At 32.6% G+C, this 72,089-nt stretch overlaps 2 protein-coding genes and 1 long non-coding RNA gene across 7 annotated transcripts; all 3 read left to right on the top strand.

The window, feature by feature from the left end:
- Positions 1-8,274: 8,274 nt before the first annotated feature.
- LOC127725470 (uncharacterized) lies at positions 8,275-15,511 on the top strand. The gene is made up of 2 exons (XM_052232461.1): positions 8,275-8,422; positions 14,661-15,511. The coding sequence occupies exons 1-2, from the start codon at positions 8,373-8,375 to the stop codon at positions 15,394-15,396; spliced, it is 786 nt and encodes a 261-aa protein (XP_052088421.1). The 5' UTR covers positions 8,275-8,372; the 3' UTR covers positions 15,397-15,511.
- Positions 10,589-12,625, top strand: LOC127725471 (uncharacterized). 2 transcript variants are annotated; one of them, XR_007993013.1, is made up of 2 exons: positions 10,589-10,855; positions 11,254-12,625. It is a non-coding gene; the product is annotated as an uncharacterized LOC127725471 (long non-coding RNA). The 2 variants fall into 2 exon arrangements; XR_007993012.1 differs by having other exon boundaries at positions 11,118-12,625.
- A 23,720-nt stretch (positions 15,512-39,231) lies between the features above and the next one.
- LOC127725463 (outer dense fiber protein 3-like) lies at positions 39,232-66,051 on the top strand. 4 transcript variants are annotated; one of them, XM_052232434.1, is made up of 5 exons: positions 39,232-39,681; positions 60,359-60,463; positions 61,200-61,220; positions 63,795-63,905; positions 65,022-66,051. In XM_052232434.1, exons 1-5 carry the CDS (start codon positions 39,618-39,620, stop codon positions 65,498-65,500), a joined length of 780 nt encoding a protein of 259 aa, XP_052088394.1. In that variant the 5' UTR covers positions 39,232-39,617; the 3' UTR covers positions 65,501-66,051. The 4 variants fall into 4 exon arrangements, with proteins under 4 accessions (XP_052088394.1, XP_052088396.1, XP_052088395.1 ...); XM_052232435.1 differs by lacking the exon at positions 39,232-39,681 and adding an exon at positions 48,344-48,515; XM_052232436.1 differs by lacking the exon at positions 61,200-61,220 and having other exon boundaries at positions 39,233-39,681.
- The last annotated feature ends 6,038 nt before the right edge of the window (positions 66,052-72,089 follow it).

Below are 72,089 nucleotides of genomic sequence, written 5' to 3'. Positions count from 1 at the left end.
AACCATATATATTCTTGTATGGGTCAATAAAACAAATCAAATGAAATATTGGGGAAGTCCATGGGGGTAACCCCCAGCCCCTTCTTTTTGATAACTTGTAAACGGTCGAGATCCCCACCCCTGAACCATATATATTCTTGAATGGGACATTAAAACAAATCAAATGAAATATAAGGCGAGTCCCCTGGGGTCACCCCCACCCCCTCTTCTTTTTGAAAACTTGTAAACGGTCGAGATCCCCACCCTTAAACCATATATATTCTTGTATGGGACAATAACACAAATCACATAAAAATATAGGGGAAGTCCATGGGGGTCACCCCCACCCCCTTCTTTTTGAGAACTTGTAAACGGTCAAGATCCCCACCCCGAATCCATATATATTCTTGTATGGGACAATATATCAAATCAAATGAAATATAGAAGAAGTCCATGGGGGTAACCTCCACCCCCTTTTTTTTGAAAACTGGTTAACGGTCAAGATCCCCACCCCGAAACCATATATTTTCTTGTATGGGACAATAAAACAAATCAAGTGAAATATAAGGCGAGTCCCCTTGGGTCACCCCCATCCCCCTCCTGTTTGAGAACTTGTAAACGGTCGAGATCCTTACCCCTAAACCATATATATTCTTGTATGGGACAATAAAACAAATCAAATGAAATATAGGGGAAGTCCAGGGTGGTCACCCCCACCCCCCTTTTTTTTGAAAACTTGTAAACAGTCAAGATACCCACCCCGAAACCATATATATTCTTGTATGGGACAATAAAACAAATCAAGTGAAATAAAAGGCGAGTCCCCTGGGGTCACCCCACCCCCTCCTGTTTGACAACTTGTAAACGGTCGAGATCCCCACCCCTAATCCATATATATTCTTGTATGGGACAATAAAACAAATCAAATGAAATATAGGGAAAGTCCATGGGGGTAACCCCCACCCCCCTTCTTTTTGATAACTTGTAAACGGTCGAGATCCCCAACCCTAAACCATATATATTTTTGAATGGGACAATAAAACAAATCAAATGAAATTGAGGGAAAGTCCCCTGGGGTAACCCCCACCCCCCTTCTTTTTGAAAACTTGTAAATGGTCAAGATCCCCACCCCCCTTCTTTTTGAAAACTTGTAAATGGTCAAGATCCCCACCCCGAAACGATATATATTCTTGTATGGGACAATAAAACAAATCAAATGAAATATAAGGTGAGTCCCCTTGAGTCACCCCACCCCCTCCTGTTTAAGAACTTGTAAACGGTCGAGCTTTTCATTATTAATAAGATAATACCACATTGAGGTCCAAAGGGTCCTAAATTAAACTTTTGTTTAATTTCATCAAAAATTGAATTCTTTGGTTCTTTGATATTCTGATTCTAACAATGTTTGAGTGTTAAATCATATCTAATTTTAGAGAACTTAGTCATCACTGGTTGTTGTTATTATAGGCCCAGGTTTCAAGTTGATCCAAATCAGGGTCCAAAATTAAACTTTGTTTGATTCAACAAAAATTTAATTCATGGGGTTCTTTGAAATGCTGAATCTAACCATGTATTGAGAGATTTTGGATTGTGGGCTCCTTTATCAAATTGGTCCACATTGAGGTCCAAAGGGTCCTAGATTAAACTTTTGTCTGATTTCATCAAAAATTAAATTCTTGGGGTTCTTTGATATGCTGATTCTAATATGTACTTAGATTTTGGATATTGGACCATAATAGGTATTTAAATGTCCAATTTCAAATATATCAGTTCTTTGGCTACATTCATTTGATGTCACAAACCTATGATGTGTCAAATATTCAATCACAATCCAAATTCAGAGCTGTTTTAAGTTTAAATGTAGTGTCCATACTTGCTCAACTGTTCAGGGTTCGACCTCTGCAGGAAAATCCGGTTTGCGGTCTCTCTGACAGCCTCTTGTTTTTAAGTCATGTGTGTTTTGAAGGTATATGTCACAGTTGTTATGTGGTATTTTATTTTTGTTGTGTGCATTGACCTTTAGATAAATGAAGAGTCTAATTAAAAGTTGGTAACGTATCTGGTCAAAGAAATAGTGACATAGCCTATATAATCTCAAAACTGTGATTTTTTTTTATATGACAAACAACTTAAAATTATATAAGTATGTACTGGCAGAATGGTGATACATCTGAAAATGCAACACAAGTACATGTTTTGCAAGCTTCCTAAGTCGAATACTCAATAGAAAAATACCTATACCATCAGGGACCTTCTTTTTTTTTATCAAAATAATACATTTTTTTGTGTGAGGCTGGAGAAGTTTTGATATTCTTCTACTTGGCAATTAGGTTAGTTTTAGCTAGTCTAGATATCTCCTTGCATTTTCAAAAACATTTTGTTTTTACATTTTAAAGCAGACAAGGCTTAAATTTCTACAGGGACAACAAATGAAGTATTGGACCCGATTTCCTGAGAATGAGTGTATTATTTGTGTTTCTACCGAGGAGGGGTGGATAAACGAATACCGGACCTGCATAGTAAGAAATACGTAATGCATGTAATTCTTTTCAAGCTTTGATTAAAATCAGTATTCTACCTCACAAAATACAGGAAATGATCACTTGTAATTGCACAACTCATTCTAATAAAACAGAAATGCACCGTAACGAAAGTGAAACTAAATATCCGTTGGAAATCCCCTTTTCTATTCAAAACATAGGTGCGTTTTAAAAACTACCTTTAGCTGTCTGTTACTTTTTATGAAAATTCACAATGACTCAGTGGTAAGGGGATTCATTTGGATAATTTATTTTTTACTTATGCATCGGACTTATGCATTATTATAAGGCGATTGCACAGACATTATTAATGATGGGCTGTGGCACAGATTTTAAGCAGAATATTGAAAGATCTATATGTTTAGACGTCAGGAAATCATTTTTTCCCCCCATTATATAGTTAAAGAGTTGTTGCTTTTATTAAACAGCGAATAAAAAGTAATTAATGGCACTCTGTATTTCCTATAAAAATGTAATTAAACTTCCTGTACACATATGTAGCACTCTTTAATTATTAGTATTCAGTATAAATTAAGTGCATAATTGTTTTGTGTATAAATGTCATGCTGCTCATGAAAGGCCCTTAATTTGAAAACCAAATGTTCTTATTTATACAGTCTTAGCATTCGATCAGTATACACATGTAATTTGATTCCAATTTTCATTTTTAGTATCGTACCTCACAAAATGAAGGGGCTTTTAGACACATGCTGCCTTACAACTTTATTTCAGATCAGACGAAACTTTGCTTAGGTAAGATTTATTTTCACAATGTTTTCGCTCAAATGAGAGAAAGGAAAACACTATTTTTTTTGAAAATCAAATTTCTTTATTCTATTTAATAGTGTTTTTTTTTTGGCTCAATTAACACGGGGAAGTATAGACAGACTTGAAGCATTTTCTATCGGTTTTCCATTTTCCTTTATCTTGCCATATCTCCAGTGATGTCTCGTCATCCTTTTTTTTCTGCGTTATCAAGTAAAAATACACCAACATTGAACATGCGTAATGTACATGTATATATGGAAAACAAATTGACTTGCTTAAAACTAAAAGAAGATACAGTAGCAGGACCGAACGAAAAAGAATATTAATGGTATAACAGTGTCAATCAGAGTCACGTGGGGGAAGACCAGATACCAACAGACTGGAAAAGAACGCAAAAACTCAAAAGGTATTAAAAAGTTGGAACAATTATATCTCGACTCAACATTGAATTGAAGATTTTTTTTTTTTGCTGTAAAAACAAGAAATTATGTTTTTTTAATTTTAGTTCATTCATATGTTTTGGAGTTTAGTATGACGTTCATTTTCAATGAACTAGTACACATATTTATTTAGGAGCCAGCTGAGGACCACCCCCGGATGTGGAATTTTCTCGCTGCGTTGAAGACCCATTGGGGACCTTCGGCTTTTATCTGCTCTTTGATCGGGTTGTTGTCTCTTTGACATATTCCACATTTTCTGGTGATATGTCCTCATGGAATCAGGATATACCCTTAACTCTTTGGTTGACATGCATCTAGCGACTCTAATGAAAGCATTTCAGGAATGGAGCTGTGATGTGTTCCTTACAGTCAGGTTTTGGGACATGTTTCTGAATTCTGTGAGTAGCATGCTACAAGACATTCGAGCAGAGAGAAGTGGTATATGGCCACTACATTTGCGTTCAGTCCACGCTATGCTCCCATTATGTTTTGAGACCAACAGGAATATTTATTCTAGATGGACTCCTGTATACCTTCTTGATATGCTCAATCTCCCAGCAGAAGTTGAAGCACGTTTTAATGATGGGTTCTTAGCTATACGTTAAAAAGCTGTTTATTCAATGGAGTGTGTCGGTCTCAAGCAGCTGGTGTACACGAGGTATATCATGTAAATGAAGGAAGCAGTATCCCAGGCTGGAAAAAAATCCTGGCGAACTATAGGAATAAACAGGTTTTGATCTGCTTCATCGGGGAATTTATATCGAAATTTTATTGTGCCAGTAATCCACTGCCTGTCGGACAAACATTATATCTAGCAGGGACTTTCCAAAATCCGGAAATCGTAAAAAAAAAAAATTACGATCAAATAACTGACTGTGCAAGCTTGTTCAACACACAGGAGGAACCGACACAATATTCGTTTTACATGTTCTCCATGAAGACGAACAATTTAAGAAGTGTGATGTTAATAGGAAGAACGATTGTCAAACGTTCTGACACTGATGTTTTAGTTCTCTCTGTTCATTACTTTCCTCGAATGCTTAACACAGATCAGCTATGGCTATTCATGGGTTCTGTCACTAGTGGTAAGGATGGTAGGCGATACATCCCCGTGCATGAGTTGTGTAGTTCCCTAACAAACATTCTACCAGCAGCTCATGCTCTTACTGGTTGTGACACCACATCAAGTCTTTGGCATTGGGAAAAAGTCTGTTTTTAAGCTTTTGAAGTCTTCATCCGCAGAACTGGCGGGTCTATCACAACTGAGTAACTCAGATATTGACTACTCTATCTGTGTTGCAAGAAAACTTGTATCTAAGTTGTATGACCCAAAAGGCAAATATAAGTCAAGTCACCACGATTTGTACAAGTTACGTGTTAGACTTGCAACTAGCATAGGCTGCTATTGTTCGTCTTCCACTGAATGAATCGTCATTCAAACAACACGTTCTAAGAGCCAACATACAAACAAACATATACATGACATCACATCAAGAAAAGCCGCCAATAGGTTCACCCTATGAATACGGTTGGAAAAAATCTACAATGGTCCAATCCCAGTTCTGTTCACTGCACTTATGTCATCAGACTTTCTTCAGGATTTGATTTGTTCTCGCAAAGGAAAACAAATTTTTAGTAGAAGATGTGTTTGTTGCACAGAACTTTTGCCTTGTCAAGGAACCGATCTCTGTTCTGATATATTGACAAGTCAACAGAACCCTGACGATTACAGCGAAAAGGAAGCTCTTCATACTACATTTCAATGTTAAAATATGAATTTAATTTGGTTTCAGTGTTAATAAATCACAAGATGAAATTTCGCATTGTGTGATTATTTTTTTAACATTGCGTTCCATTGGATGAAAAATGGACATGAAAACTCCTAATTCAAATAATCAAAACCCCTTTGGTGTACCCTAAAAAATATCTACCGAAAGAAAAATAATAAAAAAATAACCCGCCAGACGGTTTACGACCTTGACATGATTGGTAGGCTTTACACAAACAGGAGGCCCTATTTATTGTTGATGCGCCAAAATTGTCTAGTTTTGACACCCTTTTATTTCGATATTTATCTCACTATTATAATTGTATCTTTAAAAAAAATCATTATTTCCTTTAAAGATGCATGATGGAACCAAAGTTACAATATAAAATAGTACGTTTAAGGTCAAATGTATTCGTATTCAGTCATATCTTTCCAAAAGTAAAGTTCTTCTCATATCAGAGTAGAAACGTCAAAATGACGTCAATTATCGCTCTTGCATGTAGCGTATGCAATTTCCAATCGAAGAAACAATATCATTATATTGTATAAATTAAACATACCCCGATTTCATAACCCCCGCAGCTTCAAATAAGTTCAAAATGCTAAAAAATTGGGAACTCTTAAAATTTTCTCGTCTGATCTTTGACCCGGATTTTTAAATAAGTGCACCATATTTCACTTTTACGACCGGGCAAAATGAAATCTACACATTTGTCCCTTTCCAAAGATATATAATTTAGCTATGTGTTAGATAGGTGCATTAAAAATATTTTTAGGTCTGAATGTCACTCGCCTACTGGTATTTGTAACTAAATATCACTTTTCATTAGGAAATATAAATAAAGCTTTGCGTAAACATTATAAAAAACTTCTTCGCAATGAGAAATGTAGAGAGCTATTTCCAAAACCACCAATGGTGGCGTATAGTAGACGTCGGAACTTAAAAGAAATACTGACTAGCTCGGTAGCCAAAGCTTAGTATAACATGAAGGATTGGGTCAAGACCCCTGAAGAAGCACCCACCCTTCATATGATCCACGGAATATTGTAGAGTTTGTCCTATTCTGTACTGCAGAAACACGATGTGTTGGGTCCTGGAGAATAGGCAAACGTGGCTGTTAGGTACTTTCAGACATTCAACATCATAAAGAAAAACCTCATCATAATAAAGAAAACCCTCATCATAATAAAGAAAACCCTCATCATAATAAAGAAAAATCTCATCATAATACAGTAAAACCTTATCATAATATAGAGAAAAAACTCATCATAATAGAGAAAAAGCTCATCATAAGAATGAAAAACCTCATCATAATACAGAAAAACCTCATCATAATAAAGAAAAACCTCATCATGATAAAGAAAAACCTAATCATGATAAAGAAGGAAGTACCATAAGGCAGTTACGGCGTTCCATACATTAGGATCCTTATTAAAATCAAATAAAGGCTTCGCAGACCTGCTGGATGGAAAACTGGTTTAATAATGTTTTGGGCTAAATTCAGTCACTTTAGATTCAAATGTCAGATTACAAAAACCAGTAGAACTTTTTTTTATTAAATTATTATACACAGTTCTGTCTAAACTGGTAACTTTCCTCTAAAAACATCATTCTTTTCAATGTGTTTGTATCAACCGGTTGTTATTTCTTGCCAAAAGTTTCGTGACAAGTTTCTGTCAACCGTCATATTGTAATCCTGCTTTTAGATTAATAAAGACTGAGTAGAGGTTGGTTCCAATAAGTTGAAAAAAACTTCAAGCGTAGTTGCCATCTAGTTACAACAATTGTCTATAGCACTTTCCTCAAAAATAATATTTTGAAGCAGGTGATTTCCCTTGTCATGAAGTAAAACTGCTTCGCGGGAATGACGCTGAATTAAGGGCATCCGATACAGTTTCACGTTATATTGTCATTATTATAATTTTGAAATATGTTGTAGGCCTGGGCGAGTTATAAAAAGAAATCACCAAAATAAAACATAGGTCACCGTGCTTATTTTCGAGAAAATTGAGGCTAAAAATTTGGGTATTTTTCACTTTTCAAAAAAGGTAAGCAAAGTTTTAAAAATTTTGGAGTAGATATTCTTTGTCATAAATTGATAAGATTGGATTCAATCTGATGCTGTGATTAGTGAAAATATGGAGAAAATAAATCCCCACAAGAATAACTTAGTCTAGTTAGTTATTCAGGCTATGCTTAAAACTAGGGATAATATGCTCACAGTAGGATATTTTTTTTTACCTTAAAATGTGGAAATCGAGAGGTTAATCTTATATTGTAATTTTTCTCATTTTTCTACATTAACTGCCTTTTGTCATGCTTACTCAAAATAGCAAATAAAAAAATACATGTCACCGTGTTGAATTCAAAGATAAATCGCGATTTATCCTAAAAATTGCGTCCCCCCTTGGTAACTTCAAAACATTTATAATCTTGAAAGTAAACGTTCAGAAATAACACATAATGTTGATGAAACCTCAAAGTATACATGTAGCTCTGATAATTTTTGAAGATATAAAAACCTTAAAAAAAGTGCATCAGTGTATGATAAATATACAAATTATTAATGGTCGTTTGCCATCAACATTTTTGTAATGAAACTCGACTTTTGGACTTAAAGTAGGACATTGTTTTTTTATTTACTTCTTATCGTTGCTCTTCCCTGCAGTGAACCAGTATTTATACCATTATACTTCCAAACAAGGGAAATAATTCATATACAATTGTAATTTCTAAATCAGATTTGGGCATTCGGAAGTTCGTTTCTATAAAGATTTATAATTGTCGTTTTTCTGGTAACTTAAGTCACATGTGCGAACGCAACTAAGATACTATCTAATTACCACTTCTGCTTAATTTTAAATCAGAAAAAGACGATGTTGTTGAAAATAATATTCAGCCAGGCATTTATCATCATCGCCATCAGGTAAGTGAACCGATTTTTCTCACTTTCAATAGCCAAAATCGAAAATATATATTGGGGTTGCATTTAAAGGCTATATATACATAAATTAAGTTACTTCATTGTTTACTAAGTTCTAGAAATGTGTCGCAATTTGTACGTACAAAGTAACTTTTTAAGTTTGGAGATTTTTAAATATATATACTAATCGTTTATTCTACATTTTTGATTTATCTCATGAATATACTTTATAAAGAAATCTTAGGAAGCGACAACAATTTATTTGTATTTATACATGTTTACATTTTAATCGATTTAATGTGTCATACGTTACGTATTATGTGTATTTGTAATGAGACACCCCGATTCATCTTATCAATACTGTGCTAGACGGCTACACTGATATTTAGTGTCACTTGTAAACTTTAAGTGCAACTTGTAAACTTTCTTTTATGTTATGGATTTAAACGAAATGTAAGCGGCTCATTTTATAATTTTCTGGGGGAAGAAGGATTTTTAAACTGAATAACGTGTCCTGGTAAGAACTTAAAATAAATAACTTTGCACAAGACATGATGAAAACTAATATTCTGCAAAAGTGGAAACAGAAAAATCCTTCGATCCCCCGCCCTTGCGGATACCAGAATATCAGATGATCGTCTCTTAATGGAGGTAAATTAAGAAATGTTAATTTTTACTTTCATTTTTGTAAAACTAGGAATTCAAATTGGTTGACACATTAAAAGTGTTCTAATGCTTTGCTTCTACCCAACTACCCAAAAAAGAAAAATGTGTATTCATATAATATACATGTACTATCATTTAATGCCGATTATTTATACAAACACAGCTTATAATTGTCGACCATCTCATTCACTGATTGTGTTGGTATGAGTTCGGGCTGATAGTCATAAAACTACTGAAGTTAAGTTATACAATCGTAATACTAATTTATCGTAGGAAATGAAAAAAATCCTTCCGTTTGGAACAAATCTAATTTTAAGTATGCATACGGGCCCAGATCAAGTGAAAAAAGTGAGGAAAATAAGCGGAAATATATGTTTGTACTGAAATTAATCGGTCAATCTGTACAGAAAATGATAAAACGCGATTCATTTCCCTAGCACCTATATCAGGTTAGTACAGTTTTTAAAATACTAAATCCCTGGGATGTGTTTTAGTTGATTGTAGTCTCATTATTAATTGTTTTGGCTTTTAACTATAGCTGTCAGTAACTGCGAGTACTCAAATCGTACTTTCTTGTTAATTTGACCTGTTGATACTATTTGTAATGCTTTTTATACGACCGCAAAAAAATTTTGTGGTCGTATATTGGTATGACGTTGGCGTCGTCGTCGTCGTCGTCGTCGTCCGTCGTCGTCGTCCGGCGTCGTCGTCCGAATACACATTGGTTTTCGCACTCTAACTTTAGTTTAAGTGAATGGATCTTTTTGAAATTTGACCATAAGGTTAAATACCACAAAAGGAAGGTTGGGATTGATTTTGGGGGTTATGGTACCAACAGTTAAGGAATTAGGGGCCAAAAAGGGGCCAAAAATGAGCATTTTCTAGTTTCCAGACAATAACTGTGGAACGGTGTATGGATCTCTCTGAAATTATACTACAAGTTTCCATACCACAAAGGGATGGTTAGGATTTGCTTTGGGGGGTTATGGCTCAAACCGTTTAGGAACTAGGGGCAAAAAAGGGGGAAAAACAAGGTTGTCCTGGTTAATGGACAAATACTTTAGTACAAAACATAATTTAAAGCAGTGTAAGGGAGATAAATCAAATACATCATTGAAATTATCTCCCTTACACTGCTTTTAAATTATGTATAAAGTAATGGTTAATGAACAATAAAGATAATCTAAAACAGTGTAAGGGAGGTAATCCAAATACAACGTTTTGGTTACTTCCCTTACACTGCTTTTAAATTATGTTTAAAGAAATGCATATTTATAAAGGAAGACCAGTAAAAATATCTGCAAATGTTGCATCTTTTTTTTTTACAAAAAAATCCATATGAAAGATTTGACACTATATTTTTATTAATTCTATTATAAAATAGATTAAGTTAGCACTATGGTAAATTTAAATGGGTAATTATGGTTGCCAACTCCATTGGAAATTTGAATTGAGATTATGACCATATCTTGAGGGAAAGAATTTTTTTTGGGGGAAAAGGGGGGGGGGGGGGGGGGGTAAAAAGAAATTGTGGGGGGCCAATTTTTTCTCATTTCAGATTTCAGAAATTAAAAAGAATTATTCTTCAAATATTTTTTTTTTTTCAAATTTCAAATATTGAAAAATTTCAAGAAGTAATCTTTAATTGCACAGTATGGCGTATTAGATTTGTAAAATCTTTGATCACATTTATTTATTTGTCATGCCGAATCTAACAGTGTATTTAGATTTTTAATTTTTGGTCCAGTTTTCAAATTGGTCTACATTAAGGTCCAAAGGGTCCAAAATTAAACTTTGTTTGATTTTAACAAAAATTGAATATATGGGGTTCTTTGATATGCTGAATCCAAACATGTATTTAGATTTTTGATTTTTGGCCCAGTTTTCAAGTTGGTCCAAATTGGGGTCCAAAATTAAACTTTGTTTGATTTCAACAAAAATTGAAGATATGGGGTTCTTTGATATGCTGAATCTAACCATGTATTTAGATTTTTTATTTGTGGACCCCGTTATCAAATTGGTTCATATTGAGGTCAAAAGGGTCCAAAATTAAACTTTGTTTGATTTCATCAAAAATTGAATTATTGGGGTTCTTTGATATTCCAAATCTAACGGTGTATTTAGATTTTTAATTTTGGGTCCTGTTTTTTAAATTGGTCTACATTAAGGTCCAAAGGGTCCAAAATTAAACTTAGTTTGATTTTAACAAAAATTGAATTCTTGGGGTTCTTTGATATGCTGAATCTAAACATGTGTTTAGATTTTTGATTATGGGCCCAGTTTTCAAGTTGGTCCAAGATAGGGTCCAGGATTTAAACTTTGTTTGATTTCAACAAAAATTGAATATATGGGGTTCTTTGATATGCTGAATCTAAACATGTATTTAGATTTTTGATTATGGGCCCAGTTTTCAAGTTGGTCCAAATTGGGGTCCAAAATGAAACTTTGTTTGATTTCAACAAAAATTGAATATATGAGGTTCTTTGATATGCTGAATCTAACCATGTATTTAGATTTTTTATTTGTAGGCCCCGCTATCAAATTGGTTCATATTGAGGTCAAAAGGGTCCAAAATTAAACTTTGTTTGATTTCATCAAAAATTGAATTATTGGGGTTCTTTGATATGCCAAATCTAACCGTGTTTTTAGATTTTTAATTTGGGTCCCGTTTTTTAAATTGGTCTTCATTGAGGTCCAAAGGGTCCAAAATTAAACTTAGTTTGATTTTAACAAAAATTGAATTCTTGGGGTTCTTTGATATGCTGAATCTAAACATGTGTTTAGATTTTTGATTATGGGCCCAGTTTTCAAGTTGGTCCAAGTTGGGGTCCAAAATTAAACTTTGTTTTATTTCAACAAAAATTGAATATATGGGGTTCTTTGATATGCTGAATCTAACCATGAATTTAGATTTTTTATTTGTGGGCCCCGCTATCAAATTGGTTCATATTGAGGTCAAAAGGGTCCAAAATTAAACTTTGTTTGATTTCATCAAAAATTGAATTATTGGGGTTCTTTGATATTCCAAATCTAACCGTGTATTTAGATTTTTAATTTTAAGTCCCGTTTTTTAAATTGGTCTACATTAAGGTCCAAAGGGTCCAAAATTAAACTTAGTTTGATTTTAGCAAAAATTGAATTCTTGGGGTTCTTTGATATGCTGAATCTAAACATGTGTTTAGATTTTTGATTATGGGCCCAGTTTTCAAGTTTGTCCAAGTTGGGGTCCAAAATTAAACTTTGTTTGATTTTAACAAAAATTGAATATATGGGGTTCTTTGATATGCTGAATCTAACCATGTATTTTGATTTTGGACATTGGACCATAATAGGTAAATTAAAAAAATTCAAGTTCTTAGACCACATTCTTTCTGTGTCAGAAACCTATGCTGTGTCAAATATTTAATAACAATCCAAATTCAGAGCTGTATCAAGCTTGAATGTTGTGTCCATACTTGCCCCAACTGTTCAGGGTTCGACCTCTGCGGTCGTATCAAGCTGCGCCCTAGCGAAGCATTTTATTTGTTATTTAATGTTTACTTATTCAGGGTTATATTTGGTATATATACCAGCTTTGATAAGTGTTTGGTATTACTATAATTTTCACTTCTTCGTACTATGAACATCAAAATTGTTTATTTTGTAAAAACATTTCCTTTCTCCATTTAAACTGTATACTTTTAACAACAAAATTATTTTCACTTACCTGTGTAAATTATTGTTAATGGCGGATTTTTGCTCAAGATTATTGCTGCTTTTTATACTCCCGTTTACGGGACGTATTATGGTATACCGTTGTCCGTCCGTCTGTCCGTCGTTAACATGTCGGACATTAACTCTAGAACGCTTTAACCAATTTGCATAAATCTTTGGTGAATTGTTCATATCTTTTGACGTGAGCTCCCTTTCGTTTTTTTATAAAATTTAGAATTTACGTTTCCGAGTTATGGGGTTTTATTCATTAAAAAAGGGAGATTTTCCAGTTTTCGTACAATTAATCAAGAATGCTTTCACCAACTTGCAAGAAATTTTGATGCATTGTTTATATCTATTGACATGAGCTCCCTTTTGATTTTTATAAATTTTCGATTTTTCGTTTCCGAGTTGCAGGGTTTTATTCATAAAAAAGGGGGATTTTCCAGTTTTCCGACAATAACCCAAAAATTCTTTCAGCAGTTCTCATGCAACTTTGGTGGATTGTTAGTATCTATTAATGTAAGCTCCCTTTAGAATTTTATAAATTTTAGATTTTACATTTCCGAGTTATGGGGTTTTATTCATTAAAAAAGGGGGGATTTTCCAGTTTTCGGACAATAACTCACAAATGCTTTCAGCAATTCTCATGAAACTTTGGTGAATTGTTTATATCTTTTGATGTAAGCTGCCTTTTGATTTTCATAAATTTCTAATATGAAATTGAAAAGTAATTGAACTTTATCCTCTGAAAATGTGACGGGCTTATCATTCGCTCATGGCGCAGCTGTTTATTCTGAAATTGTTTAACATTTCACAGCGGTATAATACTGTAACATTAATTATTCATCCCTTATTTTATTGATTTTGTACTTTAATTTACATTGTATCGTAGATCAAATTTATTCGTTCACGGTGTATGTTCACTTGTGTAATTATGTCTTTTGATGGAGTTAAGCCATTTCAATTGATATTTTATAGTGTGTCTTTCTTTGTTGTGATGATACACTTTTGTTTCAGATAAGGGTGAAGGTTTGTACCTATTAAAACGTTTAAACCCACTACAATTGTTTGCACTTGTTCTAAGTGAGAAATCTGATGTTCAGTAGTTGTCGTTTGTTGATGTGCATGGTTCATAAGTGTTTCTCGTTTCTCGATTTTTATATAGATTAGACCGTTGGTTTTCCTGTTTGAATGGTTTTACACTAGTCTTTTTGGGGTCCTTTATAGCTTGCTGTTCGGTGTGAGCCAAGGCTCCGTGTTTAAGACCGTACTTTGACCAATAATAATTGTTTACTTTTATAAATTGTGACTTGGATGGAGAGTTGTCTCATTGACACTCATACCACATGTTCTTATATCTATTGTATATCAATTGATCAAAAGCATGAAAAGGGACATATTGATTTATCTCAATGGGATGCTTAATAATTCTTTACTTGATCGACAGGAACATGAGGAATGTTTTCCCTTCTGTCCTCAGTGGAAGATCCAGAATTTTTATAAGGGGGGGGGGGGGGGGGGGCACTGACTGCCATGAGAGGAGGCCAGCTACAGTCATGCATCAGTGATTCCCTATATAATCAACCATTTTTTTCCAACGAAAAAGGGGGAGGTGGCAGGCCCCCTTGATCCGCCTTTGTTTCTGGTCGATTGCTCTGTTTACTGCGGGAACTTCCAAACTGAAAGATACCCATATGATCAAATGCCAGACTTGAGGTGCATTTTGGCTTTTTGTATCAGTGGTTGCTGTCAAATTGACTTGTATTCTACATATGTTTTGTTCATTTGTACATTATAATGTAAAACAAGTTGCATAAGTAAATGAATATTATGCTTTTATTGATATATTTGTTTTAAGAAATATTTTTATGTTTTTCAGGGGTGTCAAATATGTTGATGTGTGTCCTGATAAACAGACATGGAAGACTAAAGCAAACGATGTGTGTCCAAATCTTGATGAAGAATATCATTGTATGTTTGATACAGAATGTAACTTAGTGGAAGACTGTAGACGGAAACAAACAAATAATCATATTACACTTTATTTTTTTGAACAGAATATCTCAAATTTTAAAATAAAGACAGTACCTGTTATGAGCTCAAATGATCCAGACTATCATAAATTACAGCAGGCAACATTCTGTAAGAGTGCTAGCAATATTAGCAAATCTACTCCTTGTGATTATAACAATAATACGTCTGTATCAAACAATACTATCGATCAAAACAGTGATACTACTGATGAAGGTTGGGAAGCCTGCTGTATATCATTTGTTACATTGTTTATTATTTCTGTTGCATTAGCTATAATCATTCCTTTCATAATATTTAAAATAATACGATTTAAAAAAAGCGATGAAAGAAACGAAGAAGGCAATTCGTCGATAGAAATAAATAATGAGTCAGACAGAGTGAAAAAAGAAAACTGTGATGTCAAGGAACAATTATTACAGCTCAAAGAAGAGAAACACAATATCGAGGAACAACTGAATGTATTACAGCTCAAATATATGAATGGAGAGCAAAATTACAGCCAGGGCCGCTTTGCACAAGAAAGTTCGTCAGTTGGACAGACAGTCCCAGTTTCTTTTCAGGAAACTGACATCTTAATATGAACAGAGGATTTTTTTATAGTTTTTTTTTTAAAACATAATTTTGAGAGTAAATATATATTTTAGTAATTATTGATTGGGACTTTTAAGTGATTTTCCATTAAAAATTTCAACTTTATACTGTGTTTTTGTAACTATAAGGTTTCAATAAACACATTTGTTTAACAGATATATAAATGGGTACTCATATTTCGGAAGTGTGCAGAAATCCTCAAACTGTCATGTCTCGATGTTTTTGGCATTTGTCTATAGAATGTTTCTCGTAGAAATTGTATGTAAACCCCTCCCTCCACACAAAAATAAAATAAAGTGAAAAAAAAATGAAAAAGTAATAAAATGAAAATAATAATAAAAAAAGACAAAAAAAGCAGAAAATTGTTTACAAAAATACATCAGAACATTGCAAGTTAAGCAGTTGATATAGTATATCATAAGTTTATCTGAATGCGCATATGGTTCAGTAAAAATGAATACCGTTAATTAACATATTTTATTCCAGTATTTTGTGTATTATACTGTGTGTAATGCTGATGTCGTTTCAGAATCAATAAGTATTTTACTGAAACCGCCTTGTTGGTTTTGTGATTCAATGTAGTGTGCTTGTCTCGAGTGCGAGAGGTCGAGGTTCATATCCTCTACACAGGCAAAATTTGCGCACGTGAATTTCACATGAATCTTGCATGAAATTCACGTGAAAATTTTCACGTGAGATTCACCTCAAACGAGCTTATACATGAAACTCACGTGAAAATTTTCATGTGAATTTCACATGAATCTCGCGTGAAATTTTTTACATTAATTTCACGTGAACTTAAAAAAAATGGCATTTTTCATCATTTTGACTAAATTTGAACATTTAGATGTTATTTGAATAACATTATTCTAAATATTCACATGAATTTCACGTGAAAAAAATTCATGTGATTTTCACATGAAATTCACATGACTTTAACATAAGATTCACGTGAAACTAACATGAACTGATTTCACGCGAGTGTCATATATAAGCTCGTTTGAGGTGAAATTTACGTGAAATTCGAGTGAGATTCACATGAATTTATATTCACGTGAAATTGATGCGAGTGAAATTTCCCTGTGTACCAGGTCAAACATTTGAAATTGCTACTCATCAACCAATTGGCGTTTAGGATTAAGAGCAAAACTGGTAGACAAATAGAGAGAGCAATAATGCATCCTAGAATGTGACATGTATACAAAAGGTGAAAATGGTCAAACATTTTGTAGGTTCGTAAATATACAAAATGTTTGACATTGTTTGAGATTATTTGGTCTGTCCTTTCAGTAATTAATTGTCTGTTGACTTTGACACTTTTGTCTTTTGTATATTCGGAATGTCCATCCTTTCATTTTGCCAACTATACCGATAGTAGTACAATGTTGCCATTTAAATTTTAGCTTTAGTTGCATTATACAACTTGAATTACACACAAGCGTGACATACATTGTAACTCGGTGTCAACAAACCATTGTTATCGAATATATACAGTATTCAAAAGTTAAGTGGTTTTCCTTCACTGATTTTATTGAATGTTCCTTAGGTCTTTTCCTGGTCCACGGATCGAGATAAAAAAAGACAGGGTTAATTGGCATCTCCCTTATATTCATCTACCTGTCCCAAATCAAATGTCTTAATGGTTTTTATATTGGTATCACGTTGTCGTCGTCGTCGTCGTCGTCGTCGTCCGAAAACATTTGGTTTCCGGACAATAACTTTAGTATAAGTAAATAGAAATCTATGAAATTTAAACATAAGGTTTATAAACACACAAGGAAGGTTGGGATTGATTTTGGGGGTTATGGTCCCAACAGTTTAGGAGTTAGGGGCCAAAAAGGGGCCCAAATAAGCATTTTTCTAGTTTCATGACAATAACTTGTGGAACAGTGTATGGATCTCTCTGAAATTATACCACAAGTTTCCATACCACAAAGGGATGGTTAGGATTGGCTTTTGGGGTTTATGGCTCAAACCGTTTAAGAATTGGGGGTAAAAAAGTGAGAAAAACAGGGTGTCCTGGTTAATGGACAATTACTTAAGTACAAATTACAGTGTAAGGGAGGTAATTCAACCACAACTTTGAATTACCTCCCTTACACTGCTTTTAAATTATGAATAAAGAATTTTTGTATTGTCTTGAGGTGATTAGCTGTCAATTCATTTTTAGAAGTTACTATTTTAATAATTTTAAAAATGCTGATTAAGGTAAATTAATTTTAGCTATGATTATGTATGTCATTTTCTATTTTAAGACTTTTATGATGTATTTAAATGGGTTATTACGGTTGCAAACTCCATTGGAAATTTGAATTGAAATTATGACCATGACTGAGGGAAAGAATTTTTTTTGGAAAAAAGGGGGGGGGGGAGATTTAAAAAAAATGGGGGGGGGACAATTCTTTCTCCTCAAGATTTCAGAAATCAAAGAGAAAATCCTTCAATTTTGTTTTGGAAAAAAAGGGGGGAGGTCAATTCGCAACAGCATAGTGTATTACACAAAAGCAAAAAATTGAATATAAATTCAAATCACATAACCAATTATAAGTTCTTTGACTACAGTTATTCTGTGTCAGAAACTTATTATGTGTCAAATATTGAATTACAATCCAAATTCAGACCTGTATCAAGCGCGAATATTGTGTCCATTTTTGCCCCAACTGTTCAGGGTTGGACCTCTGCGGTCGTATCCAGCTGCGCTCGGCGAAGCAATTTATTGATTTTTTTAATTGTTTTTCCAGCATTAGTTGTTGGTGGCAGGTATTTGATGTATTTAGTTTTTATTCGAATCATTCAAATCATTTTAGACTAAGGACGATATAAAGCTTGGCGTATTGTAAAGGCATATGTCTATTGTTGAAGACTATATGTTGCTCTCTAGATTTTGTTTGTGTGTAGGTGTCGTTTGGTTGCTCTCCCATTATCGTATAACGCAATCGCCTCTAATCAACATAGTCGCCTCTAATCAACATAGTCGCCTTTAATCAACATAGACAGAAAATTGTCTTCAGTTTATAATGATATTTCAGAATCTCATATATGTGAATGGCATGCATCGTTAATTTTTTTCAGCACCCAGAAGGATCGCGTAAAATGTTTACACAGAGTCCATGTTGCTGATATCTAGTGTCTTAACGAATAGGTATTTTTGTTTAGACTTCAATAAGACGAAAACACCATAAACTATTCTTAAAATAGAAAAGACACGTGTTTTGTTACCATTGTTTAAATGTAAAGCTTAGGAATAAACGTGATACTAGCATTTCGGGTGAGCGATACAAGACCAAAGCAAGTTCATTGAAACAAATTAGTGATCTTTATTTTATGTATCCTGCATGTGTCTGCAATGAACAGTAAAATTATAATAAACAGAAGCATGTATTATGATAATGGTTAATAAGTACCTTGGAAATTCCAATTTCAAAACTCTAGGAATTTAAAAAAAAATCTTAAATTTTGTTAAGAAAAAATTATATAATATTCCAAATTAGAGTTATCTTTCGTGAACCAACGATTACGAAAGTTCTTAGTAATCTTTGTTAATTTCCATATCAAATTGCTTAGAAGCAGGGAGTTTTACACTTGTTTAGGTGTAGCTTACTTTTAACAAGCAGCACCGAATAACGTGCAAGTTCCAACTATGTACTGGCTTCCGAAACTGCACAAAACACCTTACAAATAAAGATTTATATCGTCTTCCAGCCATTAACTGTTCCTCTACTTAACTGTCTATTCTACCTACAAGTACTTGGTACAATAAAAAACCTGGCAGTGAATCGTTTTAGATACTGTATGTTGATGATATATTGGCTCTCAATAATGACGAACTCAGTATGTACACTAAAGAGATTTATCCTGCTGAACTGAACACTGCCCTTTCCTGGAACTTGATATCTATATTTTTAACGGGAAGCTTATACTATATCTAATACCAAAGTTTACGACAAAATTTCTAAATGGTGACGTTCCGTTTCCGCTTTCATCTTATCGTGGTTATTTATCTCAACTTGTTCGATTCGATTTGTTATGAAACAACGTTCTTGATTTTAACGAAAGAAACCGCTGTATTACTGAAAAATTATTATACCAGGGTTTTCGATATCACAAACTTTTACTAAATTTTACATCGGTACAAGGACATCATTCGTAAATATAAATCAACATGCAGTCATCTTATACTTTCAGGTATTTCACACCCAATCTGTTATGGTAATATTCTATATAAACCAACAAGGGTGACTGGACATAGTACTAGCACATTACTAGACCCGATTATAATCAGCGACACAATTAAATATTCTATTGCCGACGTACTCAAATTACCGTCTGAAATAAGTTATCACGATGCTTCTATAATATTTTTAGAATGTCCGAGATGTGCACCCAAATCATACAAAAAAGAAATTTGGTTGTACGATAAAGCAGATTTAAATAAAATTTCTTTAGACCTTGATTCTGTCCGTTGGGATGAACTTTTTTCTGATGTTGAGGATGTTAACAAGATGTGCAATACATTTACTCAAAAACTCCTCGACATCGCGAGGCAGAGCATCCCAACTCCGTTACTCGACATATTTATATACGAAACAATGACCGACCATGGTTTGACAATGATTTAAGGAGAGAAATCGTAGAAGAGACCGATTTCGTAAAAAAGCCTTAAAAACTAAAAAAGATTGTGATATCAATAAATACAAAAAGCAGAGGAATAAAGTAAATAATATGAAAAAAGTTGCAAAAAACAAAGAAAAATTTGAAAGAAGTTTGGATAATATCATCTTAAATAACGTGGCTAACCCCAAAACTTATTGGAAAATAATGAAAATGCTTATAAAATCAAATAAAGGTTCTGGTGATTTACCCCCACTTGATAATATTATTCACGATGAAAGCATGGAAGATATAGTGTACGGAGACGACGAGAAATGTAATCTGCTGAATAAATATTTTAGTCTGATTTCTTCCGTAGAGGAGGAAGGTTTTCCCATCCCCGAAATTGAGCCAAGAACAAATATTTTTTTAAAAGATTTAGATTTTGAAAAAGATGAAATAGTCGATATAATTAAAATTTAAGATCCTAATAAGGCATCTAGTCCAGATGTCAAAAGCCATAAAATGCTGAAAAAGGTGTCCTGAAAAAATAGCAATTCCTTTAAAAATAATATTTAATAAATCCCCACAACAATGGAAATTTCCCACCAGCTGGAAGACTGCACATGTAATAGCTTTTTTTTTAAAAAAGGAGATAGTTCGTTACCATCTAACTATAGCCCAATATCGCTTATAAGTTGTGTAGGGAAAATAATGGAGCGAGTTGTTTATAAACATGTCTTCAATCACCTTGAATACCAGTCTGGTTGTCTGCCAAAATATTCGACAGTTCGCCAGCTTTTAGAAATTTACAACTGTATATTAAATTCATTAGAAAATAAGGAAATTAGCTGTTTTGTTTTTTGTGACTTTTCTAAAGCAATCGATAAAGTTTGGCATAAAGGATCATTGCTACATAAAATGAAGTCATACGGTGTGGACGGGAATTTGTTGATTTGGTTTAAAAGTTACCTGAACAACAGACAACAGCGAATTGTTATTAAACAATCTTCCTCTGAACTTTGCAGTATTTCAGCTGGTGTTAAATGGAACACCCATGTGGAAAATATCATAAAAAATGTATCTAAACATTTGAATATACTTAGAAAATTAAAGTACAGGAGGATAAGTAGGAGTAACTTAGAAAAGCTTTACTTGACTTTTATAAGACCACTACTCGCATATGCCTGTGAAGTTTGGGATAATATGGGTGTGGGTTATTGTAAAACATTAGAGCAGCTGCAGCTTCAGGCAGCCAGAATTGTAACAGGTCTTCCTATTTTTACAAGTAATAGAATTATTTATGATGAGATTGGTTGGGAAACTCTAGCTGAACGAAGAGAAAGGAGGAAGTTACAATTATTCTTTAATATTCAACATAATAATGCACCAGCCTATCTTTGCAATTTAATTCCACCAACAATCCAAAGTACAGCTGTTTATCCCTTACGTAACGGGAATGATATAATATACCCTTTTTGTAGACTTTCATTGACCCAAGAATCCTTCATACCTTCAACTATACGACTGTGGAATAACCTTAATGTGGTGACCCGCAACATTGACTCTAGGTAAATTTATAACCGAACTAAAAAATCTTAAATTGAATTCAAAAGCCCAAGTACCCAAACAGTATGAATTTGGCAATCGTAAACTCAACATTATTTTGACACAACTTAGGTGCTCAGCCTCTTTTTTGAATTATGATCTTAACAGAGTCAATGTTATTTCAGATCCGTCTTGTAGTTGTGGTGCTAAGTGTGAAGATTCGTATCACTTCTTTTTTTATTGTCCTAATTATGCGAATATAAGAACCAAATTATTTAATAATCTGAACTGATTACCAGAGAACTCTCACTAAATTTGAACATCTTAACCTCCTCTGATACGTCTTTAACTAATGTTGAAAATGAAAGAATTGTAAAGAACGTATATGAATTTATTAAAAAGTCTAAGAGATTTCTAATTGTGTAATATAGCACACTAAAGTGCAAATACATGCATATTGTGTACAACCATTCACATCATCACATATCATCTTTTCACAGTTCCAATATATATATATGTATACAACAACCTTCAAACCTATGCTTGCGTTGGATAAAAACCGCAATTTTTATACATGTGCATGCAAAACAAATTTCTTGTTAAAGGGGTCTAAATACAGCACAAACAACATTTTCCAAAAGACCAAAAAAAGTGAAAAAGTATATTTTAACAAAACGCATTTGACTAACTGGTCGAACAACAAATGTTCTTAAACCCTGCTGACTGCCATTAGCGATTGTCAAATAAACGGATCACCGATGTAATAAATGGATCTTAATTATATGCCATTGGCGATTGTCAAATAAACGGATCACCGATGTAATAAATGGATCTTAATTATAAATTTAATACTAAACAGAAAACAATAAACTTGCGGAAAAGATGATATACCGCAAACAAAAGGTGCAAAGGTTTTTGTACACCATATCCGGATTTCGACAATTAATGACTCTTCAGTGATGTTAGGAATCGAAACGGTATTTGGAAAGCCATACAATTTAACTCAATTTAGGATAGACTCTTCAATTTTGAGGAGTCAAAATAGAATGAACGGATCATATAAACCCGAAGGCAAATATAATGCAAGCCCAAACGAAAAAATATAAACAAGTCTAAATTGAAAACAACGTTCAAACCTATGATTGCGTTGGATAAAAACCGCAATTTTTATACGTGTGCATGCAAAACAAATCTCTTGTTAGAGGGGTCTAAATACAGCACAAACAACATTTTCCAAAAGACTAAAAAAAGTGAAAAAGTATATTTTAACAAAACGCATTTGACTAACAGGTCGAACAACAAATGTTCTTAAACCCTGCTGACTGCCATTGGCGATTGTCAAATAAACGGATCACCGATGTAATAAATGGATCTTAATTATAAATTTTCTACTAAACAGAAAACAATAAACTTGCGGAAAATATGATATACCGCAAACAAAAGGTGCAAAGGTTTTTGTACACCGTATCCGGATTTCGACAATTAATGTCTCTTCGGTGATGTTAGGAATCGAAACGGTATTTGGAAAGCCATACAATTTACCTCAATTTAGGATAGACTCTTCAATTTTGAGGAGTCAAAATAGGATGAACGGATCATATAAACTCGAAGGCAAATATAATACAAGGCCAAACGAAAAAATATAAACAAGTCTAAATTGAAAACAACGTTCAAACCTATGTTTGCGTTGGATAAAAACCGCAATTTTTATACGTGTGCATGCAAAACAAATTTCTTGTTAAAGGGGTCTAAATACAGCACAAACAACATTTTCCAAAAGACCAAAAAAAGTGAAAAAGTATATTATATATATATAATGTATTGTTTGCATGCATGCTTTGGAAATATTCTATTGTTATAAACTGTTCATTGGAGAAGACTATATAAATTTAATTAACTTGTGTCTCATCCCTTTTGCATATTTAAGCAAATAAAATATGTTTAAACTAAACTACAAAGCACAAAAATGTCGCCATTCGCCTCAAAAGCTAATCAAACTTTTAAACAGACTTATTCAGAAGGGATATAGTTACGATACTGTTGTCAGCTCATTAAATATGACATTTTTTTTTAATTAATGTTGATTCACTCATAGGGTCTTTGCATTGGAAGTAAACATATTTATTCTAAAACCAGTTGTTGGCATGATACGGGTTCTGTTCTTCTCGTTTATTTTATGATGGTATGATACTAAACCCCTAACAGGAGGGAGTGTACTTGATTATCATATACAGTCCGCCAAAAGTTAATCACCACCTATTTTTATTGCATCGAATTTTTTTTCATTTAAATCAGTTAATCCTCGAAAAAGAGAAAATATTCATGTAGCAATTTTGCTAACATATACCATAAACAAACCGTAGACTTAAGTTTGTTCACGTATGCAGTTTCTATGTATTTGAAATTTGCGTTCAAAGAAATAGTGAAAATTTCACAAATCAGAAACGGAATTTAAGTTTCACTGTGATTTTATTTTTTTACAACAATTAATCACCCAATATCATTAAAAGTCTCTACAAATAATCTTTGGTATGTTCGGCAAATTTAATGTCAATATTTGAGTCAATAGGATGTGTAACACCCTCTCTTCCGGTACAGTTCCATAACACGGAGTCTCATACTCTGTACAAGACTTCTGAACTTTAGTTGAGCAAATTTATTCCATTCAGCAACAATTGCGCTTCTTAAATCGCTAAGATTTTGCAAAGGTGGATCTCTGCGATTGAGATTTCTGCCAATGGCATCCCAGACATGTTCGATAGGGTTCATGTCTGGAGACATGGAAGGCCAAAAGATAGTGTCAATGGCTTCTTGCTCTTTGTACTCTTTGTACTCGGTTACAATCCTTGCCCTGTGTGGTCTAGCATTGTCGTACATGCACAAGGGTCTTGAAGCAAGTGGAGGATTATCAAAATGAGGGACTACAATGTTTCTAAGCACCAAATCCCTGTATGTCTGTACGTTCATGTTACCCTGTAGAATATGCATACCCACCTTACAACAGTATGATAAGAAACCTTATACTGTAACACCACTAGCAACGTATGCAATCGTTGGGCAAATGTTGTTTTGGTCATTAGCAGTTTTATTTCCACGGCAAACTCGTATTCTGCCGTCTATTGGTCGTAACAGAAACTGACTCTCATTTGACCAATGCACATTTTGCCAGCTTCTCATGTTCCAGCGTCGATGGTCATTAGCCCTTTGAAACCTGATTATACGGTGCCTGGCTGTTAGGGCAGGTCTCTTGACAACACGATGTGCTCTTAGGTAGCCTCTATGAAGTCGACGGACCAATGTTCGAACACTAACATGACCACCTTGACGCCAGTGGTGTCTAGGTTGTGGGGCAGGAGTAAATGGGTTGGCTTTAGCGCAACCAATAAGGAGTCTGTCATCACGATCGGTAGTTAAACGGGGTCTTCCGGACCTTGATCTATCATTTACAGTTCCTGTGTCAACATGACGTTGTAAAAATCTGACAATGACGGTGTGTTTAACATTGAAATGGTTACCTATGCAACTAGTGCTCCTACCGGCATTTGACATGTCAATTGCTTGTCAAGGTTCAGTCACATATAACTTACCCCTTGCCATATTTCACAGTGACTTGGTGAAGGTCAAATTTCACCTGTACGCGGGGCAGTAGGAAGATGATTTAAAGGCATCGAAACAGTGTATTCGAAAAAGTGCAGATGACCTTTAATAAAAAATTGCTTGGCGTGTTGATCGAATTTTTTTTTTTGGTCGTAATGAATTTTCTTAGTGTATGTTATAGGCAATTCATAACACCAAACATAAATATTTTTTTCGCAATAGTTAAAAAAATATTGCCAGTTATATTTAGGTGGTGCTTAACTTTTGGCGGACTGTATATTTAAGAACCTACATTGTATACATGATTATTATAACAAGACTGGACACACTTAAATGTCTTCCCTGTTTTAGTGTTTATAATTGAAGTTATTTGAAAGTGAACAATTTTTCTTACAACAAGCAATACATTAAATTATCAATTCAATGATCAATGAACATGATGTCAAGGTGAGATAAATCTTTTCAGACAGACATGGAGGCCCTATAAATTCATCCCATGATATACCAAATTAAGTTAACTATCGCTTAAAGTATCTCGGAAGCAAACATCATCAAGAAATAAGAACTTTGACTAATGAACCATTAAATTAGGTCAAGGAAATATGACACAGACCAGACAGACAGTCATGTACACCTTACAACCATTCAATACACAAGATGTATACATGACTTTAATATCACTTATAATATCTGAGAAACTGTCAAAACTATATATTAAGCATTTCAGTTTAATTCTATCAGTCTTCTCACAAGAAAACAGCTACATGTAGCTTGACGGTTTTTTAGTAAAGTTCCTAAATTTTCTAAAAACTTATCTTCCAACATTATTTGTATTTCAAATAATTTCAATTTCAGTGAGCATTTTAACTCAATTTCATACTTAATACAGGAGATTAACTGACAAAGTTACAATGTAGCGTGACTTTTGTATTTAGTTAAAGTTTTTATTTCATTTTTTAATTCTAGATTTGACAAATTTCTTAAAATTAGGCAGACGGCACGCGTACGGTCCGACCGTATACGAATTTTCAATAAGTTCGTCTACGGTCCAGACCATATACGGTCTAAATGCGCATATGGTCTGGAACATCCGTACATTGGATTTGATGTGATTAAAGTGATTACAATTTGATATAATTAGTAGGTGAACTATTAAAAAAAAGGTAAAAAACAATTACACTATAAAGTTATGTTGATTTTTACAAAAAGGAAGAAGTTATATTTTCATTTATTTAAGTAGAATGCCTGTCTATCAGTTACTTGCTAGTTATTATAAAAGTCAGTGTTCGATTTTTAACACGAATGAAATAGTTAGATAAGTATTCTGAGTATTCGTACATTTAATTTAGTTTTGAATTTACCTTGTTCACCAATAACGAAGTACATGATTGTTTTACTGAGAATGTGTACGGTACAGGGTCCTAAAGATGTAAATTTCGGTATAAGATTATGAGTAAAGGGTTTTATCGAAGCCATTATTGTACGGTTGAAAGTCAAGTCAAGTACATGACCCTGTTGGTCGTGTAAGCTATGTAAAATGTTAGATTTTCCTACGAAGCTTCAGTAGAATGGATGTGAAGATTTTAGTTTAAAGAAATGCATATCCATGGGGACCGAGCACTAGAGGTCCAAAGTCTAGAATACGCTTCAATAGAAAAAGCGTAAACTTTGTGTTCCTTAAAACCAACAATGATCATATTTAGGTCAAGTGAACGATACAAGCTTAAGATCACATGATACTCTAGTTTTGATTATATTTAGATATGTATATGTTGTACAGAATTTCCTGTTGTTTATTAAATTTGAATGTTCATTCTATACTTCATTATTATCAATTCTCATAAAAGCAAAAAATGAAAGTAATGTTGATCGCCTTTCCTATTTTTTTGATACCAAACAAATCAAGGGAAGGAACTTAGACACGAGCAGCCACTTTGATTTGTTTAGTAATTCCTGGCAAACTTGATTTCAGAGTAATATTTTAATTTTGATGTTGTCAATTGGAAATGTTTGCCTACCAGGTCATTCGACCTATTAACTGATTAACCGGAAGTAAAGTGGGTGGTTAAAGGTCTTGTTTAAAGTAATCTGCAAGTTCGTGGTATTAGAGTCTGATGATTTTCTCATCTAAATCTGAAACCTAGTTCAGCCAATTTTATTTAGGATTGTTTTGATCAAATTTGCATCTTCAAATTGTTTTACAGTGACCTACAACATATATGTTCCAGACCATATTAATATTTGGACCGTACGCGTACGGTCTGGAGCGAATGCGTACTTTTTCAAAATACGCATACAGTCGGACTGTACGCGTACGGTCTGCCTAATTTTGTGTATTAGATACAAATGTACATTACAGATCAACATAACTGAAATCTTAAATTAATACAAAAAGTTCAATTGCAATTGAAATAAAAACTTAGAATTTTAATTATTAAAAAAAAGTCATGTTCATTTGATATGGTAATCTTCTGTATTGATCATGTCTGTAATACACGAAATTGAATTATGCTCGCTGAAATTGAAGTTATTGGAAGTAAACATAATGTGGGAAGAAAAGATTTTAGATTATTAGGAATTTTACTAAAAAATGTAAATGGAAAGGAATATGCATGAACAAAACATGTAAATGTAAAAAATCTAATGTTCCTTTTGGGCGAGAGTGCCAAAAAAGAAAATAAATAATTCATTTCAATTGATTGAATGTTCGCTTATTCTCTTTATTCATGTAATTGTAACAATATTAGTTTAAGATTTAAACAAATGCCTGTATTTAAGAATTGAATGCTTCTTTTTACAGCGGATGACCGTGAGGTCATTCCAGTGTATTGCTATCGCCTAAATTTCCATTATGTAAATTAGTTTTGGGTTTTTAACCGATCTATAAACATGATAAATACGCCGACATCATCGATGGCAAACTAACATTCCTTATCGCTTGCTATATATTCATTTCTTCAATGAATACTCATCAAATATTTGTTTTAGAACATAATTTAATAATATTAAAATGTTTTATATGTATGAAAGTACAGCGGATGACCGTGAGGTCATTCCGGTGTATTGCTATCGCCTAAATTTCCATTATGTAAATTAGTTTTGGGTTTTTAACCGATCTATAAACATGATAAATACGCCGACACCATCGACTGCAAAATAACATTCCTTATCGCTTGCTATATATTCATTTCTTCAATGAATACTCATCAAATATTTTTTTAGAACATAATTTAATAATATTAAAATGTTTTATATGTATGTAAGTAAAAATTATTAATATCTATGCAGACGTACAGAAAAATTGTGTTAACGCATGCGGAAGAATATCTCAAAAACGATTGCAATCTCCTATAAAGGAGGTGAAGATTTATACAGATACATGCAGAGTTATTGGTCCTTGCTCTCTCGTTTTGCGGGAAAATATGAATGCCTACTCAAATCCAATCTATAAGAAAAATCGAATTATTATAGAAGAGTGTCCACCATGCACTTGCACTGCACTATTAATAATTAGTAGAATAGAATGATATACAAATGGATGAAAATTGTATATACATGTAACTGTAATATACAAATATTAATATTAATATAAACCAGAGTATATTGATTTGTATCACTACAATACATATATATATATATATATATATATATATATATATATATATATACATATATATATAATAGTTATTACGGTGATGTTGAATTCCCTTTCATTTTTTTATCTTCCACACAAGAACTTGTCTCAGCTGTACATTAACCTCACTTTCAGGTATAAAGATGTGATTTTTTTTCTGAGACAAGTGCTTGTGACATCCACAATAACTTGCGGTCATCCGATGTTCAGTACTTCAGTACTTTGATTGTAAACTATTGGGGTGTAAAAGCGTAGACAGAAGTACATTTTGTATGAAGCGCGGAAAAAAGTGCGCAATTTTTTTATACTTGTACTCATCATGGGTAAGACATAATACAGAACCGCATCTGCGTATAATCTATTCAATTCATCTTCAACGCATTCTGAAACAAATACATTTTCCTTTTTGAAAACCAAACAAACATGCAAACTAATGAGTGATCGAAATCTGCTTAGCACCACAAAATGCATGTGTGGAATTCTTTTATTTATCATTATTTTGATTTCAAACAAAGAACATTATGGTTAAAAGTCTATTTTTGGAATAAGGGAGCGTTTTGGCTGCTGTGGAGCATAAAAGAAACTGAATGGATTTCGTTCTTATGTTTATAGATATTTGCAAACGAAATTTCAATGTCAAATATAGGCTCCAAGATATGTCAGTGTGTATAAATGGTTACCAAAGAAAATACAAAAAGAGCACCATAGCTAGATAACTTTTCAGAAATGTTGCCTGTTTGATTCACAGAAAATCACAATACAAAGATCTTTTATGGGGATCAAAATCAGAATCTTTTCATTTATCAAAAATATAATTCAAGCGGATAAAGAATACTTTTCAAGAACAGAAGTCCATGCTTTTTATTAGATAGATATAAGAAGATGTGGTATGAGTGCCAATGAGACAACTCTCCATCCATAGATCTCTACCATCGGGATTAAAAAAAAAGCGAATTGATTTTTTAATAATAAAAAAAAAGTTGTGTGGACTTTAACGGTGTTTTTTTGTGGACTTTAGCGGACCTTGTTATTGTGGACTTTAACGGTGTTTTTTTGTGGACTTTAGCGGAGGTCATTTTGTGGACTTTAGCGGAAAGTTTGTGGACTTTAACGGCGTTGTGGACTTTAGCGGAAATTTGTTGTGGACTTTAGCGGTGTTGTGGACTTTAGAGGAATTGTGGACTTTAACGGTGCCACAAGTGTAGAATGAAATTATTAAACTACCCTCTGTTATCTCTTGATTTTGTTGATTATAAGTGATTTTACGAAAGTTACAATGATTGTTAATATTTAGCAAATAAACATACGAAATATTACTGAATATAATTATTATTCAATTAAATGGGAGCTAATCTATCCATGTTCTGCGAAACACGCATACATTCGACTGATTTTATATATTTTAGAAAAGTTAAGGTAGCTCTATAGGTACCTTATACTTAAGTACACTCTTAGGAGTTTTCTTAGTATAAGGGGTTTTATGCATACCACTTAAGTTTTGTGGGCGTGACTTAAACCAACTAAGATTTTACTAAGGAAATACTTAGTTTAAGATTTTTTATGCATACCACTTAGGTAAAAAGGGCGGAGTTTCCTTAACTTAAGTGTTTACTAAGGAAAATCTTAACTTAAGTAGCTTTATGCATACGGGTCATGAAGCTGGAATGTCAGTAACTGCTTGTAATATGTATCATTGTCAATGTGCTTATTTTCTTCTGTTGCCTATTCTAACATCGGACTCGGTCTTCTTTTAAACTGTGTTCTACTGTGCGTATTCACGCGGTGTGTTTGTTCATTCTACATTGGCTAGAGGTATAGGGAGAGGGTTGAGATCTCACTTACTGGGAATGTAACTTAAACAACCATTAACCAGGTCTTTTCACTTGAAACGGGCACTTTGGTGGAGTTAAAACTATTTTGTTTTCATAATTATTTCGAAACACAAAAATAAAAAAGTAAAAAGATTAATTGATACATAGATAAATTAATTCATGCAAAACTTGCTGGAAGATTTGTAAATACTGGTGTAGTTATCTCTGACTTCTAATTATGTTGTCCAGTTGATGAGTATTTATTAACTTTAGGTGTAATTTGACACCTGCAAAATTTAAATGGCATACATGTATTTCATATACATGTCTTTCTGTCCATGGAAATGCTCTGTCAGACAATCTTGTATTTGTCTCTTATTGTAAATCGGATGACTCGTAGAATTACACTCCAGGGGCCAGTATCATGAAAACCTATCTTAAGTTGCATTTAAGAGAAAACTTACGAACGCTAAAAAAATACAAGAAAGTTACGATGGTGCTAAGAGCGTATCTCCAATTCCCTCGTGGGTTACTCTTAACAATTTTACTATCTTAGTGTACACTTACGACTGCGAGTTAAGACAGTACTCTTATCGACTTTTCCGAAGTGACCGCCTTTGATTTTTGAAGAAAATATTAGAATTCGAGGCAAAATCGATAGTAAAAGTCATCTGTGCGTTTAATAGAACGGTCGAAAAACATACCTAAATTCAATACTTGTTTTTATTGTTTGTTCTTATATTCTACTGTTACACCACTGTCTCAGGTTAGGGGAAGGTTGACGCCTACAAACATGTTAAACCCGCCACATTCTATATGATCCTATATGTATGTGCCTGTCCAAAGCTCGGTCCAAAGTCATTAGTTGATTATTGAGAATTGAGTGTTATTGAGTTGTGGTCGTTTTTTGCTCATATGGTTGTCGTTGGTATTTGTCTGTCATATATGTTTTTCGTAAATTGTTTTGTTATAAATAATGCCGTTAGTTTTCTCAGTTGGATAGTTTCATATTTTTCATGTCTATTGCTTTTATAGCCGACTATACGGTATGGGTTTTTCTCATTGTTGAAGACCTTAAGATAGCCTGTAATTGCTCACATCCACTTCATTTGAACTTTGGTGGATAGTTATCGTATTGGCAATCATACTATATCTCCTTATTTTATATTAAAGAAATATTTTCAAACATTGAATAAAAAAAAATGGCAGAAGGAGGTACTCCAAACGGTCCGAAGAAATCAAGGGAAGATTTTTCTTTCCCAATTGTTAATTTTCCTTTTTTTGACGGTGATGTTCCTTTGGCACCGTCTTGCGGTGTTTATATTTCCCAACTCGTTCGCTATGTCCTTGTGTGTAGTGACGTTTTAGATTTCAATGAACGTAATCTATATATTACTGGTGTATTATTAGGCCAATGATTTCGTTTCCACAAATTACATAAAACCTTTACTAAATTCTTATATAGATTTATATAGATACACAGATTTGGTTAGCGAGTTTGGCTGTACCTGTAGAAAACTTATTTCAAACAAAATAGCACATCCTAATTTTTACGCTGATGTTGTTTTAGGGTTGTTATGGGGGTACCTTCACGACGAATAACGGTAACAAAATCTTGCCAAATGACGCTTACGGTCATTTTTAAATGCATGACGATAAAATGTACATTATTTTTATGACGATAAAAAAAAAACCGACTGATTTTGAAGAATCACGATAAATTCTTTCCAAAAATAAAACGGTAACGGAGAATTATTTGAGACCTGTGACAAAGCACGATAAGAATTTTTTGACAAATCACGATTATTGACGTGAACGGTAGCCTAAAATGACCGCTTGTCGTCTAGAGGTAAACGGCATTCAAACCCTCTTGTTTACCGAGCTTGCAAATTTAGATACAATCTTGGTAAATTTACCAAGACTTATCACTCCTTTAAATAAACTTGTTCTTAAAGGTTACCAATTCAACGCTGTTATTATAATACCTTTAATATTATTTTTATTGGTATAAATATTGATTTTGTTATCAATAAATTAAAACCATACTAAATATTATTGTTATACATATATGCACCTTCACGATACTAGAATCTGTCGATAACTATATTTTGGCGTTGAAAAAGGTCATGTGTTTCTCTGACTGTCTTTACACTAAATCCATTGGATGTTGAGTGTATACTGACTGATATTTTGTAGTGTGTGTCTGTTTTCTTGTAAGGGATGTATAAATACCCTGTCACGTCCAGTTTGTGTATTTGTTAGTCGTTTTTCTGCTTTATATCGATCTGATGAGTTAAGCCTTTTTCAACTGTTTTTCAGAGTTCTCATGTTGTGCTGTAACTCCACTGTCCCAGGTTAGGATAGGGTTGAGGGCTCTAAAATATGTTTAACCCCGCCACATTCTTCATGTGCCTGTCCCAAGTCAGGAGCCTGTAGTTCAGTGGTTGGCGTTGGTTCATGTCTGTCATATTTGTTTTCCGTAAATTGTTTTGTTATAGATTAGGCTGTTGGTTTTCTCAATTGAATTGTTCATATTTTTTATTTCGGGGCCTTTAATAGCCGACTATATGTTATGTATTTTTGTCATTGCTGAAGGCCGTACAATTGCCTATAATTGCTTGCATCCACTTCATTTGAACCTTATAAGATATTTGTCTCATTGGCAACCATACCACATCTTATTATTATAAGAAAAGCCAATTTTAACAAAGATGAATCGGAAACAATGCTGACAGTTATTCAGGTGAAAAAAATGCTGTAACTGTACTGGGGACATAATCCGATTTTGTAATCACGGACAATCCTACTGTCGTCTAGGAAATCTAATCGATTTATTCGATCTCTGAAGGTCGTTGATTCGTTATGGATATCCTATTTTGCTCTCTTGAACACACAAGCAAGAACATTGCAAGCGCCATTTTATCAACTAAGAGAGAGTTAGGGGTGCCCCTGACCACTCTTAGAAATTTGTGTTAAGTTTTCAGTAAAAAAAGAATGCTGATAAACTTAAAATTTGCTAAGAGTAATCAATGACGATCTTAAGTTGATTATCGACGTTCGAGATACTCAGTTGTTAAGATTAAAACTAAGAGAGCGTTCCCAGAAGGATAAAGAGTACTCTTAGGGTTGCGAGTGAAACATGAATTTTATGGACTGTCAGTCATTCTAAGATTACTTCGAGATACACTCTTAGCAGATAAGATGATCTTAAGATTATCTTAAGCACTAAGATTGCTTCATGATACTGGCCCATACCTAAGTTGAAATAATATTTCATTGTCTTGCTATTATTTGTGTCATAAATTTGGAGTACTGTTCATTTATTTAAGTGAACGATTTATGGAAATCCTAACTGTATAAGCACATGTAATTTACGGTGTCTATCATCATCCTTTATACTTACTTCACATAATGTGGGTGGACATTTAAACGATTTATAAGTGACAGACATTTTAAGAGATGTTGACTAAGTTATTCTACTCAAAACACTTGCCATTATGTCACCATTACTAACCTTAAATTAAGTTTTCTATCTTAAAATAATTAAACAATTGTAATGTCAATAAACTGACTATAGACTGCATAGACACCCCGTAATTTATAGAAGTGTTTTATTGTATGTGTGTAGTATGGGTTTCTTAGTATTGTTTGAACATCATTATAAAGATTCAAACTAATATTGAACTGAGGCTAATATGTTTGAGTACACGAACCAAGTATTATCATGGGTTTCGCGTTTAACTTCAAATTATCAGATGTTATAATGAGCGGATCACCTACAAAAATGACAAACGGAGTACCTCGACGTTCTTTTCGTGTCTAGTGTCTTATTGGCAATCACTTCGGTTAATTTATATTTTAGAATTTGAAATATCTGAATATAGCTTCTATATATTACTTATAATACTCATATATGTTGTAAAACATTTGGTGAAAAGAATTGAATTGAATTGATATCTTCTTCATTTTGATGACTAATGGATCATGATAACTCAGGTGATGATTTCTTGTGCTTCATGTTGATTGGTTTAACGGAATGTATTAGCTGAAATATTCGATGTCATACATTTTAGCACTACGTTTACATGACTTACTAGTAAACCATCACAAATGACCGAATCACTATAGTTCGATTTTGCGGGTGTGCTTTCAGAAAAAAGAAAAAAGGCAAAAAATAATACAGTTAGGGAGCTACCATTTGATTTTTATGGGGGGGGGGGGATGACAATTTATGTAAAAAAAAGTCAGGAAAAACTAAAAAAAAAATGCAGGACCGAATAGAGTGAAAAATAAAAAGGCAGGACAGAGATTACAACTAAAAAAAATGCAGGTCAAAATTTTTCATCCTATCCCCCCATAAAAATCAAATGGCAGCTCCCTTAAACAGATATTTTATATATGAAATGTTCTTTGTCCTACTTAAAAAGGTTATAGTTTGGGTAGTCCAGCCCTGGCCTCAGTGACTTATTTTCAATTTTTGTTTTTTTGTTGTCAGTCAGTGACAACCACAAAAATAATGAAAATAAGTCACTGAGGCCAGGGCTGGACTAATAGTTTGGGTTGTTTTTTTGTTTGTTTTATTTCTGCTTCTTCTAAATACCTACATTGTACAAGTTATCGCTCTTAGCCTGTTGTACGTGTACTATGTGTATCGTAGATTCTGTGGTTTCTTTCTGGCTGGGTCGAAGGTTTTTGTTATTCTATATTTTAAAGAATTATAATCACAGACATTAAATTTCTATTTTTAACAATTAATAAAAAAAAAAGAAAGATATAAGCCTATGTGGACGTTTTGTTTTTACTAAGTAAAGGTTAATGGCAACAGTTTTAGAACTTAAAAGTTTCAATTTGTTAACTGCCTGCTATGACTGTTCATCAATGTAAAGTTAGCTAGTATGGTGCTCAACACTTGATTGTATTTTATAAGCTTACAACGACACGCAAAAAACTGGTTTTATTTCATTCGCTAAAAACGGCATATCCCCAAAAACTGCTTGTTTCTCGTAAAACATATCTCTTGTTTGACTATATAGTTACAAAGCCCAAGCCTATAGAGTGAAGTTTTACAGTTTGGTCCTCTTTTATCCCAAAACAGCTGTTGTCCTTAAACCCGGTCTATAAACTGCATTTAAATGTCTCTTTTCTATATATCATTTTAAATAAATCAATTTCTGATAACTATTTTTAATTATGTGTTAGTTTATCTTCTCTTTTTCATACATCTTTTCTTATCATGCATTTCATATAAAAACTCGAAACAGAATCACTTCTTTCTCTCCAAAAACTAGTTTCTATATGCATGAGTCTCAAAAAACAATTTTAAGGTTTTCATATTTTTTATTGGAATGAATTATGGCATGGTAATGGTTGCACAAATTTGATATTTTACATTTAAATGCAATATTTTTTATTTAATTGGTATATTTCTTCATTTAAATGCAATATTTTTTTTATCTAAATGGTATAATTTGTCATTCAAATGCAATATTTTTATTCAATTGGTAAAACTTGTCATTTTAATACAATATTTTTTATTCAATTGGTATATTTGTCGTTTTAACTTTAATTTGCAATGTTTAGTATTTTTTTTATTTATATACAATAATTGCATTATGGGAAATTGTTTGACGTCACAAGGTCAAATTTGCAACAACGTTTGTGATTGGTCGATTCTGGATTTTATATATTATCTTCATAAGTAACTCTTGTACGTTTTTGTTTTAAGTTCATCGTATTACTACAACATATAAAATTCATGACTCAATATTTGGAGAATGAAAATACAAAGTTTGTTATTCTAATGAAAACAATAGAAGAAAAAAAAGACAAAAAAAGACAGACAAAAAATGACAAGACAAACAAAAGAGACGAGAAGAAAAACAACGGACCACAAAAAACATCAGACCACTACATAACTGAGCAACACGAAACTAAACTAAAACTGGCGAAACATGTGCTCTGGTAGGATAAGCAGTTCAAAACGGACGTTGTACGTACGGTTTTTGGGATTTTCCCAAGTCAATTAGTGACACCAGTGGTGTAACTTGAGGGGCCTGATGGGGGAGGGGTCTCATCACGATTCACGAGTTGATTTTTTTGTCAATCACGATTCACAGAAAATAAATTTCCATGATCACGGATCACGAAAATATAAATAAAAAATCTGTAGAAAAACGGATCACGATAGCGAAAATGCGCCGATCACGAAGAACAAAAATAACCCATCAGGCCCCTCTAACTTCAGTTTAAATCCGTTGAAGAGTCATAACCCGTTATAATGAAGCATAAACATGCAGATTGGTAAATCTTCCTCGCTATATCTATACATAAGACATAACCAAAATAAAACATCGGAACATGTTAAGTCTCCTACTCTATATGTTAACAATTTGAAATAAAACCATTTTCTTATGACAAAGACATTGAATACCACAAAAGATAACACAGAAAACTAAAGCAAAACGAAAACGTCTCCCCTAAAATAAAAACTAGGCGTGAACTAAGGTTCTCTGGAAGTGGAACCCGCAATGTTGCTCATGTTATGCAAAATTCAGTAACCAACAGGAAGAAATATTCATGGGAAGAAGAGCCCTTTTCATCAATCAGAAGCAATCGCCAATAATGAAAGATTTTCTTAAAAGTGACCAGTGGTATATTTGGAGATTCGTGTTACTCAGTCTTTAGTTTTCTGCGTAGTGTTTATTAGACTGCTGCCTGTCTTTCCATCGTTTTATTTTGTTGTGGTAGTGTCTGGCTTTTTTTTCCTTCTTATGACTTTTGATTAGTTTAGGTTCGTGTTGCTCGGTTATGTAGTGGTCTGTGATGTGTTTTGTGGTCCGTTGTTTTTCTTTTCGTCTCTTTAGTTTGCCATGTCATTTTTTGTCTGGCTTTTTTTTTCTTCTATGTTAAGTTTGTTTTGATTAGAATAACAAACTTTGTATTTTGTAAAATGACAAGTTATACCAATTGAATAAAAAATATTGCATTTGAATGACAAATTATACCATTTGAATGAAAAATATTGCATTTAAATGAAAAAATATACCATTTAAATAAAAAAATATTGCATTTAAATGAAGAAATATACCAATTAAATAAAAAATATTGCATTTGAATGAAAAATATCAAATTTTTGCAACCAATACCATGCCATAATGAATATGTTATAATATGAATTACAGTAACCCTTGCCATCCAGTCTCTACAAGATTCTTCACGAATAGTAAGAATGCATTGATCACAGTTTAATTTTTTTTAGCTTTTATATTGCGCGAAAGCTAATTAAAATAACTTTTTTCTGAAAAGTTCCTGTTTTCGGTGCCCATAGAAATGCAAGACTTCTATACGAGACTCTTAACACACAGTAAATATTAGAAACAAGCGTGTCTTGACATCGATTGAAAAATGTAGTACTTCAGTCACCGCTATTAACCAACATTTAGATTAATAGGAAGTCATTTCAAAAGAAATTTCTACATGAAACGTGATACTAAAAACTAAACATAATAGAGTTCATCATATCGTTTGGTCGATACTTATACCATAAATGAATTAAATACTTTATATATAATGGGGGGAAATAATGTTGATTTCGGCACGGTATATAAATTGATTTAAAGGGGGAGGGGGGTTCGTTTTCATCTGTTGCTACATATGTATGTATGCTTATTGATTTTTCACAGCTTAGCCGCTCGAAAATTATTTTTTTCCCTTTTGTACACAATTGTTTCCTGCATTTTTTGTTGCAGAATATTCAACTTCATCCTATCTTATGTATAGGCTTTTGAAAATTAATATCCTGGCCTGGTAAGAGGTGAAAATAAACCTTGCATAGACCACATGTACTTGTGGACAGATTACCCTTTGGGTACCCCTGAGTTGGAGTAGCCCGAATGACCAGGCCAGGATATTAATTTTCAAAAGCCTTCTCCTGAAAATCAAATGGTCGTTCCCTTATCTAGACAATTATTTTTTTGGTATGGTGTGACTGAGAGTACAAAAATTTTGATTTAGCATGAATTTGACATGGGTAAGTCTACTTCTGTTTTACAAGTAAGTATAGCGACCATAAAAATGAGTACAATATTAATTATGCTGAACTATAAAGTCAATTTATAAGAATGCATGTAAAAATAGTTCAGTGTCAAGTTACAAATGAAATTCAAAACTTGACCAATTCTGATTAAACCACTCGCTGAGTTTTTAAATGATCATAAAAGTTGATGTATGTCACATCTAGATATTATTATGGTATACAATTTTTGCAGTTCATTTGTGTATCAAATAAAATTAACTTTCTCATTAAAGTTTTCAAATTGTGACCGCTTTAATCTATGAAATAATAATTAATATAAAAATGAACATTTTTAGTGCAATGCCTTTTGTGCATATTAGTTTGTTTTTTTGAGCATGTTGAGTATTAATTAATGAACTATTTCTTCACATGTGACACTTTAAATTACATAAAAACTGAAAAACTTTAGAAAAGAGTTATATAAATCGTATTTTAAATTAAAGAGGTTAAGTTTTAAATTTTAAATATAAATAATTGGATTTTTACTTATGAGATCAATACCAGTTGTTGATCGGTGAAAGACTAAGAAATTACCGATACAAACATTTGCCAACTTTTACAGTTTATTCAGTATTTAAATACATCGACAGTGATATCTGTAATGTATTTTACACTCAGATTTCTGTGGCATGACAATGAGTCGTCCACGCTAGAGTGAGAGTGCCTTATTCACGGAATCTTTACATCAACTTCAATACATGATGTTCTCAAATTCGCGTCCTTAGAAACAGGGCTTGTGCAATCTGTCAGGAATTATTATTACTTATTCAAACCTTATTTACTGTTTGTAATTAAAAGCAAAATATGTTATAAATATTTAATATTTTTTTTCCATGTGACATTTCGAGAAAATAAGTGAAACTGTCTACTGGGATTTTAGATTATACGTTAATTATATAGGTAAATACATTTTTCGGTGAAAAACGCTAAACGATATTATCCTGAGCAGTATCCAAGATGGCACCAGGGGCAGAAGAAAATGGACACCGGAAAAAGGTTATGATCCAGGCTGAATACACAGGTTAGTATTTTTTTAGTACTTGTGAGAACAATTAACTTGTTGTCAATTTGAAAAAAAATCATTAAATTAGAATATCCGAACTGCTTGTAAAAATCTTATACGGACGACAATAAGAAAATAGAGAACCAAACAGCATGTGTGCGTCTTATGCCTTTCTGTAGCTACACCATTTAATGTTTGAACATAAGTACTGATCACTGTGTATCTGATTTGCGAGAAAAAGTGAGGCTCAGTTACATTTTATTTTAAAAACTGCATACAGCAAAAAGTGGGATAACGAAATAGAATAGAAAACATCCTGCAGAGTTCCTGTGATCCAAACTATGCCTTAGAACTTTTTATTTACACATGTAAGGTTCGATCGTTAAAATATACCGAATGTTTTACTAAATTGAAAATGACAAGAAATATATTTAAACACCCATATTGAACATTTGTCTTCTCGTGACAACGAGTGTTGATAGAAAAATAAATTGTTTTAAATATTTAACTATTGAGAGTAGAAGTGTTTTATGTTGAATGGAAATATGTATACAACAAACCGATTGAAGAGTGTCAATCTACTATAACAAAATGTCTAAATAAACACACAATTAAAACAAAAATAATTATTGATATAATTTGGTTATTCCTATATTACTGTTCTATGGCGTCTTACGTTTCAAACGTTAGTATTCCGTGTTTGAGTTCATAAAAAATGAGATAAATCCTTTCTTTGTATCACTACATACAAAATAAAAGTATAAAATGATGATTATATAATCATGTAAAGAACTACACACTTTAGATATAGTAGGCAAACAGTTGAACTAAGAAACCCAATACATCCTTAACCAATTTGACAAGAAAGCTGATATATACTGAGTTGCGTATAAGATCTTCGGTATAGTGACCTGCCATTAGATATTAAACAACCAACAATCAACCAAGGGGATCTATTTTGAATCGGTAGCATATTAGTATTAGAAGAGAGCTGAAGAAAGAATTATAGAAAAAAGCCTATATCTCAGGTCTTTACAATGGTCATATATTATTTATGTTTTTACAGTGGAATTGTTAACTTTATGTTACAGTCGTTTCCATAGCGTTCTTCTTTACATGGGGTTAATTGCATGTATTACTTTTCCCAGTCAGGTTGAATGCGACTAACAGTTATTCTCACTTGTAAATTAATGATTTAATCAATTATTTAATGACTTCTTTTGAAATTTCTTAGACAGAATTATTCATGTTAGTCTTTGCGACAAGCCTTAGCTTTTACGCAGATATTTCAAATCCCTTCTGTTAGGATATTTCTGTATGTCTAAATTACATTTTTTTGTACTGAAAATTATTCAATTTACTCTAAGTCATTGAATTAAAGCAGGAATTTTTCTTATAAAACGATAACGTTGGAACATTTACATATTGCAGAATTAGTCTTTTATATTCATTGATTAATGATTGATAATCTAGAGTGACAAGTATGCTTATTAGGGATGTCTTTTTAATGAATTTAACCGATTAAAAATAAACTTCTTTCCTTTTTCAAAACAGATTGATTTTTTGCCCGGTATAAGAACATTATATTTCCGGTCTTTGCGTCTGTCCGTCCGTATCAAGTTAATAAAAGTGTGGGTTTAACTTATTTTATTATGAAGTTGTGATCACATCAATTTGAACTTGGTACATAAGTTCATTATGATAATAACTGTATAAAACATTTGTCAAATGACGGGCATCTCAAGGGTGACTGGAGAATAGAAATATTGTCGCAGTTGGTTATCTTCTGACCGGCAGCAAAACCCTTGCCAAGTGGGGAGTACGTTTGATTGTGTGGGATGTATAAATACGCAGTCACGTCCGGTCGGAATGGGAACATTAAATCCAATGTCTCGTGTAGAGAGAGAGAGAGAGAGAGAGAATGTTACGCTCTCTACACGTTAAGAACCCCCACAAAATCTCTAGTCTGTGGAAAGGCTAAATTTTGTCCCTGTCGTATATACCCTTATTTGCCAGAGGCAGTCCAAATTTCCCACCCTTCATTCCATGACAGGACCTTTTGCATTTGCAATTGATTTGTTCTTGTCCTGGTCATGCATTAAATATCTGCCACTGAACATAAAGCAAACAACAATTAATCAACAAGGTATTAGCTAATTCTCTCTATAATGATACAGATCAAAAGGATTATATGCATTGTAAACCTTTGTTAATCGATGAAATAAGTGGAACATCATTTAGCATGCATTGAAACTAAAACATTATATAACCGTATCGTGTAACAGAACATCGTTTAGTTTATAGCAAGTGGGCTTTATATGATTTGCTATGGAGAGCGAATCGTAGTTTGTTTCTGCTATGATAACAGCAACTCTGCATTTATTCTGTCACAAAAGGGGTGTCTTATTGCACTTAGTGTGCTTTCATTTTTCCCCAAAAGGGGTGCCTTATATTGCACTTAGTGTACGTTCATTTCTGTCACAAAAGGGGTGCCTTATAGCTCTAAGTTTGCTGTCTTTTCTATCGCAAAAGGGGTGCTATTCTGACCGAACGTGGTGGCTACGTATGTATACATTCCGCACAATCAATTTTGCTTTTTTCTCTCTCGCAAAAGTGGTCCTTTAATACATTAAGTTTGCGTTCTTTTCTGAAGCAAAAAGGATGCCTTATTGTACCAATTTTCTGAACCAGTTTCGGAAGATCCGACATAGATATAATATAATATTTAACTGAAAGAATGCAATATCATTCTTGGTATTATTTCTCGTTGTATAAATAAGTCAGCTTCAATGTTATGTATGGTTATTATGTAACACAATATAATGCATGTAAGATTTACGTCAAGGGTGTATTTGTATAAGATATATTTTGGATTTAAAAGCATACAATACATCAATACCTACATGGCGAATGAATACAAAGATAAATTCATAGTAATCGTTTCCTGTCTATATAATCCAATATTTTACATTTTTGCACGTTTTCTTTCATAAATTATTATATATATAAGACCAGCGGATAGGTTTTGTGTCCGAAAGTTTTTCTTGCAAATCAATACCAACAAATTAACAAAACAATGAATTGATATGGTTACAGAAATGAATTCTCTAGTATCGTATGATGAGCTTCTTATAGAGCATGAAATCTCCAGTATCGTATGATGAGCTCCTTATAGAGCATGAATTCTCCAGTATCGTATGAGCTCCTTATATTGCATAAATTCTCCAGTATCGTATGATGAGCTCCTTATAGAGCATGAATTCTCCAGTATCGTATGATGAGCTCCTTATAGAGCATAGATTCTCCAGTATCGAATGATGAGCTCCTTATAGAGCATGAATTCTTCAGTATCGTATGATGAGCTCCTTAAAGAGCATGAATTTCCAGTATCGTATGATGAGCTCCTTATAGAGTATGAATTCTCCAGTATCGTATGATGAGCTCCTTATAGAGCATGAATTCTCCAGTATCGTATGATGAGCTTCTTATAGAGCATGAATTATCCAGTATCGTATGATGAGCTCCCTATAGAGCATGAATTCTCCAGTATCGTATGATGAGCTCCTTATAGAGCCCCCTTTACTTTTGATCTAGAATCTAAAGTCATCCACGAATAAGTAATCTTATACACTTTCGGTATCATAGTATTGGTATTGATCTCAAAGGCATATTTTGTCAAAATACATGTATCGACCTTAAATCACATGATTTGTTCCTGGGTCCACTATTTTTCTGAGTGCAGGATATGATTTTTCTTTGATTATTTTTATACTCTTTTCACCTTTTTGTGAGATTTACACCAATTTAAAATTGCTATTTCTCCTTTTGACATTAGACATACGTTGGAATTTAAAAAAAAGTTTTTCCTGTACTGATTTTGCCTTATATGTTTCTTAACTTTTGTTATTCCAGTGATCGAGATTAGAATTAAAAGGAGGGGGTTAAAATCTATCAAAGCTAGTCTAACCCCGCTACATATTTATGTACCTGTCCAATGTCAGGAATCTCGTCCATAGTTGTCTTATGTCATATCGAAACGTTTTTGTTATTTGGGGATTTTGATGTTGATGACACATCTATGATACGTTCTGCTTGCTTTATTCCCAACTTATTTTTAGGCTCACAACGATTTAGAGCTTGACATATTGTATAGATATTTACCCTGTATAGATAATTACCCTGTATAGATACTTACCCTGTTGTTGACAACTGAATGTTGCCTTCTGTATGTATTTTATTTATTTGTGTCCTGTTGTTGACGACTGAATGTTGCCCTCTGGATGTATTTTATTTATTAGTGTAGTTGGGTTGCTGTCTAAATGACACATATCCCAGATTTCTCTATTGGGTCTATAATTCTTAACTGGCTCGCTAGTCACGTGTTTTAAATAACTTCGCGGATTTGGAGAACGTCGTTCTCTTTTTTTGAACTATTAGATTTTGATGTGTTTAATTGCAATTGTCGAAAGTTTTGGAGGATGTCGTAATTAAAATAAAATAATTTAAGATACATATCAATAACACTATAACCTTTGTGCTCAAGTTGACATGCATTTTACGCAATGTTCTAATTTACTGACACGAAATTGTACAAATGAATGGAATATTCAAAGAAAAGTAAAAACAGGAAACAATGAAAATTAATTTTAATAAATAAATAACTAATTTACATACATGTACAGATTACAATACGGAATCGTACGTAGTGCATGGGGTCTTACTAATAAAAATAAGTACATATAATATTTGCAATCATTTTTAAATAATAAGGTCTGTTACTTATATGTCCAATTTCAGCTGTAATTACACCATGCTTAAGCAATAGTAGACTAGTGTATAGACCGGTATTTTCATCTTAGAGCCATTGACAAGCCTTGTGCACGGTATATAATATAAGTGAATATTTGAGTCTAAAATTTTGAACACCCACATAATTATTTATTCTGAAGATCTAGAAATCAAAGGCTACGGTGAAAGGTTTAAGATTAGGATTAGATTCGAAACTATTTTCGTTAATCAATATAATGACCTATAATTGAATGTGTATTGAAGCACAAATAAATACAATTAAATGTTTTTATTGCTGGAATGTGTGTTATCATATCGATATACTTTAATTCTTCCACTCCTTTATTAAAGTATGAAAGAATAGGTTACCTTGCAAGGTCTTTGAAACTTGACGAAACTTTTGATAATACTGCGTTAAATAAAGTAGAGAATGGAAACGGGGACTGTGTCAAAGAGACAACAACCCGACCAAAGAACAGAAAACAGTCCAAGGTCACCTTCAACTCAGCGAGAAAATCCCACAACCGGAGGTGGGCTTCATAAAAATATGTGCTTCAGCTGTACACAAATAAGTCTATCATATATACATGTACATGTACCTCAAGTGCTATTTTGACACCCGAAAATATACAGGTCAAAACTGAAAAAACGGTACAAATTACAACCTTATCATCCAGATCTGTTGTCGGTGACCGCAGCTCCCATTGTATTTGCTTAACGTCCACTAACAAGTATTGTATATACATGGATAGTCAAGATAATTTTACAGTCGTAGCGGGAAATGACAATATTTGCCTTACAACAGGTTAACTATAAATTGTTCCGAGTGTTCTTTATATAACTGATTTACTCCTTAAAAATGGATTTTAGAATTGAATTATAATTAAGGAATGACTGTAATATTTTTTCTGTCTATTCGAAATAACTTGAAAAATTGGTGCACACTTTTAAATAACCCGCTGTCATGACGGGTTATTCAGTGTGCACCACATTTTTGATGTTATCGCTTCATAGACAGAAAAAATATTACAGTCATTCCTTAATTGTTATTTGACATCCTATACTGTAAAACGGACTCCACCCCGGGACAAATAGACATCTACTCCGCCCTGTCATGGCTGTGCATGTACATCCCGAACAGTTATTTGACATCCTATACAGTAAAAGGACTTCACACCAGGACAAACAGACATCTACTCCGCCCTTTACTCTGCGTATGTTAATAATAATATTTTTTTTTTATTTCCAATAGAGGACCCATTATGGGCATAGTCAGTACATTGATTTTTATATCACACAATTGCAATATACAATACACAAGAAAAGAAAAAAAACAATTGAAAAACATGAAATATAAGTTGAGATAATAATACATATAGTCAGTTAATGTATAAACGGACTTCACGCAGAGTAAAACGAACATCTACTCCGCCCTGTCATGGCTGCGTATGTACATCCCGAACAGTCATTTGACATCTGATAATGTAACAGTAAAACGGACCAAGCGAAGAGTAATACGAATATCTACTCTGACTTTTATACATGGCTGCTTATCTACATTCCTAGCAATCATTTGACATCATATACAGTTAAACGAAATTAACGCCGGAACAAACGGACATCTACTCCATCTTGACATGGCTGCGTATTTACATCCCATAGCAGTCATAATAATTATGTCAATCCATACGGACCTCCCACAGAGCAAAACGGAAATCCAAAACATTTAATGTGTAATTTATCTTGAATTTTTTTCTTTAGTTTTTCTATCAATTGGCCAAAAACATCTTTATAAACTTTAAAGGAGAATTCAAACCCTTTCTTTCTCACGAATTCCAAAGTAATAGGACAGATGCTTACTAAATACTAAACATCTAATGATATATAATTACAGCAATAAAATACCGTATTAAACACAGGAAAAAATCAGTTGTGATCTTACGTATCATTAATAAACCATGACACTTGTTTGAACTTCTATAAAATTACAGACCGGGACAAATATTCACAAAGCAAATGTTAAATGTTTGAATCATATCTAATAAATCGTCATTAATTTACTGTCAGATTTAATGAACATGGAAGAGGGACATTAAGTTAAATCTGAAAAAAAACAACATTTTAAATAAAAACACTCGAAAAAAAATGAAAGTAAAAGACATCATCTGAGTAACGGAATAACTGTATTAACACAGGTCTATATTGCAATTGGATTTGTTCATTTTAGTTTTCTTACGTGTTGTTGAATCTCCGATGAATGACAGTTTGTCGTGACTTAATTTGTTCTAAAGTACTTAAAAGTAAGAATGTGTTTAAAAATTTTTAAAATCCCTTTTCTTCACTTTTAATTCAATACGTGTTTCTGTACTGGCAGGATGGGTGTCATCTTCCATTTTATTAATTATCACTCGCTTTGTTTCCAAAGTCCATCATCATTTTGTCTTCTTTTTTAATGTTGTTCTTATAAATCTTCATGTACCAAGTTTACCCGTAACCACTGTAAATATATAGTGAAACTAGAGTTTATCTATAGTAAGTATACTGTAGCATACCAAACTTTTGAATTGTTTGTACGACTATTTCTTTCCCATACCATACCGTGTATTCACCTACAAACATTTAAATGTTTTCAGGACAAAAAGAGTTTTTGCTCTATTTAATGCCAATAAAAGAGTGTTCTTGTAAGATCTCATCACATATCAACCACAAAAGAGACTGTGGATTTTACATAATTAATAATTAAAGAATGCTTTTAAGTTATTGATGTTGGTTTTATGTAGTTGTACATCTACACGTTAAGGTACAAGTATACAATAGATACCGATTCATCACAAGCAACACCATGTATTATAATGTACAATATTACAAAAATCTACAATCGGGCAAAAATATTCTCACTTTGAAATAATAAACGACCCAACCTCCCCCTATAGAGAAACAGATTCTACCACCAAATATCGTGCAATACAATATTTCTCTATTCTCGATAGTTAAATTTTAAATATTTAATATTTGAAAATTAAACTGTCGAGATTGGAGAAATAAATATCATATCACACTCAATGCAGTGGTAGAATCTATATTTATCTCGTCTGATATATAAATGCTAAGACGCTCTGTTATAAAAATTTAGCTTAAAGGGTGAATTCAACCGACAGTATAAAAGCGGATACCTTTCTATAGGCTGATATGCCCTTAGAATGGCCTCTTTTTATTACCAAAAATATATGGACATTCAAATCCTAGTTATTCTTCATTTGGTTAGCGTCATCATATGGCACAAAAATAGAACCATAGACCCCTGTTTAACCTGAGACGATGAACCATCGAAACACTTGTATACGTTACAAATAAATCAAAATCTTGTAAATAATTCTGATAACATACAATATATATATTTATTTAAATGTTTGTACGTCAAACTTACATATATATTATAACATAATTATTATCATATATCAATAATTCAATGGATTAGAGGTAGAGATAAAGTCATCACGGTTGTGGTCTTTTTAAAGGGTGTACAAAACACAAAGAGCAGTACCCAGTCTAGGTTATCATCTCGTTTCTGTTCGGGAGTTCTCTTTGTTTATCTTTCAGTTTAACTCTTTCATGGCATTCAACAACTTATCGGGTAACTAACTAAATTATGGACTATACCCAAAATTTAATATTCTAATATGACAAAAGTGGGTGCAGGAAAGGGCGCATTACATTTTCAAACAGTTCCGAACAATTGCATTGTATTGTAAATATTTCACGTTATTTTCCGATTAAAGATACACGAGGACACAATTGATACCTAAATAAAATTTGCTGATCTAAATTCTTTAAAAAGTACTTTATTCCCTAAGAGAACCCCTATTATCATTTCATTCAGAATGGTCAGAATAATTGTAACATTGTGTAACACTTCTTTTAGCAGCTGAGGGGCAGAATGAGTTAAATGTGAAAATGTCATGATAAATATAGTTAAAATTTATAAAAAGGAATAAAGCATCACTTCATCATGCCGCGACAACGGTTCTTTAAAATGGAACCACTGGTTCAAAAGCCGACGAAATGTAAGTACATTGGTGTAACTTAAGTCTTTGGTATTCTATGTTGTGTTTTGTAGACTTGTTTGAATTTTGGTAGTTTTTTTTGTGTTTTTTTTTTGCCATGAAATTGGCAGTTTGTCTTCAACTTATGAGTTTGATTATCCCTTTTATATCTCCCGGCTCTCTTTGAGGCTTTTAGTGTCTTTTTGGAATTTTGGGTCCTCAATGCTCTTCAACTTCGTACTTTATTTGGCCTTATTATCATTTTTGATACGAGCGTCACTGATGAGTCTTTTGGAGGCGAAACGCGCATCTGGTATACAAAATCTGGTCTGGTATCTATGATGAGTTTTTTTATTAAATGTAAAATTAAATAAGTAAGGAAATATAAAGTCTATACTGTTTGCATGATTCGATGTAAAGGAACGCTAAACAAATACTTCTATAGATCAGATTTCACGATGCTTAATCTCTCGAACGTATGAGACATTCATATCTCATATGAATTTAAATTTTCAAGACGAAACGAATTTTTAAAAGTATCCAGAATATTAAAGTAGTGCTATCTTGAACTTCATACAATTATCAATTTAAACACAAGTGACGTCATGCGTGCCTCCTTCCTTTGTATATGTATGTTTTAGTAACCTAAATGTGTTGTTCAGATAAATAGTGATGCTATTGGTTTTCTTTGTAACGATGACAAAGATGTTTATTTAAAGTTAAATTAAGCGGTATTGAAAGTGTTGACATTACAACATTAAATAACAATTGAAGTTCATGTTTTTTGGATTCATAACATTCATTATAAATTAAACATATAAAACCATCTAAGGCATTTTCCAATGAGGGATTTCATATAATATTATGACCTCTTGTTTGATAGAAAAATATGCAATGGGTGAGGTTTTTGCGCACGTGAAACCAACTAAATGGTGTACCTGTACCAAGGCAAACTATCTCGACCATGTGTTATTTGTCCTTTTTGTAAGTCTATTTTCCTTTGTCGGATATTGTTGGTTATGCGGTCTGTTGAATTGCCCAATACTTTTAGTAATTCCTGTTATTCGTTTTATGTATAATCAGAATGTTAAGATTATAGGTTGTCTCCGCTCAAACATCTGGCATAATAGATGCGCTCCCATCTGTTGCATAGTAGATCCGCTCCACTCTGTAGCATAGAAGCTATACCACACTGTTGGGCATACGTGATTTGTTTAGCATACATTAGGCCGTAGGTTTCTGTTTTGAGTTATATTTTGCATTTTGTCATGCCGAGACCATTATAGCTTACAATACGGTGTTGAATTTGCTCATAGTTGAATCTTTTACTGTGACCAATATATGTTTACATCTTCGTCCTGTAGTCTCTAGTGGATAGTTGTCTCATTGGCAACCTTATTTTTTATACTAGATCGTCAATACAAGTATCACCGCTTTACTCTATGGCGTAGTATCTCTTCTCAATCTCAGGCATACATTAGTTTGTAAAAATGAAGGAATATCACTGTGTGGCATAGTAGACCCCCTTTTTTGTTATAGTTTTGTTTTGTCCGGATAGCTCCCCTCTACTATTTGGATGACATTGAATATTCAAGACAAAGAGTTTGTTCCATCAACTCATTATATACTTTCAATTGCTAAGACATGTAGGATATAGGTTGTGTTTATTGAAAGTGTTTTGTATGACGTTTTACATGTATATATCATATGTTTTTCTAATACTTTACTGTTTCTGTATACAGTAACCATTTCACACAAAATTTCACCTACAAAACACTTTCAATAAACACAACCCTATTAAACCTATATCTACATTAAACCATTATATAGATTATATAAAAGGGTAAACAGAAATTAACATTTGAGTTCACATTCAAAGTAATATATAAAGATAAATATATTCAATTCCTTTCCTAAGGTATTGTATTAACTATTAAAGACACTAAATAAATACAATTTTATAAATGTGATAGATTGACTGAGCAAGTGAAATGGTATTTTAAAGTCCATTTAAAGCTTCGTTAAATAATGTAAGGACCATTTGTACATGGATTAAAATAAATAACCATCTTAAAAGTAAAGAGTTTTGGGTTGGACATTCCTTAATTGTCGTCCCGATAGACCGTAATTACATTAATGGGTGATTTTAATGCTATTTTGTTTTACCTCAGATCAACGAAAATGGCTGAGTTAAGTGGGAAGTTGCCCCATGTCCGTGGTAAACCGTTTGTTGGGAACTCTAACGTTGGATAATGGGATAAATTTTCGCGGTTTAGGAACATTAAAATTTAATACAATTTAAAACATACGTCTTTTATTACCAATTATACCTGTGTGTAAGCGTCATTAAGTATTTTAGTTCGAATCTAATGTAAGTTATGAGGGGCGAAAGAACCAATAAAATGTAATTCAGAATGCAGATGCGTATATTTACGACTACCACGAGCTGTCGGACACCTGAGAAAACATATAGTGCTAATGATATTTTACTGTTAGTTTTAATATACTATATGTATTATATATGTATTCCAATGTTTTATGTTATACGCAATGTTTTATATGTATATTGGAATGTATAATGTTATACAAGTGGTGAGACTTTAATAAAATATTGAACTTGAATTTAGTGCAAGTTTACTTTGTAAAAGTATTATATCAGAGTTAACTTCTTGGATAGTAGATAACAGACAAGCAGGCCCGAGAACACAGTTATTTCGTAGTGCATTTCTTTTAGACAATAAATTCAAATTAAAAAAATCGCACCTGCTCTATCTTAAAAAGATTTTTACAGAGTAGTGTACTACTATTGATACAAATAATATCAAAATTATAGAAACTTCTACCAGCTCTAACTCAAAATATTGACAATTCTGTGTTAAGGGGGGCTAAAATTCAGTTTGACAGCTTCAGACATTCTAATTTTTGACCTTTTTTAACTGGACCAAATCACTACTTAACATAAAGATTCAGCACACAAATTTTTTTAACATGTAATTTCATCCCCTTAATTAATATTTCATGCATAAAATATCAAGAAATAAATTGGGAAAGTGTATCAAAAAAAAATGCAAGTTATACACTGTTCACACTGGGGACTATATTTGTATAACTGTGTCCTTGGACCAGCACGTTTCTTAGTCTTTATGTATCCAGCAGTTTAAGCTAGCTGACAATCGTCACGACCTATATTCAATGTCTCGTTGGCTTTATTCTTTGGGGTCAAAGTTCAATACAATCCTGCAAATGGATATGATGGTATCCTAGAGAATAATAGAAACCTGCCACCAAAAAGTACAATGCGTATAGATCAATCATTGACATATATACCACATACTGCATGTTTGGAAAACGGTTAGGTATTACAACAGACTTAATTATAAAGTCGCAATTTCATGTAGGATTTACTGCTTTGTCATGTTTATAACTCTCTGATTCTTAAATATTAATAATTTATTTATTTATTTAATTTACGAACTTCCTGTTGATCTATGTTACTGATTTTATCTTTGCATAAAATGATTTTATTTTGGTGAAATTAATAGGATACATATACTGTACTGTCTAATTAGATAAGTGTATGAATAGCTTTTAGTTTCAAATTAGATTTTGATATCTTATAAGAAAAATGATATTCCGCGTATCGGTAACTTATTCAGATGAAAATACTAATAATTAATGACATTAAATATAGTTTTTTCTCAGTTACGTTCATTGTACTTTATTAACAGACAACGACAAAGTTATAATCATGGTCAAATTTGAGTGGCACTGAAAGAAAAGGACGTGTATTCATATAAATTGTTTAGATAAGTAATGTTACAATGTATATCCTAAACACAGTTCATTATGATACACCTCTTTGTTTGATAGTAAACCTTTGATATACATCGTGAGAACTTCCTTATTAATTCATAGATTTTCGTGTGTCGGTTTCAACCTGTTTTAAGTGAGATATATTATGACGCATGATATGTCATTGTTAAAAATGTATAAATAAGTCTGTAAACAAGACTGTTTTGGTGCTACAGAACAAACTGTATACTATATATCTTAAAGTACAGGCTTATTTGCTTTAGAACTAAAGTGAGAAATTGTATAACAAGTGGTGCCCGAAACTATATGGTAAAATAATGGTACTGACATAACATATTTTGATTCTAATTGGGAAAACGCCAGATTCGTGTTGCATCGGACGATACCTTTCACAAATTTATTAGTGCACAAAATGTCATGGTTAAGACAATTATATAAGAACAAACAACAGAACTGTTACACCACTGTCCTATGTTATTTTTTGGGGGGTGGGGATGAGCGCTTGCAAACATGTTTGACCCTGCCACATCATGCATCTATCTGTCCTAAGTCCCAAGTCAGGAGTCTAAAATTCTTTGGTTGCGTTGGTCGCTGATTATCATTTTTGTTTTTCAATAATGGTTTGTACATAAATCCTTCGGTTTTCTCGTTTGAATTGTTTTATATTTTGTCATGTCAACAAATGGAAGTTTTTAACGACCTTGACTGGCTATACAGCCCTTGCACGGTCGGTATTTTGTCATGTCGGGGTCTTTTACAGCTTTATAATTTAATTTTGGATGTAACGCGTCTTCTGATTGGCTGACGTTGTTTTGTCATGTGACCGTGTCGTCATCAACGTTTTTTCATGGTTTACTCCGGTTTAAAATGGAATTTAGATTTAAATTATAAGAAATGACTGTAATAAATTTTCTGTCTATTCGAAATAACATAAAAAATGTGGTGCACACTTTAAAATAACCCGCTACGCGGGTTATTCAGTGGGCACTACATTTTTGATGTTATTTCTTCATAGACAGAAAAAATATTACAGTCATTCCTTAAATAGACGGTTTTGGTTTTGATAATTGTTGAATACCGCATGGTGACCTAGTGTTGCTTTCAGCTACTTCATTGTCATTTGATCTCTGATGGTTAGTTGTCTCATCGGCAATCATTTCACATCTTTTTTTACACAGAATAAAGACAGGACATCATATTAGATCTATGATGTTAATGCTGTGCATGTTGGTCTGGGATTTCGATCATGTATCAAGAACACCATGTTATTGTAACAATGTTTTAGTTTGCCTATTATACGCCCATTAAAAGCTCTTCATAAGCATTTAGAATATATGTCAATGAGTCGGAAACCCAGCAAAACATTGCAACAATGATACGCAAACAATAATTTAACATAAGGATGAAGTCAAAACAGATCTCAAACTACAAAAAATGATTTACAGAAGCTGTTGTTTCGTGTTATTTAATTTTTTATAAATCTGAAAGAACAAAGTTATTTTATTCTGATTTATTTCATGTAAAACAATTGGAAATCAATAATCTCCACAAGTGCTATAGAATCGTTGTCGCGGCATGCCTTTGTAATTTCATAATTGTACAAGGCTTGCTTCCGTTCGGAAAGTCCATAAACTATCTGCGTTGTATTGTTCGGAGTTTTAGAATTTCCGACTGTTAAAGAAAAGCTTTTAATTTGACTCATTTACGATATAAAATTAAAACTACAAGTCTTAAGTCTTTAAAAATCCTAATGACAGAAATTGATTTTCAAATAATGGGAATAGCTAGTATAAGCTCCAAGTTTAAATTGCACATCAAATTTAGACTTAAAATGTATTTTAAGTTTCATTCTGTTGTTGGGTAACTATACACTAGAAAGATTTTATTATGTAGATTTTTGTAAGCGAATCTTTTATAAAATTTTACTTGAATATACAATACTTAACCATAGTAGATTCAATGAGGACAAAATATACAATCTTTTCATTATTTCGTTTTTGTTCCTATCATTACCAAGATTCGTTTACTTTATGCATTGTATGATTTATTTATTATACTTGTTATTGGCTTTGAACTAGTATTCAGAAACTGACAGTTCTCTTATTTCGGTGCTGTGTGTCTATTGCTTTTTATGTTAACTGTTTTTATGTTTCGTGCCGACCTTTTGAGTTAAGCAATTTGCAACTGAGTTTTACAGTTTGTTCTTATGTCGTGTTATAAATCCACTTTCCCAGTTTAGGGGAAGGTTGAGCGCTCACAAACATGTTCAACTCCGCCACATTCTCTATGTGCTTGTCCCAAATCAGAAGCCTGTAGTTATAATAAGTGGCTGTCGTTGTTTCATGGCTGTCATAGTTTGTTTTTCGTAAATTTATTTGTAATAAATTAGGCCTTTAGTTTTCTCAATTAAATTGTTTCACATTTTTCATATCGTGGCCTTTTATATCTGACTATACGGTATGGGTTTTTCTCATTGTTGAATGCCACACAGTGGTCTATAACTGCTGCAACCGTTTCATTTTATCTCTCGTTGATAGTTGTCTGATCGGCAAGCATCTCCTCATTTTTACATAACTGTATTTATGTTGCGAAGTTTTACCATTAATTATGATACTAATTGGTTATTTTTGTCGTTGTGTTTTATCTCATTGATTGATTCCCCGCTTTATACTTTTATTCAGACCTATTTATAAGGTATAGTTTTGGATCATTTTAATTTCCTATGTGTTTGTATTTGTATCTGTGCGGTCTATTTAACATTACACTATTTGCATGACAGTAGACTACAATGTAGTGAAAACTGTTTCTAAATCTTGTATTATATCATAAACATATTTATAGTTCGTTTCAGACGTTTAAGGTTTATAGTAATTCCACATATTTCTTTTTTTATTTTATGTTGTATTATGTGAGCCTGTATATAGAACATAATTAAGAATAATGACGAATAGAATATTTAATGAATTTTAACTCTCAAATCCTATAAAGAAGTAATAGAATATGAAATCTTTAAGTTTAAAGTGTACAACCTAACTATCTTCTAACCTTGATTTGAAAATATTTTTCCAAGGATTAGACAATATATTGAAATCCTCTATACATAAAACTTGTTGATAGCAACTTTTGACATTGAAAATTTAAAACTTTTATGAAGCATTTGTACATTAAGACTTCTGTATTAAAAAGTTAATGGGAGACATAATCGGATAAAATTTTGTAACAAAACAAAACTTTTCAGCTAAACATGAAATTTCTCCGCGACTATTATACCCGACAGTATTCCTGAAGTTTAACATGACCGATATACATATGCCTTAAGTGAGTTCAGTGGTGTGCGGTATGGGTTTTGCTCATTATTGAAGGCCGTACGGTGACCTCTAGTTGCTAACTTCTACGTCACTTGGCCTCTATTTGAGAATTGTCTCGTTGGCATTTATACCGCATCTTCTTACTTTTATAAGCAAGGTTGCTACCATTCAATACAGTTCTTTCAAAAAATGTGTTTCCAGCGAAAGGAAAAGGAAAGGTATTGGTAACATTCTAACCTTTTTAATCTATAATAAAGAATGTTTTTGTTATTTTAAAGTTACTTTATTATACATATATATTATATATATTTTCTCTTCCTTTCACCTATAATATAAGCGTGTTTGATGTAGTTAATTGAATTTCTCAACTGCTTTCAAAAATGTCTATTGTTAAATATTGTGCGTTGACTTCTAGATGTCTTTTTGTTCATTGTGTTGTTGGGTTGCTGTCTCATTGACTTATACCCATCATATCCTTTTATTCATTTACAGTTACACATGTATTTCAATTATTCTACTCCTTCTTTTTCACATCTTCTTCTTCTTCTTCTTCTTACTGTTTGCATGCGTGGGGAATGTAAATGAAAAATATATCAAAAAAACAGTGTGCTGTTTAGAACATTTTGCTGGTTTCGAGTGTTACAAAACATATGTATTTGAAAGAAAACCCCCCAAAAAAGCTAAAATTTGCAATTAAACAAAAATGTCATATCGGTCATGTAAGTACACGTGTCCACGTGTACAAATCGATTATTTTCAGTAAATACGTGTTAAATGAAGTGATTAAGCTTTTAAATTATTCTGTATCATTAAGAAAAATCATTATATAGTCACCCTTTATACAATATTGTCACCTGAGCTAACTGAAAACATCTAATAAAAATGTTGCAATTGTAATTGTGCTATTAATATTCAATGAATTCCGATTTTTGCTGATAATTGTGATATAAAAAACACTTTTGATTATGATCAAGACTAGGACTATTAAAATACACGGTCTTGATAGAATGAAGATTGTGACTAAGCACGTCATTAAACTCAGTTTCTATGCAAGTTTCACCTTTTAATGCTCAGACATTATTATCACATTTTGTTCTTATGATTTTCCTAGAAAATTCTGTTTTTTGTTTGTTTTTTTTTTTGTTTAGTGCATTATTAAAGTCTCCTAGCAATTGACCGCTAGTATAACTTATCTTTAAGAAAAGAGAAGTTCACTTTTCGAACATCAAATATTGCTTTGAATGTAAAAGAACTAAAAAAATGGGAGATTTTTAAAAATAGACGGAGTGTTTAAAATTGAGATTCGTCTATGCGTGTCGGCTTAAAAGTGCACCAATCATATTAAAAATTGAAGGGGAGCAGTATGGTAACGATCTTTGGATATTAAGTAAACTACACAAACTGAACATCCGGGATATTACTGAAATACTATTGTATCAAAAGTAGGTCGAACTACCAACTTAATGTTAGTAGAGAGATTCAAATTAATGTTGTTCTTGTAAGCAGACATGATTACATAACGTATATACATTGTTCTGAATAATAATGAGATGTTGCGTATACGTCAATGAGACAACAGCACAAATACAAAAATTGCCCAGAAGAAATCTAGAGGGCAAGTACTGTCCTCAACAATAGACACAGTTGTCCATACAATATGTCAAGCTTTAGGTCGCCCAACAGTTGTCAATAGATATTAACAGAAACAATCGAATATTTGTCATTAACAACCGAGTCTTCAAATGACGGAATACATTCAGATACGACAACTGCTTAAAAATTGTGCTTACTTTTAGATACAAAACACAAGTTGATCACACCGTTGTGTAGGTGGCTATTGATCAATGTACTTTACTGGCCTGGTAACCCATCGTTCGTCACGCCATCTCGTCAGACAATAAAGATTGCTAGACCGTTGTAACCAAGCTAGATTCAAGATAGTCTTTGACTTAATTTGATATTTTTGTGATAGAACCGCTTATCTAGATTATAAACAGTATAACTGCGTTTGAAGTTAGTATTTAAACACGTTTGAAAATTTGTCTGAAGAGAATCTGATAATCAGAAATGAAAAAGAACTAACTTGAAATGAAAAAGGACAGAACACGAACTATTGATTTGACGTAGGACCGTTTAAATGTGAACGCGGATGATCTGATTATTAATATTCTTTTGTAAACCCAGCTCTATGTTGATGTACATAATTATGTAGCAGAAAAAAAATATGTGTCTTATATTTGAGAATTGAAACAGGTACGCCCTATTTCCCATGTGTTTGTATCGCCCGTAGGGTCAAAATTAGAAAGTGTTGAAACCTGCTGTAATTTGAATATTATAGAGTATAGAAGTATACTGCATTATTAGTATACAGTTTTTATATAAACATAATAGCAAATGTTATTCAGAGGTACATATTGCGGTTGAAGACAGCATAATGTAATTTAGGAAAATATAAAAATAAGGAAATGTGGTATGATTGCCAATGAGAAAACTATCCACCAAAGTGCAAACGAAGTAGATGTAAGCAATTATAGGCAACCGTACGGCCTTTAACAATGAGAAAAACCCATACCGTATAGTCGGCTATAAAAGGCACCGACATTAAAATGTGAAACAATTCAATTGAGAAAAACTAACGGCCTAATTTTAATATAACAAAATAATGTACGGAAAAAAAATATGACAGACATGATTCAACGACAACCACGGAACTACAGGCTCCTAACTCTGACATGCATATTAAGAATGTGGCGGGGTTAAACATGTTTGAAGGCGCCAACCCTCCTCTAGCCTTTGACAGTGGTGTAACAGTACAACATAAGAACAGACTATAAAAATCCGTTGAAAAGGGCTTAAGTCATCAGATCGATACAAATCAAAATATCTTACAAAAACACAGACCGGACGTGGCAGTGTAGTTATATATCCCTCACAACAAAAAGACACAAAGTAAAGATCTGAGTACTCGCAGTTACTGACAACTAGTTTAAAGCCAATAACAACTAATTAAAAAATCATGTATTTAAGAATTAAATATCAATCATACATGTAATGATTTTATTTATATTTTTGCTTCGAAGGACATCTTTTAATTTGTATCAGAAAGACAATATATAAAATTAATTTCAATATAGATAATATAGATAAAAACGTATATATAAATATGTTTAGATAAATATTCCAAATTTGTCAAAATTTGCCTTAATTGCCTTGGTTTGGTACTTTAAAAGTCCTAATTCTTATCATATACACATGCACTCTCAGTGTTACAAACAATTGTATTTGTAATATGGGAAAGCCTTTTTTGGTTGTTGTGGTTATTCATATAGTAATTATATATATATCTGCTGTTTTTGACTAAGCAAATAACATTTGTCTTTTAAATGACAATTGAAATTTGAGAGGATGTGGAAAAAGCACTCTGTTGGATTAACCTTCTGAAACATTGTGCAAATAATGTTCTTCCCTTGAGTTAATGTCAATATAAAGATAAAGGAGCTTCATTCCACTAGTGTAATGAGAATCACTTTATTTCTTTTGAATATAGTTATTTTAACCAAGGTTGTCACAGAAGTGTGTACATTATGTCTCAGCTAGACTATATATATGTCCAATGTCAAGGGGGAAAAGTTCAAGGTTCAAATAGGTCCACGACAGGCTTTTTCTGTCATTAAATTTCTTGTTAACAATTTTCTTGTTTCTATTCAAAAGATAGACAGGTGTTTAATTACGCACTCCTGGAGTTTTTAATAAATTAGACAAACACACACTCCAATAAACATGTATTTATAATACATATTAAGTACATAAACTTCACATGAAATTTAGCCTACAATGTTAGTCCTTCAAACTTTTTTGATATTCCCTCAGTTGATTCTGAACTCATGCTTATGTGCTATTGTAGCAAACATGCCTGCACTGTGATTACTCTATACCACTGGGCCATCTAATGAACCATCGAAGTGACCTCCGAGACTGCCGAAGTTCATATAATCCGATATAAACATAAGAGATATAAATAGATAGAGAACACGTGCAATTGAATTTTTCTAGGTCTGTTTGATTTCACATTATAGGTTAAAAACAATTTAACCATCGTTATTACCTGTATAAGAATAAGTTTTTGTGAATCGAATCAGTCAACCAAATGGTTTACACTTGTTTCACTTTCAATGTTGACATTCTTTTCCTTTTACTAGCTGAACACGCTTAGTTTATGCGTAACCCATCTCTAGCTAAGAGGTTAAGTTGAAGGTCACACGAATACGGATTCAATGCTGTCGAATTATTCACTTGCAAGTGAATATTCATCAGCAATGTTTCTTAGCTTATTTTGACAAAATTGAACCAAGCTGACTGCTAAAAGCGAATTATGATGTCACTATTTCACTTTCATTAATGAATGAACAAAAAAAAATCATATTTTATTTTTTGTTATATCTCGAAGCTAATGCTCTTTTAATAGACCTAACTACTAGATGGGTATTGAAGTTGATTGAAGGCTTGAAAAATAAAAAAAAAAGGAGATGTGATATGATTGCCAATGAGACAAATCTCCACCAAACACCAAATGACAATGAAGTTAACAACTATAGGTCCCGTACCGGAAGTCTTTATTTCGTTAAGACTACAGTACTTTGAGGATAGAAGGATAGACGTACCAACATACAAAGGGAGATAACTCAATGGGGTATTAGTGAAAATCAGCCCATTATAAATGCATATTTTATTTGTACTTTTCAGGTCCAGGACCAGCGAAATATTTACTACCAAATACAGTGGGTACAAAACAAGTTGATGTCACAAAAAAGGGAGCACCCTCTTTCACGTTTGGATCAAGATATTTTTGTAAGTATTAAGACAGCTTGTAGGATATCAATATATAAATGCAAAACACCTTTCAAAGTTGATATCTAAGTATATCACCGTATTTCAGTTCTGTTATTCATTTGCTTCTTTTTGTCTTATTGGTTGTATTTCAACACTTACAAAATAGTATCGTATGTGTCAATACACAGGATTGATAAACATGTTAAGCATTCTGAAATATATTTGTGTTTTTCTTGATTTTAAATTTTTAATGTGTTGTTTTGGTTGCTATCTCATTCAGGGGACACATATACCTCATTTCTTTTTATTCATATATGAAATGTTATCAATTAAAAGAAAAATCACCCCAGATAAGAAGAAACACAAAGACAAACACAAAAAGTAATATTAGGCTAACTAAATTTATTTGTTCAATATTTTAGCCTATGGTTTGTATACTTTTGTAAATGTAATTCACTTTTGGGATATTTTTATGCTACTATTAATTAGGAACTCAACTAATGTTAAGGATTTTAATTTTTCCTTCTTTTTAATTATATTAATTCCGTTTGATAAATCCTGAATATTTAATTTAGAAAAAAGGTAGAAACTGATGTTAATATATTGTACTTTCAGCTCAGCTTCACCTCTTTGCTATAAATTATTTTGAGGATCTATATTTTTCATTCTTTGGTATCTTGTATGGCTTTCGTCTTAATAATGACAAAACATAAAGCCTCTCTCTGACTTTGCTTCATTATAACCTTTATTTCAGCCAATGAATTCAAACGCATGGGTAAAGTAACCAGAGTGCCAGTAGTAGAATAAGCTAGCTATCATTACATTACTGAATGACTTTTATTTTCGTTTTTGTTTATTGTTTTGTTGATATATAATTACAGTTCTTTGAAAGTTTTTGAATTTCTAGATTTGGTTATATTCTATATATATTCATTTTGATTTCCCTTTGAAGTTCAATGTAAAATAAAACTTTGTTTCTTTGTTTACTTTATTTCCACTAAATTCAGTTTATTTTTACAGGTGAAAGCTCTGTATGCTCATATCTTTTAAACTTTTTATTTATAGCAAATTCATTTATTATGTATCATCTGATTCTCGCTCAGTCTTTTTAATTCTTTGAAGTGAAATTTGTCCTCCGAAGGTAGTTTACGGAGACTGATATAAGATATATATTTTTGAAATTATTTTTACGATATGTTTGTTTCTATTAATTTTATTACTGGTATAAATCATTGGTATATAAGCTTACAATTGAAATCTATGTCACAGAAATAATTTGAATTTGGGCCCTTTCATTGGTACCCTGGATTACTAAAAAAATGATTAAATTGTAAGCCTATAACAACTAAATTTATTTCACGCACTCGTAGTTTTGGGTCATCTTTAGGCATTACAATATCAGAACTTGATAGAACCTAGTGGCATACGTATATTAAAGAAAGCCGAAGAATCTGAATAAAGAATTTTTCAACATCTTTCCATATGCCATATGATTCTGTATTATAAATTGTTGTTGCAGATAATTTGAGTAACTAATGTAAATGTTTTCGTAAAATATTGCTTAGAAGAACATGAAATTCATTGGAGTCTGAAAGTCAATACAAAGCTTTTCATTGTATAACATTTTGGTTTATGTTACGCATGACATTGAGTATTCTTTTTTAATTAATACTCGAAATCTTCAAAATTACAGTTTTGAACCATCTTTATGCATTAATATTCATAGCAACAGACACAATGTTACTTATAGACTCGACCCAGTGTACACAAATGAATGGATACTGTACTTTTTAAAAAGGCTCTAGCATAAAATAAATTCATGGTTAGACTTTTAGTGAAAACCAGCAAATTTAATCCTTACCATTACTTAGAAGTGGCATGAATGGGAGATTAAGTTTAAGTATTCATGTTTTCGTCTAATTTAGAATACACACATCATACAAGCTAAGTTGTCCATGTTGATTTTGAATCAAAGAAAGGGTGGCATCATTGGTCATTGCCTAATAATTGTTAACCTACGTATTATCAAGAATCTTTATGCAAACCTTATCTGCCGTGTAGCTTTTTCAAGTAGTCCAAAGCATTATGATAAAACCCAGTTCTCTGTTTATCAGCTCACAATGTACAATGTGTTTTACCTGTAAATTCTTGTATTCTTATTACAGCTCGCAGCAAGAAAAATTTTATCGATAGGTTCTTATCATACGAATCCATTTTATAAATTAGGAGATCTTCCACTCCACGAATGTAGTTTAAATTCCGACTTTTCTCGTGGAATGTCACTGAACATTGACAAAAGTTGTAAATTTCTTAATTTATTTTGCCTTTTTAACTTTTTTGATTCGAGCGTCACAGATGAGTCTTTTACAGACAATACGACCGTCTGACGTACAAAATTTCAATGCTGGTATCTATGATGAGGTTATTTACAGAAATTTAAGATATTTATGTCAGTCTCTTATTAATATATTCTAATTTCGCGTACTTAGCCTATGACTTGGTCACCCTTTGATTTTAGAATTATTCTAGTTCAAATAAAAATAAGGCGATGTGGTTTGATTGTCAATGTGTAACTATCCATTAGAGACCAAGGGACGAGGATGTAAACAAAAATAGGGCACTGTACTGCCTTCAACAATGAACAAAACCCATAAAGTATAGTAAAGCCATAAAAGCCTCCGACAAGAAAATTTGGTTGTGGAATCAACCTATGGATGGGAACATATGTACTCTTTCTAAGATCAATACCGACTGAAATATAAGGAAAAACCGCTCAATGGTTAATAACAACTAACGAACAAACTCCAAAACCATTAATGATTAATTAATAACATTTTAACTGATGTCATGTGTTAGGACAATGCCACGCAATCTGTTAAAACCCTTAAAGTAGCGCCTTTATGGATGTGTTGATGAACTATTGCAAGTTAAAATATCTGCTTCTGCTGATAATTCCCTCCTTTTATTTCTAACGATCTCGTCCAGATTTCTTACTCGGTATCCTTGTTTGTCCAATTTGCAGGGCCCATACAAGCAATTTGTTCTAATCCTGCATGTATGTTTACATGCAATAGATGCTGCTGAACACTGTATAAAAGTAATCGAGTAATCATCAATTAAATGGATACTAATGCAATATATACCAAATAACTACAAACGTGCTTTGATATCAAAGTTACATCAGATCGCAAATATTCTGGTACTGGCAAGGTGTGTGTACGTCCATGTTTAGGTGCTGAATTACTATAGTATTTTCAGATATACATATGCATTGTATAATATAGTTTTCATATATATACATATCATATATAAATACATTTGCTGTAATTATATTTAATCTGTATTACAGTGGATAAAAGTTTTAGTCCAGGCCCAGCTTATAACGTTGATAGTACATTTACATCTAAAGGGAGGGGTGGAGGTCCAAGTTACAGTTTTGGTGGACGTATCAAAACACCAAGTGAGTATAGATAGTTGTTCTAAATAATTAACTTTGTGAAAGATAAGGGAACCATAATATAATAAGTATTTACATAAAGGGTCTTTGTGTTAAGTAAAACACAAATAAGTTTGACATCTATATAAGTTAGCACATGGTTCCTGACAATAGTCACGTGTCTATACAATACGACAAACTCGTCAAACTCTAAACAGTTGAAACAGTATTGATAGAATATAAGATCTACCACCAAGACCAAACTCTGCAATGAACAATACAACCATTGATGAAGTTCCAGACTCGGGAATGGTACGAGCGCAACCGAACGACATATTTCTTGTATTATCCATACTTACAATGTATACAACACAATTAAGAAAACCAATACCTGAGTCTGACATGTTTGAAACTTTCTTCATACCTTTGTAGTGTTAGCCGAAAAAGTGAAGAAGTCTGCGGAATAATAATATTTTATTATAAAACTTGCACTAGACTGCAGTATTGTTCATTATTGTAAGAGAAAAATCCACGTAAATACATGTTGTCCAACGTTAACGTGATTTATAACATGCATTTCTTAAATCTAAGCTTCCCTCAGACAAAGCTGACCTTAGATTGTTACGAATCCCTATTAGTCAAACAGTCCTCAAGTATTTATGCATCCTCGGCTTTCAACGTTGTAGGTTTTGAGCGTTTCTGATGATGGTTAATCCGGCAAAAAGATCCGGGTACACCAAATTTTTAAAAGTTATTTTCTTTTTTAATGACCATGTTACACATAGCATCAAACTTTTCTGGCATTATTGAATTAAAGATTGTATTTGGTCTTCACTGATTTTTATTTTCATTTTATAAATTGGGGAGTAGATTTGTTTTGTAGTAATATACATGTATCAGATAATGTACCGGTATTTTTTTTATAACATATGGGATAAGGAACAATTAAGTCCAGGCGGTACAAACAAAAAAAAACTATATGCATGTCTGTTACAAGATTTATCTTTTGTTTTTATTGAGTTTAATTAAAGAATATATAAATAAACATAAAAAAGTGTAACATATTACTTAGTTGAACATTTGCGCTGAATATAATAATTATGTAATAATTACTAATGTCAGTATAACTGGTAATTTCAGCACGGTGGGTAAGTCCTGGCCCAGGAGCATACAGTACAGACAGGAAACCATTGAGGGAAATTAATGCGCCTGCGTATTCATTAAGTCCAAGAACAACACAACGAAGAATCGATTACACTCCATCGCCTAATGCTTACAGCCTTCCATCAACGATAGGACCTAATGTACCGGGACAAAGGGGTGGATATGCCTCATCTATACAAGGAAAGAGCAGTTATATGAATTTTAATTCAGATTTAGCAAAATCACCCGGTCCAGCATCTTACTTTCCACACAACCAAAACGGAAATAAGAAAAATCCACCGTCGTTCTCTATATCGGGACGCGGAAAACCGGAAAAATACGATAACTCTGTACCGGGTCCAGGTGCCTATAGTCCGAATATGGTTAATATGACAAGTAGTCCTCGGTATCCTATTGGTGTTCGTCATTCACAGTTCCAAATGCCTGTAATGCCTTTAGCTAATGTTAGCGATTAACAAACGTTGCAATAGACATCATTTTACATCTTTTACTATCAGTATTTTGTTTAATGTGATATTTGTTCGACATATAAACTTTTAATAAAACCGTGATAAAAACTATAATACTTTATGTATTACGAAATTTACTTTTTCTGTCAATTTTGCTTCATTTTTTATGATCAAAGTGGTATGAAGCATTATTAGAGGAAGGGTTAGGATTATTCGATGTTTATATAATGGAACTGTATTCAGAAGAAAACTTTAACACTTATAATCGTGACAGATTCTGCTGGATTTCAAAATTCATTAATTTGCTGAAACTACACCCCTCTCATGTATCTATCATAACTTATTGATTGTCAATCAAACAGGTTGTACATTTGATTCAACATCTGTAGTACTCGTACATGAAAAGAGTGGTGTGGTTATTGGAAAAAGGGGAGATAATACCTGACCAATAAGAACTGTTTTATCTGTGATATTTTATCTCACTATATCAGTTGAAAGTCTTTCTTGTCTTTTTGCTGTTTTATCATTATTTACACACAATAAATCTTTATTTTTGATTGTTAAATTATTTCTTATGCATGTTCTACACACAGTGTAAGGTAAATACATTAAACGGTTCCAATTTTACTTCGCATTTCGACAAATAAAGTCTCTTCAGAAATCCAAAATCAATGTTGACGAGGCAAAGGGACCGATACTTTACGAAAAAAAAATAACAATAGTAAAAAATCCCATGCAATCCCTTCTGAAATCAAAATGACCTTACTAACAAATCAAAATCGCAGAGATGAAAGTAATTAACATCAATATTAAACATCATGACAAATTACATCAACCAACAAATTTAAACTCGCCCAAGGAGGAGGTGTGAAAAAAATAATAAAATTATTCAAGTCGTTCAAAAATGATTTCATTTTTTGTTTTTTTAACGCCACTTCCTGCACTGTTGGCTTATTTCGTGGCGGACAGAGAGTACCCCCTACCTTCAGCAGTTAAAACCCAGTCAATAAAAATTTGAGACAAACACATTTGCAACGTGCGGGAGGGACTCAAGAGCTCACAACCTCAGTGTTGACAGGCTAGTGCTACAGTTGAACTACGTATACCACTCGGCCACCGAGGTCCCACGTTCGAAAATAAGTTGGTTAATATAATCTTGACACTTTAATGCAGAAAAGCCATTGGTCATGCCACTAAAATGCCTGAAACATGTCGAAATCGACAGAATTGACCAAGAATGGTCATTTTACACATGCTTTTATTTGGTTTTGACAATGATATAAGCCAAGATCTTAAACAAAAAGATATTTGACTCACATTAACATCTTTGTAAAATACATTTTATAGCAAAATATCTTATATCTAAATATTAATGATAAGAATAAAAAGGAAGCTTTAACAATAAGAAGATGTGGTATGATTGCAAATGAGACAAGTCTCCAACAGAGACCAAATGACGTAGAAGTTAACAATATGTTGGCATATTTGCATCTTTGCACTAAACCTACTGCAAATATGTAAGACTGAAAAATATATGCGATATCAAACTGTATATTGTCTTTTAAACATCTGAAGGATGTTATTTAGCAGATTATGATACTTCTTTTTTAATTTTCGAACTCAATGACCAAAATTGTGATCTTATCATACCATCTTCATTACGAAATACACATAACATTTTTAAGCAAACGCTTTATAGGCTGTATAACCTGACTTTAAACATTTTCATGCAGAGGTAATAAACCCTTATCTATAATCTACACCAGTTGTAATTAAATTTAACAAATAATCATCCTCTACATCATTCAACTTCCATTTGTGGTGACATCGGTGCTCCAGTGGTTTCCAATATGAAAGAAAATGATGTGTCGGATATACGCCAATTAGACAGCATACCAACGACATAAATAACCATAAGCAATTTCGAGGTCAATATGTAGTCTTCCATTAGAGACTAGTGTCTGAACAATATATCAAGCTCTTAATCGCACTCAGTCTAAAAACATGAATTAATTTAATCGAGACTATTTAAGATCTGAAATCAATACAGAATTCGCCAATTAAAAAAGAAGAGAAAAACACTATGATACATGAGCAACACGACGGGTGCCACATGTGGAGTAGGATCTGCTTACCCTTCCAGAGCACCTGAGATTTGGCGGGGGTCGTGATGCTCAGACTATAGTTTTCAATGTTGTGTTTTGTATACTATTGTTTGTCTCTTGGTCGTTTTTTTGATTTTTGCCATTGAATTGTCTGTTCGTTTTCGACTTATGAGTTTGGTTGTACTTCTGGTATCTTTCGCCTCTTTCTTATAGGATTTATGACAACCAATGGCGAGATTTCGAACATAGGAAATGCACATAGATATGTATCGGGGTCAAACTAGCTTTTTGATATGTCAACACTCTACCTTCTGAATCACGGTCATTCCATAGCAAAAGATACACAAAGAAAATATTCAATACATTTCAGTACAGGAAAAACACTTGGCTTTAAAAATAACGGTACACTCTGTCAGCGGTTGTATTTCACACTGTACAGATCAAACAATACTGGACAAAAGTCCAAGGCCTTTCCGTCGTCAAACTATAAAAAGAGTGTTGATGTTCATAAAAAGAGGATTGATGTTCATAAAAAGAGTGTTGATGTTCATAAAAAGAGTGTTTATGTTCTTTAAAAGAGGATTGATGTTCATATAAAGAGTGTTTATGTTCATAAAAAGAGGATTGATGTTCATAAAAAGAGGATTATAAAAAGAGGATTGATGTTCATAAAAAGAGGATTGATGTTCATAAAAAGAGGATTGATGTTCATAAAAAGAGTGTTTATGTTCATTAAAAGAGGATTGATGTTCATTAAAAGAGGATTGATGTTCATAAAAAGAGTGTTTATGTTCATTAAAAGAGGATTGATGTTCATAAAAAGTACCAGTAAAACTATAACATTTGTCAATTAGTCTTTAGTTTACATAATCAATAAATACATTTCTAGTTTTATCAAAGAATTTTAAACATGGACGGATCAAAACTATTTAACGTCAAAGTGGACAACAGCTGTTTATAACAGTCAATCAACTTTAGAATATACAGATGCTCAATGGGGAGGGGAGAACAGTGTAAATTTTGGCCCATTGACAAAAAAAGTGATACACTGACATCTAATTTTTTAATAGAAAAAATGAATTTTAATGTCATACATTTGTCTTTGTTAAAAATTTAAAATAAAACCAGTTAAAATGATCAAGTATGAGCTAAAGCCATAACATTCATGCTGAAATACAAATCATCGAAATTGAAAACCAGAAAGAGTTGGTTGGTATATATAGTGTTTACTGTGTCAAGGTCACTTTGCGCTGACATTACAAAGGAACGTAAAAGGGTAAAAGACTAATTTTAGAATAAAAATGCATAACTTGGTGAGGGGAAAGGGCAATGTTATGCATTTTCAAAGTTGCCTTGTTCATTCGTAATTGTTTTAATTATATAACACATGTCGTTTTAAAATGTCTATCATTGTGAACATATATAATATCATAAGGGTTTTGATATACATCGATGTACCTTTCATTTTCTCTGTTTGTGACCCAAATTAAGCCAAACAAGAACATCGACTTTTACAATTATTTATCATTATTGAAATCCCAAGGGTTAATAAGAACATTGAAATAAAGTCACCGGATTTCTCCTCAGTAAGACCCATGGTAAAGAAGGACGTCCGTTTACTTTGCGGAATGGGAATATACGCAGGTACATCCAGTTGGAATGGGGAAATGCTAAATCCGAGGCCTCGTGTAGAGAAAGTGCAATGCTCTCTACATTTTTAGGAACCCTTGTAACATCTCTTTGAGGGGTTCGTAGGTTGCACGTTTTAATGCAAACTGTCTTCCATATCATGTTCGATTTTTTGTAACAGACAGTTCAGATAATCCGCCTTTCGTCGCGGTCAACACACCTTGTTTATTCTACTTATTCTATTTAAAACTAATTTGTTCCCATCCCGATTATGTGTGAAATATTTGCTACTGAACGATTAGCAAGCTCAGTAACCGCGAGCACCCTCAGATCTGTACTTTGTGTATTTTGTGCTTTTGTTAGGGTGTTTATGTGCTTTGTATCGATCTGTTGAGTTAAGCCTTTTCCAACTGATAGTTTGTTCTTATGTTGCACTGTTACACCACTGTCCCAGATTAGGTGAAGGCTTGGCGCCAGCAAATATGTTAAACTCCGCCACATTCTATATGTGCCTGTCCCAAGTCAGGAGCCTGTAATTCAGTGGTTGTCATTTGTTGCTGTATTTCATATTTGTTTTTCGTGTATTGTTTTTTACATAAATCAGGTGTTTAGTTTTCTCGTTTAATTTTTTTTTGTACATTTGTCATTTCGGGGCCTTTCATAGTTTACTATGTGGCATAGGTTTTGCTCATTATTGAAAGCCGTACGTTGACCATTTGTTGTTAACTTCTATGTCATGTGGTCTCTGGTGGAGAGTTGTCTCTGAGTCATTGGTAATTATACCACCTCTTTTTATTTTTATAAGAGTTATAAAGAATTTACGTCTAAGAAGTTAGATTACCTTATAGTGCCTAGTAATGAATAGATATGTAAATATTGAAGTATAAGACCCTCTTCGTTTTTACATTATATGTGATGTACAATATATCTGCTTTTGAAATTCTTTTAACAAAACCATTGATTTTATGATACCTGGGTAAACGTATAAATACACTCATCATAGATACCAGGATTGAAATTGTGTACGCCAGACGCGCGTTTCGTCTTCAAACGACTCATCAGTGACGCTCGAATACAAAAAGTTAAAAAAAAAGTCCAAATAAACTACGAAGTTGAAGAGCATTGAGGACCCAAAATACATATAGATTACATTGCGTGGAAAGGAGGATAACTCTAGTAGAACTTTAAGACTAATGCATATGACAATATAAAATACCGATACAGTTTAAGATTTAATTTAGAACATTAAAGAAAATTTGAAAATAAATTATCACAAAGATTATATCATATTATATATTTTTTTAGAACAAATAACTCTTATACATATATGTAGTACTCAATTTATTATAAATACTTACCCAGATTGATTTTTTTATATTTTGTACAGATAACAGTTGTATCAATTTATCAGTATAAGGGTGTCTCCAATACTTTTGTTTGATAAAGTTTTTCTTGCGTTAACCAAGGATTTGTATAGTGAACATATTTATCACATCCTAGTAAAACGTTACATTCGTCTTCAATGGATCTTGTATATAAATAGCTTATTCTCATAAAATCATGCAAGAAAAAAGTTTACAACGAGAAGCTTAAATAATAATAAACATTCATAAAAATGAGACGAGATAGCGTATAAAAATTTACTTACAAAACAAATAAACAAATTAAAAAACATTTTTAAGAAATGGTTTTAGTCATATATATGTTATATGCCATGGTTGTGTAGAAGGAGTAATTTTACTTTTCATACATATCGTTTAAAATTATAAAGCTCTCTGAGTGTCTTCGGTTTTTCTTTAACAAGCTTAAATTTGTATATTTAGAATGATTCGAAATAAATTTGCCATATAAATCATTCAATGTCAAAGCCAGATTAAACAATTTACTTTATTTATGTAATTAGCGAATATAATGTAATTATTAATTATATATGAATAAATAAAGTGTCAGTTAATTAATTAGTAAAGTGGTGTGAAAACGGGGTATTAACCTTTTTATGTATTACAAAACAACCGATAGGAACAAGTAAAAACTTGACAATAAACTTGTGAGTTGACAAAACATGTAAAAATTTATCGCAAGATGAGAGAACAAGCTGACACACGAAAAATAAATAATGTCTTATATAAGTGAAGGACTGTTTCTTATAAGTTAATGTATTTCATGTACTATTGAAGTGAAGATGGAGATTTTAGATATGTACACCGACCTACAGGAAACCGAGAGACGATTAAAGAAATCTTGTAACCAGATCTTATTGATGAACACTAAACTTATGGACTTAAAATCGAGATATTCTAAGGCGGTCCAGAACGATCAAAAGTCCTTTCGATGTGTACTGAGAACCAAGATTGTAACGCTAGAAGGAATGATTAACATGTACTACGAATACACACTAGGGAAACAACATAAGGCCAAAGAACTACGCAGAGAATTGTTTGGACAAGAGATGGACCATTATTTTACGATATCGGAGAGCGATCAGTCTGGTGAAGAGTTTGAACTGTAAACCTGCAGCGTCATCTGAAGTTTGAAATGTAAACCTGCGGCGTCATCTGAAGTTTGAACTGTAAACCTACGGTGTCATCTGAAGTTTGAACTGTAAACCTGCGGCGTCATCTGAGAGCTGATCTTTGGATCAAAATACGGAAGAAAATCACAAAACCAAAAAGGTTCTTTTCAGAACCAATGAAATTCTTCAAAAAGAAGTTTGATATTGTTGCACGAGTTAAAGTACACTGTTTTACAATAATCTTGATCGGATCTTTTAATATCTCCAACCAACCTTTGGTAATATTGGAAACTCCTATAAAAGTTTTCCAAAAAAAAGGAACTCCTTTATTTAACTTTGTTTGAAAAAA

Source organism: Mytilus californianus, unplaced genomic scaffold (genome assembly GCF_021869535.1).
Source record: "Mytilus californianus isolate M0D057914Y unplaced genomic scaffold, xbMytCali1.0.p SCAF_15, whole genome shotgun sequence".
NCBI classification, from domain to species: domain Eukaryota; kingdom Metazoa; phylum Mollusca; class Bivalvia; order Mytilida; family Mytilidae; genus Mytilus; species Mytilus californianus.
This window is presented reverse-complemented; position numbering and strand designations above follow the sequence as displayed.

What these genes read in the sequence shown, in the direction of transcription:
- LOC127725470 (XM_052232461.1), top strand. Translation starts at nt 8,373, where the DNA reads ATGTTGTTGAAAATAATATTCAGCCAGGCATTTATCATCATCGCCATC. An exon ending in TTTATCATCATCGCCATCAG is followed by an intron (nt 8,423 to 14,660) that starts GTAAGTGAACCG and finishes TATGTTTTTCAG; the next exon opens with GGGTGTCAAATATGTTGATG.
- LOC127725463 (XM_052232434.1), top strand. Translation starts at nt 39,618, where the DNA reads ATGGCACCAGGGGCAGAAGAAAATGGACACCGGAAAAAGGTTATGATC. An exon ending in GTTTGGATCAAGATATTTTT is followed by an intron (nt 60,464 to 61,199) that starts GTAAGTATTAAG and finishes CCTTTATTTCAG; the next exon opens with CCAATGAATTCAAACGCATG. An exon ending in CAATGAATTCAAACGCATGG is followed by an intron (nt 61,221 to 63,794) that starts GTAAAGTAACCA and finishes TCTGTATTACAG; the next exon opens with TGGATAAAAGTTTTAGTCCA.